The sequence below is a fragment of the Cynocephalus volans genome, chromosome 7, assembly GCF_027409185.1.
Source record: "Cynocephalus volans isolate mCynVol1 chromosome 7, mCynVol1.pri, whole genome shotgun sequence".
Classification (NCBI taxonomy): domain Eukaryota; kingdom Metazoa; phylum Chordata; class Mammalia; order Dermoptera; family Cynocephalidae; genus Cynocephalus; species Cynocephalus volans.
In genome coordinates, this window is record NC_084466.1 from 130,834,138 (window position 1) to 130,906,226 (window position 72,089).

Consider the following 72,089-nt stretch of genomic DNA (forward strand, 5'->3'; position numbering starts at 1 on the left):
TGCTTTTTGAGCCTTAAGTGTGCTTGTAGGATGGAGAAACTGTGATGGGGATTGGAGACCTGGATTTGTCTGGTTTCAGGTCACTGTTCCTTAGGCCTATTTTTATGAGCCCCTGTACAGGAAGATTCAAAGAGAGTTCCCTCATTTCACCGCTAAGATCAATATGTAGTTTGGGAAGGGATCTATTTTAGTTTGATAGAACAATATCAAGAGAGTAGGCAAAGGCAATAGAGTCAAAGCTCTTATTTTAAAATTTTTTTTGAGAAATACAAATTTGCTCAATTTTTGACTCTTGGAATGTCTGGAAGGGAGTAAAATTCTCAACTTTGGAATAGATAAATTTGTTAGTAAGCCACCTGCCAACTTTCAGAACCTCTGTTAAGAGATTGCTTAGTCACAAACAACACTTCCATTAATGAAGAGAGAGGAAAAGCTATAATAATTACATTTTCATCCACTACCCTTCAGAAGCTTTGCTTCTCCTCTACATTTAGCCTTTAAATTGCTGAGGATTTCTTTTCATCAACTCCTGCCTTTCCTATGGAGTCATCTTTATACTTTACCTATTCCTATATAAGTATGTAGCCTTGAATGTCCTGTCCACAAATGTGCTCTGAGGGTTGAAGTAGCTTTCTTTTCTTCTTGTCACTTTTGATTTCTAGGATTAGCTGAATAGGGAAGAAGTTCCCTGCCTTTAAAGAACAAAAAGTAGAATTCCTTAAAAGTAAATTCCTTACTGGGAGCAGAAAAGAATTAAATACTTTATTAAAAAAGAGAAAAAAAGGGCTGAGCCCGTGGCTCACTCGGGAGAGTGTGGCGCTGGGAGTGCCGAGGCCGCGGGTTCGGATCCCATATAGGGATGGCCGGTTAGCTCACTGGGTGAGCGTGGTGCTGACAACACCAAGTCAAGGGTTAAGATCCCCTTACCGGTCATCTTTTAAAAAAAAAAAAAGAAAAGAAAGAAAAAAAACTTAAGATCCTCTTAGAAATAAACTGAGATGAAACTACTGTAAGTATACTGATGCTTGATCAGTAGGTGAAGAGTCTTGAATGATTTTCAAATTAGATAAACATGGATCTAGCAAAGACTTGTACAGTTTCCTTTGGATATAGTTTTTACTTTTCATCATGGTTTATGTCACAGCAATTTCCTTTAATTTTTAAGCCTTCTAAATTGCCTTGGTTATCTTTTACTTATTATCTTTGTGTACTGTGAGTGAGCCCTCGCCTTATGCATGCTGCCTAACAACAATGTCAAAGTATGTTTTTGTTAGCCATTGCCTACTCAGGTAACTTTTTCTTTTCCCCTCCCCTTGGTTTCCAAATACTATTTTTGGTTTTCTTGTAAAATCTAGTCAATGATATAGGCAAAAGCTACTTCATTGGTTAACAGTGACCATTTCGTGTATTCAAAATGAAGTTGAAGCAGAGAGGTAGTGATTAGTTCAATTCGAAAGCTCTTAGTAAAGTTTTTCTTCATCCTGGTTTGTAATAATAATAGCTACCGTTTATTAATCATTTATTATGTATCAGATGCTCTGTTAAGAATTTTGTGTATTATTTAATCATGACATCTTTGAGATTTATATTACTATGTTCTTTTTATAGTTGAGAATCTCAGGATACCTACATTTATCATTTTTTCATTATAAATGTATTCTTAATTTGTTTTCATTAGTCTTTGACTTTTTGTTTAGTGTGGTATATCCTGTTTATTTTAATATTATGGGGTCTAGGCTTGTCTTTATTACCATGAGTATGTCTTCCCCAAGTTCCATAGTGTAAAAATAAGAAAAAATATTTTATCATTCCCCTCAGAAGAACTGAATATTTGCTATTGGCAATGGTTTCTATGCTTTTTCCATTGCTCTCAATTAATAGATTTTAAATGAAATCTCATTTGCTAGAAACCGAAGTCATTTATTCCTTCCTGAGGGCCAATTATATATATTGCTTCCTCATAATGAAATAGTCTTGCTTATGGAAGCACAAATCAATCTTGCCATATCCTTAACCCTCTTTTAGCCTTGAGTTTTTAAAGATTTCTTTTCTGTTTCCATTTCTGCATTTTTAGTGGTCCCTCTGTGAAGATAATTATGGTGTCATAAAATTCACATTCCACTGGCTCCTTTTAATCTTACCAGTCACCTTTAATAACAGCAACAATGAACTTGAACTGTTTTAGTACTTTTATTACTGAGACAGGTCACAAATGTCAAAATTGGAGTCAGTGGCTTATAGGAGTGATGCTTTATTAGTCTTATGATGGTACAACCTGTCACTTCCCTGGATTATTGCACTAGAACATAAGGAAAATATGTATAATACCCACTTATGTGGGATTACGTTCACTTAGGTGGTTGTTAAGGCTAAGCCAAATTATACCATCTTTCTCTCTACTTTCATTCCTTGAATTGAATTTCCTCGGTCTGGGAAATTTTAAGCAATTTCTACCAACCTTGTATTTATTCTCCAAATTTCATCTAAAGTATTCTGCCCACACCCCTCCTTGGCCTAAGAGCTTCCTTTAATTTGAAGGCCCTGGGCAGTGATTATTGAAATGTGGTTAACTGAAAGTCTGCCATATACTCACTAAACTAGTCTTTTTAGGTACGTCCTATCACACCCATATTTACATTTTTGAAATAAAATAACTTATACTTCTCGCTCTTACTATCTAAACAGATGCTTCTCCCCCTACCCCCAGTCTCATAGTTTTGTGTTTTGTTTTTTGTCAGGGTTGAAAGACAAGGGGGTGGTGTGATTTAAGGGAAAGAACACTGGACTTAACAAATAGACTTGGATCCTAGTCCTGGCTTTGTCATTTACTAGCTCTGGTACCCTAGGCAAGTTACTTGCCTTCTCTCATTCAGTTCTCATCTACAAAACAAGGTGGCAAGACAAGATAAGGAAGTAAAAGTGGGAGACAAAGTAGAAAACTTGTGTGGTTTTGAGAAGAGGATTTTGGCCTCTGGTTTAGAAGACCAGGCTGCCACCAACAGCCTCCTATTTTATCCCTAACCCCTGACATTAAAGTCAATGGAATGGAGTTTCCAACAGCAATCATAAATTTCAGATGAGAGTTTTAAAGCCAGGATTTTAGAGGTCTGCTGGTCAACTCCCTTGATTTTATGGATGTTGAAACTGAGGGCCAGAACAGTGGTATGTAATATGTGCAGTGACAGTGGCCTCCTGACCCTGGGTTTCTCTATTCTCTGTAACACACCCACACACACCCACCCCCACCCACCCCCACACACACTCCCACATCCACCCACCCACCCACCCAACCACTTTGACAGCTACAATGAAAAGTTCATTGACAGAATTTTTCTCTTATGTGTACTTCAAAAGAATCTATTCTTTACAATACAGCTGGCTGCAACTAATCATGCACAATCTTTATAACTGCTTCTGACATTCATTTGTGATTGTTTTGCTCACATTTAGGAATAAACTTCAAAAGAAATACTTGGTTAGAGTGTCAAGTTTTCACTGCATCTATTCCAGTTTCTTTCTTTTACTATTTTTAAACAATTTAATTTTGTACAGTTTTCCTAACCACAGTATCTAAGCAATTCATATGATGGTTAAAATCTAAATGAAGGCATAAATGCCTATTAGATCTACATTATTAAAAAAACCTGGTTGTGGAATGAAACTAGACCCATGCCTCTCACCATATACTAAAATCAACTCAAAATGGATTAAGGATTTAAATATACACCCTGAAACAATAAAACTTCTTAAAGAAAACATAGGAGAAACACTTCAGGAAATAGGACTGGACACAGACTTCATGAATACGACCCCAAAAGCACGGGCAACCAAAGGAAAAATAAACAAATGGGATTATATCAAACTAAAAAGCTTCTGCACAGCAAAAGAAACAATTAACAGAGTTAAAAGACAACCAACAGAGTGGGAGAAAATATTTGCAAAATATACATCTGACAAAGGATTAATATCCAGAATATATAAGGAACTCAAACAACTTTAAAAGAAAAAAACAAGCAACCCAATTAAAAAACGGGCAAAAGAGCTAAGTAGGCATTTCTCTAAGGAAGATATACAAATGGCCAACAGACATATGAAAAAATGCTCAACATCACTCAGCATCCGGGAAATGCAAATCAAAACCACATTGAGATACCATCTCACCCCAGTTAGGATGGCTAAAATCCAAAAGACTCTGAACGATAAATGCTGGCGAGGTTGCAGAGAAAAAGGAACTCTCATACATTGTTGGTGGGACTGCAAAATGGTGCAGCCTCTATGGAAAATGGTATGGAGGTTCCTCAAACAATTGCAGATAGATCTGCCATATGACCCAGCTATCCCACTGCTGGGAATATACCCAGAGGAATGGAAATCATCAAGTCGAAGGTATACCTGTTCCCCAATGTTCATCGCAGCACTCTTTACAATAGCCAAGAGTTGGAACCAGCCCAAATGTCCATCATCAGATGAGTGGATACGGAAAATGTGGTACATCTACACAATGGAATACTACTCAGCTATAAAAACGAATGAAATACTGCCATTTGCAACAACATGGATGGACCTTGAGAGAACTATTTTAAGTGAGACGAGTCAGGCACAGAAAGAGAAATACCACATGTTCTCACTTATTGGTGGGAACTAAAAATTAATATATAAATTCACACACACACACACAAAAAGAAAACCGGGGGAGGGGGAAGAAGATATACAACTACAATTGCTTGTAGTTGATACGACAAGCAAACAGAAAGGACATTGTGGGGGGGGAGAGAGGAGAGGGAGGGGGGAGGGAGGAGAGGGAGGAGGGAGGGAGGTTTTGGTAAGGGGCAACAATAATCAACAACAATGTATATCGACAAAATATAATTAAAAAAATAAAAAATAAAAAAACCTGGTTGTAATTCTGGGGCAGTTTCCAGAATCCCTTACAGAAACAGAGTGCTGGGTTTTTTTGCTGTCTTTAAATTTCTCAAATTAATTCAGAACTAGTATCTAACTTTCCTTTTCACTGTGGTATGTGGTATATCATTTCAATTGGGATTAAGAAATAAGGTAGAAGTAGCAGTCGATGTTTCAGATTCTCCCAAATAAGTCTTTTAGGTTGTGCTAGCTTCAGAGTCCTGCCACTGGGAAATTCTGCCAAACTTGTGACGATTTTGTTGGTGTTACAAAAATTACTGTTAAAAAATAAGGACTCAAAACCAAATTTTGGCCCTTTCCATGAACAATATTGCATAGCACACATTTTTGCAAACAGAGTGAATATACCTGGAGTCAGATACCTTTGGGTAGTGTTCTGTATTCCTTATGGCTCTGTTCTTGGTATTCTCTCTCATAAACTGGATCTAAGTTGGAAAGTTATACTACCCTGTTTGGGTGTTCTGTAGACCTTCTGGTGTCTGTTTGGCAGGTGGCTTGGTAAAGCTTCATTCTAAGTCTGTTTTGTCCACTCTCTCTTTTTTATATCCTAAGACTTCCCTTTATTAATTACACGTTTCCCTTTTGCCATAATATTTCATTATTTCTTAGTTTGTCAGTACTGTTATTAGACGGACAGAGAAAGAATAATACACCAATTGACCATTTTGTTTCTTTGGAAATCTGAGCAATAAGGAGATCCTTTCATTTGTAAGACTGGATCATTATTAATATTGTAATGGCTTTCACTTTTAAAATGTAATCTTTGCTATTTTTATGAAAACCAAAGTTGAGAAAAATTTTCTGAATCACAGAAAGTTTATCAGGCATGCATGACTTCAGGCACACTTGAAGATGTGTCTACCTACTCCTGAGCCTCTCCTTTTTAAGTAGGGCAGCCACTCATACATCCTTTGGTGACCCACCACTCCTCAACTCTAACGAAGCCCCTTCTACAGAGTACCAACCAGAGTTTGGCCTGCTGGTGGTGAAGGCTCTGCCCCTTATTAGCTTCAGAAAAGTCTTTCTCTGCAAGCAGGGATCCCTCTGACAAACACTTTAATTTCTAGTATTTCTGTTGTTATACTGTATTTGAAATTCTCATTCCACAATTCCCTGTCAGTTGAAACCCTGAAGTATATGCCATGTCTCCTCCATTATTTCTACCTTGAGCAGGAGCCAACGCAGTGTGTGTTGAAAGGCATCTTTTTATTATGATCCACAACCATATATTCCACACTAAAAAACCAAAGTCTGCCTATATTGCCTTGCTTTTAGGGGCTGTTAAGACTGTATGTTTCTCTAATGCTTCACATTAAATAAGAATGATTTTGCTGAGTAGTTGTTAAAATTCTCACTAACAAACATTAAGTCAGTGTTGAGGAAAATGCACAAGGCATGTTAGAGAGGTGATGCATTCTCCATCATGCAGGGACATGGGTTTGTGTGTTACATTTGTTGATATATAACCCACCACTCGTCCTGGGACCAGAAGGATAGCTTCAGATAAACTTATCCTAAAATCATGATCGTCAGTGTTGGTCTTTGCAGCCAACATCAGTTTAAGCAGATGCTAATCGTTAGCCCTGCCACAGATGGAGAGCATTTGTCAGTGTAAGTTAAAGACCAAAAATTCTGGGTTGACTAATTAAGAAAGCCATGTTTTAATTTCCTTCATATTTTAAAAACAATTGACAGAATCATTGAGATCTTTGAAAATGTTAAGGGAAATTCATTTAATTCTATAGATATGTAGTGACTTTTTTTTTTTTTTTTTTGTCATTTTTCCTTGACCGGCACTCAGCCAGTGAGTGCACCAGTCATTCTTATATAGGATCCGAACCCGCGGTGGGAGCGTTGCCGCGCTCCCAGCGCAGCACTCTACCAAGTGCGCCACGGGCTCGGCCCTGTAGTGACTTTTTTTGAAAAAGTATTTGGGACATCAATATGTAATCATCTGTTTCCATTAATTCATGCATTCATTCATTCAATATTTGGTATGTTTCTAGTGGTGCTGGGAATAATGCAGATACAAAAATAATTAAGATAATCTCCACCAGGGTTCATAGATAGCATAATATAGTTAAACAGCTAAGTGCAACCAGATCTGTTTTTCCAAACTTACTCATCATCTGTAATACAAGAAAAATAAAGTAAAACGTCTGAAATTTGAACTTATTCATGAGTTGCTACTTTCTCGGAGGGAACGGTAGAAGCATTAGCATATGGTTCTTTGGGTTGGATCATACTGCCCTCTGCTGACTCACTTATTGTCTAAGGACAACCTGGGTTCAGAGAGTAGGAGATAATGGTGCAGGAACCTGCCCAAATAACTGCAGTTCCCTTTCTTCAACAAATTCCACTATCTAGAAGAGACGATATCCTATTAACATTCTAACAGTATCAACATAGCAGATTAAATGAGATAGGGTGGGGTAGAAATTCAGAGGGAGTAGGAATAAGCTAGTCAGAACTTTCTAAGGTAACTAATCTATTAGGACCTGGGCAAGTGGTCCCTAAGCTTGTCTGCACATTGGAATCACCTGGGAAACTTAAAAATATGCCTATTACTGATCCTAGAGATTGTGATTTAATTGGTCTTGAATAAGGCTTGGGCTTGGGGATTTTTCAAAGATTCTAAGGTGAGAGAGGTTGGGAGTCACTTCTAGGCAACCATATAAGCCTACCAGGTTCGGGGCTTTTTGAAAAAGACAAACCATCTTTTATTACACTAAGAACCAACTGAGAACTGTACATTGTAGGTTACACTGAAACTCAGAATATTGGAGTTGAAACAAATGGAACTAAAATCCCTTAGTTAAGATCCCAAAGCTGGCCAGTTAGCTCACTTGGTTAGAGTGTGGTTCTGATAACACCAAGGTCAAGGGTTTGGATCCTTGTACCGGCCAGCCACCAAAAAAAAAAAAAGGAACTAAAATCATCTAGTTCAGAGATTGCAAATGGGCAAATATTAGATCATTTATGTTAAGACTGCATGTAGTTTTTAGAAACTTGAAATTAGTTGCCAACACTTGAGAGCTTTTACATAAAAATCCAGATATTTGGCTTCTTTAAAAAATCAGATCTGACAACCCTGGACCTGCAGAGTGGTAACAGGCCAGAGCTCTGTAGTGGTTTACCCCTTCGTTGGGGCACCTGCTCTCCAGTCTGTCACTGTCTCCACCAGCCTGACCCCAGCGGGTATTTGATTTGGTCCACCCTACTCGTCTTCTACAGAACTAAAAACTAACTTCTAGCAACTTTCATCCATTGCTCCCAGCTCTGCAGCACAAAGGAAACTCATTTCCTCTTCTGTAAGTTAGGGCTTCAACTTCTCAAGGACAGGAATCTTGCTCTCTCCCCAAATGTTCTCGTCCCCATTTAAATATCCCTAGTCCCTTCGACTATTTCCTGTGTGATAGAGGTTCTGGACTTCTCACCACCTTGGTGTCTTCCTCTGGATACACACTTAGTGGTCAATGTCCTGCTTAAATTTGGTATCCAAGAGAAATGCAATACCTTAGGAGGGTTATTCTGACTATGGCTGTGACAATTCTATTGATAAAACCTGAAGCACCACTAATTTTTCTGTGTTATGTGATAACAACATGAATAGTTGGTTCATGTTGAGCCTGAGGCCAGCCGAAATCCCCAAGACTTTTATATGAAATGATATGAAGCCAGGTTTCTTCACTCCAAATTTATACAACTTATTTAATTTAAATGAGTACCTTACATTTATAATGTTTAATTTCACATTGATAAGATCACTCTGGGACTGTTTTGAGCTGCCACTGCCACCTATTAGCAATGTTGTTTGCTCCATCCTCACATCTGACATTTCTGATGCCTTCATCCAAATCAATGATTTAAAAAATAAAGTTGAGTAAGGCAGAGCCCTGTGAAATATCAAGAGCAAAATCATACCAGTTCAGTAATCAACAATTTTTTTAAATATCTGAATAGATGTCCATGTACCACACCATCAAGGCCATATTTTTCTTGCCCACAAGCCTTTTAGGAAACTCTTTCAGGAACCAATTTATACTGTCTGTTCCATTCCTCTGACCTAGCGATGTAATAGCACTATCAGAAGAAGAACTAGGTTAGTGCTTGATGAATCCAAGTGGGTTACTATTGATTACCTCCTTTTCCAAGTACTTATAAACCATTTTGCTGCATATACACATTAAACTTGTAAAAATGTAGGCTTTCCGCATTTTTGAAAATCAGGACACTAGAAGACATTAGCTATTTTTTGCTTAGGGCTAGCTAGCTACTTCAGGGTATGCCAGTCCTTCCCTTTGAATCTTCACCTGATGGTAGTGAAGATCATAAAGAAATTCTACACAGGCAGAATTCAAGACTCAAGAGAAAAACGAGACAGAAATTAGGCATACAGAACCAAGAGTTTGCAAATATTAAGAAACCTGAGACAAAGAATAAGCAGTAAATGGCAGACATTTCTTTCTCTACATTAAACCTGATTTTCAATGTGAAAAGTAACAGATTTAGAAAGGAACCATTAGCTCATTATACTTAATGGTATTCTTTTCAAAACAGGCAAAGAATTTTAAATAACTTGACCAATTTGGAAACCACTTAGTATGCCAAGGTTATCTTCATCGAAAAGCCTAAGTTCTTCTGCTCTCTGATGAGCTCTCAAAAGTGCAGTTTCAGTCCTAGGAAGCTGACCCTCTGAGAATTATTTTGGGACTCTTCGGAGTTCATTCATGAGCCAAAGGGCACCACTGAGCAGAGCCAAGGAGCCTGACTGGTGACTGGCAGCCAGAGGAGTTGGAACATACATCAGAAGAGTGCTAATGCCCAAGCCCACCTGTTAATACGGAAAGAAAGCCATAAGAAAAGCAGTAACCACAAATTCAGACTGAAAATGCCTGGGCATATGAATCACCCATATCATTCTCCCATTAGAACATTAAAATATATATATATATTTAAAATTTCATAAGCATTCAAATAAAATGTAGTAGATAAACCTAAAATTCCCCTTAATTATCCTTCACCCCATCCCAGTTCTCCAAAGGTAGTCACTGTTACCAGTTTCTACATACTTGTACTTTGTATAAATTTATAGAGACATAGTTTTGTGCTTTTAAAAAATATACTGTTCTATCACTTGTTTTTTTGCACTTTAACAATATATGTCTTGAGATCTTATTATTTTAAACTGCTGTACAGTATTCCACAATATGGATGTATCATAGTTGTTTATTTAAATATTTAGGTTGTTTCAAGTTTTTCACTATCACCAACAATTCTACAGTGAATCACTTTATACAAAGTTCTTTATGTGTTAGAATATTTCCAAGGCAGACACTAGTCAATTTGCTGGGCCAAAGGATTATACATTTAACATTTTAAAAGATATTGTCAAATTGCCCTCTGAAAAAAGCCATACCAACTCATGCTCTCACCAAGAATCTTTGAAAAGATCCATTTTCCTATACCCATGCCAATATGTGATTATCTATTCTTTTCTTTCTTTCATTTTCTCCAATTAGACAGGCACAAAATGGTACTTGTTTTAATTTGCTCCTCTCTGATCATGAGCGAGGCTAAATAGATTTTCATGTTTATTGGCCATTCCTCATTCCCCTTGTGAAAACTTGCACTGATATCCTTTATTTATTTTCTGGTTATTAATCTTTTAATCTATTATAAATATTGAGCTGGCTCATGGCTCACTTGGGAGAGTGTGTTGCTGATAACATCAAGGCCATGGGTTCAGGTCCCTTTATAGGGATGGCTGGTTAGCTCACTTGGGAGAGCGTGGTGCTGACAATACCAAGTCAAGGTTTAGGATCTCCTTACTGGTCATCTTTAAAAAAATTTAAAAAATAAAATAAATAAAAATAAATAAATAAATACTGAAAATACCTTTTACTAGCCTGTCACCTTTCTTTAACTTTGTTTTGTGGATACTGTCAGACCAAAAAAGAAGTAGTTTTATACCTGTGTATATGCCAAAGCCAGCAGAGTCACCGCTGCCATCTTGGTCCTTCGAGGAAGAGGAATTCTCCGAGACAGGAAGTAGAGTGCTGTAATGGCAGTGACTGAAGTGATTCCCTGCAGGGAAGAAAAGACTCATCACAAGTGCCAGGTTTCCATTCACCTTACTCCAGAACCACTGAGCAGCCATGAAGTACTTTCCTGTACCAGTTACAGAGAATCAAGCTGTAGTTCCATCCTGATGACTACTCTTTAGTCTCTTCTGTGATCCTCTTCTACTTGCCACTTCCACGCTGGTGTTACCCAGGGCTCCACCTAAGTTTCTGTGTGTACTTGTATCACTTTATACACACACACTCTGTCTCAGAGATCTTACCCACCTTCCAATGTGGGTGTCCCCCAGGCATGGCCCTCACTTTTTAAGGATGCATTCTTTGTATCCTTATCACTAATTTTATCTCTACTTTAATCCTGTATTCTTAAAGCAGGGCTGATCCCAGCACATGAAGGTTATCATTTTCCTGGGTTGTAAATGGAGGAGGTTGGTGGTACTGTCAGCTGGTGCTAAAAAAAGACTTCAAGTCTCATTTTCATTCCCATCTTTTCAGAACAAGGATCTGGCACTGACAATAAGCTTCTTTTCTCCCTTCTGTGATGTCAGAAAGAATGGTTTTCTATCATTTTTCTACATTTATTTCACTTCCTTTCCTTTTTGGAGATGTCCACAATGACAATTTCAACCATACTTTACTTATACCAAAATGTTGTGTGGAAATGGGGACTGAGCTCACACAAGGTAACTTGTCCAAGCACCAGCCCCCCTTGGATAACTGAGTCCTCTGGGACCTCTCTCTGGATGAACTACTATCATCTCACACTCAACATGCCTCAAACTGATGGCAACTTCCTGTCTCTCGCTCAACACTCATTCCAATGGTCCCTTTTCTGTTGGTCATGTTTTAAGCATGCCACAGGAGGTTGGGCTTTCCTTTGATCTTTCTTCACCTTTATTCCTAACAGCCAATCTTATTAACTATTTCTTTAAAACTTCTTTTAGCCTCACCATTCCTCTCAAGTTCCATTCCCACCACATAGCCTTGTCCTCCATTACTCTCCTCTGCATTACTGTAGCAGTGCTATGGCTTCTCATGGTCTCCTTGCTGCTGCTCTTTCCCTGCTCCAATTCATCATGCCCAGGCTGCCAAGCCAATCCTAACATGGCACATAGCAGGCCCTCAGTACATATTAGCTTAAATAAGATGGAAAGTATTGATGAAGCTCCTGGGTCCTTGGGATACTGGTTCAGCTTTGATAGCTATGTGCTTGGCAACCATGGTTGCTGGACTCTCTTCTCTACTCAACCTCATTTCTGCTAAAATCACTCTCCAGGTGTATGCAGGATTGAAGAAGGTTATCACTTGCCAGGTGGTAAAAGGCATATTTGAACTTTTAAGAAGCTGACAATAGCCTAAAAGCTAGAATTTGGCTGGAGGAGAGTGTGAGTAATGAGGACAGAAACAACAGAGAACTGGTCCTAGAATTTCTTCCAAAAAGAATAGGAAATATAGTTCCTGCTTTACCCTCTCACTGTTGCCATCAGTGCTTCACTGATACTCCAAAGCCTGTGAGAGGCTCTCTGTGTTCTCTGGCAGGTAACCACCAGTCACACTTACCAGAATCCGGTGATCAAACTGAACCATGGTGGGATTTTCAAAAACATTCCTCAGGATGGGGGAGAAGGCAAAGAGGTCTTCTGGGATCCAGGATTCTCCCATTTTGGGGAAAGAGTTGTATACAAGCCCAGCATCCAGCCCTGCCACAAAAGCACCTGTATTCCAAGGTAAATGGTATTTATTAAAATGAGAGGAAGAAGAGATCAAATACTAGTTCCGACATAGAAAATGCCTATTATCCCACACTTAGACAAAGGGAAGAGTCAGAGAACAATAGAAAGATCTACAACAGGGGTTCTCAAACGGAATATACGACACAATCACCATGGGAACTTGAAAAAACAAAAACTGCATCCTCACATGCTCCCACCCCAAGATTCTGGCATGCCTCCCCTAGAGACATGGACTAGAAGTTCTTGAGAAAGAGGCATACTAGTTTGGAAAATTCCCTCAGTAATTGTGATGCCCTCCTCACCCCACACTGAGTACTGCTGATCTATTTCGGAAATGCTCTTCCCCCAGACATCTGCACCATAGACTCCCTCGCTTCCTCACGGCTCCACTCACAAGTCACCTTACCAAAGAGATCTCCCCTGATGAGCCTATATAAAATGGCACTCCCCTACCCCACCTCTCTCTTTCCCCTTATCCGGCTTTATTTTTCATCACAGCACTGAATATCTGACACAGTTTTTATTGTGCATTACCTGTCTTTCTCAAGTGCTCAATGAATGTTTGTTGCATGAACACAGAAATGAGAAAAAACCCAAAACTTATAAGTTAAATCCTGGATAAACACATAAAGAGAGCACTTATAGACTAATAAATGACTGATCCATTATTTATGATCAAAGAAGATTCAGAGAAGTTTGGATCACATTACTAATTTCTGTGAATGCCACTTACAAAGTCAAAGTTTATGCTCTTATGCTGAAAAAAAGGGGTTGGGTGGATCACTGGTTTGAATCAATATTATTTTTATTCTAATGCAGCTCTGTCCAACAGAAATTCCTGTGAAAACAGAAGTGTTCTGTATCTGTACCATCCAATACAGTTGCCATAGCCACATGTACCTATTGTGTACTCAAAATGTGGCTAGCGTGACTGGAAAACTAAATTTTAAATTTTACTTCATCTTAATTTAAGTTTAAATAACCACATGAGGCTACTGATTCCTCTACTGGACAGTGCAGTTCTACAGCGAGAGAGGTAGAGGTGTGTATTAAAGATTGAGAAAAACCTGTACCAGTCTCTGCCCCAATGAACAACCCACCCTTCGCCATCTTCGAAAGCAAGCCTTTTGTCTGATCCATCTTGGCATAATGTAATAATAATAACAATGTTTACATAATAATAACAGCTAACACCTATGTAGCCTTTCCTACATGCCAGGTACTGTTCTAAGCACTTTCCATATATTACTTGCACTATTGTCATCATCTCTATTTTACAGATGAAGTCATGGAGGCCCAGAGAGGTTACATGCTTGCCAACATCATACAGTTCATAGGTGGTGAAGCCAGGACTTGAACCTAGGCAGTCTGGATCTAGGTAGATGTTCAATATTTTTGTTCAACTGACTAGAAAGTAGAATTTTTGGACATAAAGAAGAAATAGAAAACAGGGTGACGATGGTAGGAGAGACAGGAGTGAAAGGGAAATATGAAGATGCAGAAGGAAGGGGCAAAGCATTAGGCAAAAGAGCCCTCCTTAGAGTGGAATGAAAACAGGCCATTTTAATGAGAAGAGTCCTACCTGAGAGAGCTGTAAGGAACACTAGACCTGCTGTTCCGTGAGCAAATCGTCTCAACCACAGGAGTTGACGGGTTTCAGGCAACTAAATAAGAAAGAAAATCACTCAGATAAACTGTACTGAGGGAACTAGGAGAGGTAGAAAAGATCTTTTTTTATTTTAAAATTTTTTTTTAGTAAAATTGATTTTTAAAACAAATTTATTTTATTGAATCAAAATTGATTATACATATTTTTGGAGTTCAACATTGAGATATATTGATCAAATCAATATTACTAGCATATATCATAATTATTCTTTATGCCCCTTGTCCAATCTCTCCTCATCTCCCACCCCCTCCTCCTCCTCCCTCTAATTACCCTATATTTCTTCTCTCCTTCTGAAAGAATAATGGTTACTCTGTTAATTTGTTTCCTAGATGATCTGTCCAATGCTGAGAGGTGTGATCAGTTCCCCTGCACATAGAACAGATGCTTCTTCTGTCACTCTGAAATGGGCTTTGTGGAGAGAGACATCCTCTTCTTTTCTTTGTCTCTGCTGGTGACTCTCCTTGTGTCAATGCACTCCAGTGGCTGGTGGACCATCTGCATCGTGGTTGTGGCATCTAGCCACTTTCATGGCAGCCATGGTTATTATGGTGGCTGTGGTGGGCCACCCACATGGAGGTGATGTTCTTGGCATGCTCCTTGGCACTGGTTGTGGGGTGTGTCTGGTCCCCTTCTCTATGCCTCTGGTCCCCAGGCGGGCCCCCAGGTGCTGGCGCAGTGTGCCTGGTTGTGGGAGGTGGATCTGGTCCCCTTCGCCATGTCTCAGGTCCCTAAGTGGGACCTGAGACTCTGGCACCATGTGCCTGGATGTGGGAGTGGGGTTTAGTCCCCAGCTCCAAGCCTCTGGTTTCCAGGCAGGCCCCAAGGTATTGGTGGTGTGCCTGGGCCAGAACTAATTTTTTGTCCTTTGCTTACTTCTAAAATGGGGGAACTTCCTGTGGGAACCAGTACTTGAGCTGTGTGGTTGAGTTAAATTGCTGCTTTGCTGCTGTTTCCCTAGGGAAGGCTTTTTGTGCAGCTCAGGGTTTAATGGCTGACCTTATAGGTACTTCCAGCTCCTGGGTTGTGTAGAAACTGATCTGGGCCTGAATCTTTTCATCAAACTGCACCCCATGCAATTCTGCATTCCCGATCAGTCTCCTTTGAGTGGTTCTGCGCTGACTGGGGGGCAGATCGGCTGTCCTTGCTGGGTCCCAGTGTTCTGGTGGGCACATCTCCCCCACTGCCCGTGCTCCAAACACTTCCCATGGGATGGGCCCTGCGCCGGTCCCTTGCGATGACTCACCGGCCTCTGAGTGGCTCCCCTTTTTCAGCTGTTCTGGCTCCTCGCTCCTGTGTGGGCCCATGGGAACCCTATCAGTGGTCTTGCTGTCCTGGGGACCGCCAAGGCCCTCTTCTTCCCTGCTGCATCCAAGTAACTCCATCTGAAGGGCACAGCTGCGGCTTCTGCTGGCTCCTGCTCCATGCGCTCACCGGCTCCAGGCTTAACGCGGCTATGGCACGAAACACTCCAGCAGTTTTCTCTTTCTCTCACTGTGGTCTCTCCTCCTCTTCCCCTGAGCTCCAGTGGCCTCAGTTGCTTGATGTTACATTTTTATAGCTGTAAATTGGTTGATTTGTGGGAGAGAGTAACACTGGGAACCGTCTATTGCACCATCTTGACCAGAACCCCAGAAGAGGTCTTTAAGGCCAAATCTAAGGGACAATTTAAGGTCAGATCTTCTCTGACCCATAGACTAGGTTAAGTACTCCCAGCGGATATTCTGTTCTAGCATGAATCATATTTTATTATAATTACACATTTACTCTCTGTCTTCCCTGCTATCCTATAAGTTTTGTGAAGGCAGGAATTTCCATCTGTCTTGTTTACTATAGTAATCCTAACCTAATGCTTGGTATGTAGGTACTCAAATATGTATCTGTTCAATAACTGAATTATTTACATTAATTTACCATAGTTGAAATGATGTGGCTTAAGATACAAGACTAGGTTTTCATGTTATGTGTGGTATTTAGAGCTTAGCAAATGCAGTCAAAATCAAAATTACATAAAATACCTAGAGTGGAGATTCTCACATTTAATGTTTTTTGGTAAAGTCAAAATTTGTTTTTATTTCTACTATAGTCAAGTTCTGATACTAATCAGTGAATTGACAAATATTTATTAAGAACTTTATAAACAGGTAGTTATAAAGATACAAAGGAGTTACATTAAATCGCTACCCTCAAATGGTTTTCAATCTAGTATGTGAAAAGTTAGGTATCATTACTAAGATATCGTGGGACAGTATATCAATAGAACTTTGTGTGATGATGGAAATTGCTGTGATCCAGACATTCTGCTTCCGGGTATATAAGGAGTCTTCAAAAAGTTCATGGAAAGATTCACATTATCTTTTAATTCTATTTTTCCAAGAACATATTGAAGTACCCCTCATATATCCAAAAGAATTGAAAGCAGGGTCTCAAAAAGATACTTGTATACCCATGCATGTTTATAGCAGCACTATACACAACAGCCAAAAAGTGGAAGCAACCCAAGTGTCCATCGATGATGGATAAACAAATGATACATTATTCAGCCTTAAAAAGGAAGAAAATTCTGACACATGCTACAACATGGATGTACCTGGAGGACATTATGCTAAATAAAATAAGCCAGTCACAAAAAGAGAAATGCTGTATGATTCCACTGATATGAAGTATCTAAAGCAGTGATATTCATAGAGACAGAAAGCAGAATGGCGGTTGCCAGTGGCTGGGGGAAGGAGAAAATGGGGAGTTATTATTTAATGGGTATGAAAAAGTTCTGGAGATTGGAAACAAAGTGAATATACTTAACTTTATTGAAGTGTAAACTTAAAAGTGGTCAAGACAGTAAATTTTATGTGTATTTTATCACAATTTTAAAAGAAAATTCAGCTCCTATGCTAATGTTCCTCTGAATGAATTGCTCCAGCTTAACAGAATAATTGCACATTTTACTTTCCAGTCCCAAAGTTATCCAAAGCCCCAAAGTTCAATGTTTCTCTAAACTAGTTTCTGGTAAACTGATAGATGTTACTTTAAGGGAAGCCATGATTTTTGATTTATAACTTCCCATGAGAGCCAGAATTTCCATTTCCCTGACCCTGCCAGCACGTGTGCAGATGTGGTATCAGTACAGACACTGACTTTTACCTTGTGCTGAGGGAGCAGCAGTGAGAGTGAGGTCCACAAGCTGGCACAATAAAGAACAAGGGCTGACCCCAGATGAGCAGCAAGGCGGTACTGACTGACCCGGGGGATGTCATGGGAGTCTGGTTTTTCTTCCAATCCACTTTTCACCATATACCATCCTAACAGACCCTAGAACCCATAAGAGAAGAGGCAAATAAAACATGGTTGAAACAGTCTGTTCAACTTGACTGAGAAAGTGAGTTATCAGGAGTACTTCCTACCTGACCCCTCCTTTCCATGCCCTTCCGTATACCCTATACCCTGTGTCCCAAGAATCATGACAAAAAAATCTACAAATCTACATATAGCACCATTAATACTTAACCACAATTTCAATTAATGTTTTAATGAAGTACAATCCAAATATTGAAAAGTGTACAGAAATATATCTGCAAGCAAGACTTTACAAATACTTGATATAATTTAACATTATGTAAACCAATGAAATATGAGAATTAAAAGAGTTGATTCTATGAAAACTATATTGAATGCTTTAGAGTTAAAAAACTGCTTAAAAATAATTACTGTCAGGTTTGGTGGGAATAAGACAATTACAAAAGTTTGAAGGAAAATCATAAAAATCTGTAAGGCTTTGCAAGCAGATTGCTTTGCAAATATCTAAGTTCCCACTCTTCTTTAAGGAAAATGAAATTGGATATCATAGTTTACGAGGGTACAAAAAGATCTGAAGTTGAACTCTAATCTGGGGACTCACAGTCAAAGAAAAGGCCTTGGCTCTTGATTTTAAAAAAAGCTGAACACCAAGGTCAAGTGTTCAGATCTCTGTTTTGGCCAGCCACCGCCCCCCCCCCCCCCAAAAATGAAAAAAGTTGGTAATAAAAGTACATGTTTAAGTTTAAAGTTTACAATATGTATCATATTCTATGATTCTCTGCTTTAACTGGCTTTTTCAATTAACCAAACAACTATCAATTCCAATCATATCAGGTAAAATATAGCCCTTTCACTCCCACGCTCTCCAGCCAGTAGAATCAGGTCAAAGAGGTGGGATTCTCCCACTTCTTCTGAATGTATACTCTTCAGGAAATCTTTTCGGTCATTTCTTTCTCCTTTCAAGATTACTCTGGATACTCTAATTACTTTGATTTGATCTGCATGAGACATTCGGAAATAAAGGTGTACACAGTGTGACTGACCAGCCCCCACTTTCTTCCTCCAATAACCCTATCTGACAACTTCAATTTTTGCCTCCCTGGGAGTCTGTTTCTATTGTGTTTGTTTTTTTAATTCTAAAATATTAATTTTCATTTTGTTCCACCTACCTTTCCCTAGTTAATATCAGACTTTAATTAGTATTTAACTTTTTTTTTTTTTTTAGTATCTAACTCTTTATTACCTATTTCTATTGCCTCTATTTCTTCTCTCTCATCTCCCTCCTTAATCCCTTCTAATTGGCTCATCTTCTTAACACTTCTGAGTTAAATTCACCAATTAGATTCCTCCTGATCAAAGTTTGATGATGTTTCTTTTATGCTCTGGTACAATCCCCTAGCACCTCTACACCTTGACCCAAACACTTCTGTGTGTATTCTCTCATAATTCCTTTTCTTGGCTCACAGTTTCACCCAAACTCTTAACTGTGGGAGTCTTTCAAAGCTCTTTTCCTTAAAAGTTCAACTTAGTGATTTTAATTACCATTTATACATGAGTTATCTCCCAGCTACATCTGTATTCTAAGATCTTTTATCCCACAAAATGTTTCTCCCTTTTGGAATTTTCCTATTTGCTTTTGCAGCCATTCTAGCATAGGGATCCCACTTTCCCATACAGCTGGCAAGTTAGAAAAAGAGAAGAGATGAAAACTTGGGGGAGTCATGATGGAAAAGAATCTTGACTTCTTGTGGCACATGAAAATACATTACTGAGTGCTTACTGATTCCAGGTACTAAACAAAGTGCTTTATATGCATGATCTCATTTAATATTCACACAACCCTAAACAGTAGGCATTATTATTATCCCCATTTACAGAAAAGTAAATCATAGCTTACAGAGGTTGAGAAAGTTTCTCTACTAAGTGGGAGAGCTGAGACTCAAAGCCAAGTCTGTAACACTAAAACACATGCTTTTACCCACTCTGTTACAGTGCCTCAACGATCACTTCCTTAAAAGCAATGTTAGCTAGGAAGCTCCTGGGAGCATCCCTGGCTTCCCAACAATGAATATATCTTACCTGGAAACAGACTAAACCACAGAGGGCAAGAACACGTCCTTTCATGCTACGGCTGAGCCAGCCCTTTCTCCAAAAGTAGGCAGCAGGCAGGATGTATGCGAGGCCTACAAGACGACCCCACATTCGGTGTGAATACTCCATGTACCAGATGAACTTGAATTCTGCCAATGTCATCTCATGATTCAAGCTAGGTGAAAGGGGAAGTCAAAAAAGAAGAAAGAGGAAACATCCATCTCATGTTTATTTTCCTATGGAATGCCCAAACATTCTCAGTCTTGCAGCTTGGTAGGTCTGCTCTGTTCCTCATCAGCAATCTCAGAATAACTCTGGAATTGGAGCCTTAGAGTAGGGAGCTCATTAAACGTAACTGAACCAAAGATCAAGAAATAAAGAAATCGAACCATTCTGAAGGGTTTAAATAAGCAAAAGATTAAATGGGCTTAGTGGGATGTTTACCTTATTTTCTCTAATACTTACATTTTAAATTCTGGAAATTGCTGATATCTTTGGAATTCTGCTTCCCATTCCTCTTGGCTTGTAGGTGGTTTCATCTCCTTTATTAAATGCCAGTCTACCATCGAGAGGCCAGACTCTGTCAATCTTAGGACAGGAAAGAAATTTTGGAGTGTGTGTGTGATGCTGGATAAATGGTTTACAGCAACAAGTAGATCTGAACCTAAACCTGCTAAAGGTAAACACGTCATTTCATTGTTTCCTCTTTTGACATCTTTCTCTCTTACTGCTTAGAATTTTGGCAGAAATGGCTGCCATCAGGTACAAATTTCTTTACCCTCTTATTCTCTCAATACTTTCATTCAACTCTCCCCATTTCTTTCTTTCACTAGCATTCCTTGACAGGAACAATCAACACTTCTCCAAAGAAATGTGTCCTAAATGCATAACCAACATTCTTTACACAGGGAAAAGAGATTTGTTACAGGTATACAGATTTACATTCCTGAGTGAACTTAAGACAATACAACTCAAATTTGATGCAGTTTCCCATAACAGCCTATATAACACATAAGGTATTTTAAAATTAGGGCACAGGGAATGTGAACAGAATTTGAGGATCATACACTTTATCCAAACCAGAAAATATTTTCACCAAAAGGAGTTAGATTTCCTAAAGTAAAAGGCTAGTTTTCAGACTGAGGCAAGAAATGTACAAGATGAGCCTGGAACATCTTATCATACCAGATAGCAAGGAAGACATCACAGGTAACTAGGTCCCTGACAAAAAAGATGAGGGAGCCAATTTCAAAAGATCCCCACTGACTGACTCAAGATGGGACAACTTGAGCAAATCATCAACACCATCATTGCAATGGATTGAAACATACCAAATTTGTTTAAATTTATGGGCTCATACTAATACTTAAAAACTCAAACACTTTATTTACCACCTTTGGAGGATCTTGGGAACCAAGGTATTTGAATATTGGCAAAGGGAAAGAATCAAGTATCTTGATTTTCCCATACAAACTATACCTTGGGATAACCAAATTGTTGATGAGGGAAAGGTTTTCTTCAGAGTTGAGCTAATAAAATATTTTGGAACTCTAATGAAATAATGGTAATCAATGGCTGTTGACATCTCCAATAGACACCATATATTCATGAATGTTCTAATCACCTATGAAGTATTTTGTCCCCTCATTCCCAATCTGAATTTGATCAAGCAACTACCCATTTACAGGATATATAGGAGACAAAGGGACATGTTAAACATTGGCACAAGTATGCAATCAGCAAAATCCAGACTGTAGGTAACTGTAGGACAAAGGACTTGAGTTTCTTCAACAACAAAAATGGGGAGGAGGGAGGACAGCCTAAATCTACAAAGTTCCTTTATAAATTTAAAGAGCCTTAAGAGACACATGAACCAACTGTGATATATGAAACTTATCTGGGTTTAATTCAAACAAACTATAAAAAAAAGTTCTGATACAAATTAGAACTCTGATTGGAGAAGGAAAATACACACAAACAATGCACAGTTACCAATTTAAATCTAAACCAGTCTTTACAAAAGGCTCCTGTTAATAAGACTGTAAACTGTTCTAAGGCAGAGCAAGCCATCAGACATGTTCCCTCTTTAAGGCCTGTTTCTCCACCTGTAAAATGAGAGAGCTAGTCTAGATGATCCTTCAGGTCCCTTTCCCCTCCGTCATCCTGTGCTTCTACTGATGACACAAATACCTGATTCACTATAAGCAAATTACTTACCTAGTTACTCCACCAAGAATTACTGCTCCAGCCACTGTTCCACTGCAGACCAGGAGCCACTGGCCTACCACCCGCTCAGCAGCTTTTGAGGGAAGGGACACTGTACCCCTTCCAGACTGCAAAGCTGCTTCAGAGATGGTGCTGTATTGCCCTGGCCTCAGAGGGCGCCTGATACCACAGCTGCAACCACACTATGGATCAAGACAGACAAATTACAACTGGAGAAATGGGGAAGTGCTGCTACCTACACTCAACCCCATTCTGACTGGGATGAAATACGCTATATGGCTGCATCTCCACAGCAACTGCCCTGGGGTAAATCTTCTCTTAACCACTTATCACTGCATCCATCTTCCAACTGGTTTTCCTGCTTCAAGTCTTACCTCACTCCAGACCATCCCCACATTACATAAATCTCTGGTTTCTGCATACTTCTTCCAGACTTCACTCTACACCTAGACATGGGTTTTCTTTCTCCTCTGGATCTTTAAACGTGATTTCTCTCTGTCTGGGATACTCCCTGTCCCCTGATTGATAATACCTACTGCAGATCTCAGCTTACATGTCACCTCCGCTAAGTGTTCCCAGACTCTCCAAGGTGTCCAGCAGGTTATTTACAGCACACTGTACTCCCCTATCACAGCCCTTATCACATTGTAATGTAACTTCAGGTTCATCTGTCTGTATCTCCGACTAAACTATGAGCCCTGGATGGCAGGGTCTGGTCTTGCTCTTTCCTTCCTGCTGCCTTTGTTTCTAACACTGTTCCCTTACATAAAAGACCTTAATAAAGATTTGATAAATGAATAAGTGTGACTTCTTCCAGGGCAGGAGTCTTGTGGTATGTATCTTTCTCTTCCCAGTTTCATAACACATAATAATTAGTCAATAATTATTAGTTAAGCGAATTCACATAATCTTCTAACTCTATCCTTTAAGAGTCCAAGATCCACGTTCAGTTTCCTACTTTTAATTAACTGGGTAACTTTAGACAATTTAATTTAAGTAACTTAAATTAAGCCTGAAGTTCCATTTCTGTAAAATGCGATTATTGTTCCTAACCTACTTGGGGGCTTTTAGCAAAAATCAAATATACGGGTAAAAATTACCGAGCTTTTACCACGTGCTAAAGGCTTGATGTATATTCAATTATTTAATCTTCACAACAACTCCATGTAGTAGGTATTGCTATCCCCATTTTACAGATAGGGAAATTGAGGCCCAGAAAGGTTAAGTTACTTAGACAATATCATATAGTTAGCATGCGGTACTCGGGATCCAAACTCAGGGGCTCTGGACACAAGGAAATGCGTTGTGAAACGTGAAGTGGGGCTCATTATTGTCTTTATCAAGGCCCTTTTACCCCGTCCCGGCTTCTGGTCTCGGAGTCCGCTGCGGTGAGGTACCTGTGCTCTAGGCGCTGCTCTAGGAAGCAGGAGCCGGAGACACGGGCCCCCCACGAAGGCCTTCAAGGGGGGAAAGAGCAACCGCTGCATACTGACAGTGCACAGACGCCACCCGCACACCCCTGCGCTCAGCAGTGTCCGTTCTCCACCACCGAGAAGAGAAGCACTTCCGGGTCAAGCAGCGCGGGCGCCGCCTTCTCAGGAGGCCGGAGCAAGTCGTGACTGCGCCTGCGCTGGCAGCTCCGCTTTCGCGGGGAGTGCTGGGGCATAGGCGTCGGGGACGCGCAGAGGCGCGCGCAGCTGCTGAGGACGCGCTTCTCAGGTCGCGCGCGCCAGAACCCAGACTCGGAGTGGAAACCGAAAGTGCGCGTGGGAGGAACGCGTGGAGTATGAAGAGGCAGGGGGCCTCCTCCGAGCGGAAACGGGCGCGGATGCCGTCGGGAAAGGCCGGTGCGGAAGGTGGCGGGGGAGGGGGCGGTCGGCTGACTTGGCTTCCCCGGGTGCTATCCCCTGGTGGAATTTCGTCAGCTCCTCACAGCCCCTTGTGCGGCACGTTCTATCTCTGCGGCCTGACGAGGGGCAGGTAGCGAGAAAGGCCGGGCTCTGGAGCCTAATGTATGGGTCGGAATCCCGGCGCCACCACGTACAGGCAGTCGTGTGACCTGGTGCAAGTTGGTTAACTTCTCTCAGCCTCACGTTTCTTATCGCCACACGAGGAGACCGGGACCCACCTCACCACCGCTGGGCTAGTTAAATGTCCAGCGCGGAGCCTAGTGCCTAACCTGTGGTGACCGCTCAATAACCTGTAGCTGCTACGGGGGAGGTGGGGCGTGTCCCCAGAGACGCACGGCTGCCAAGTGACAGAGCTTGTGGCTGCTCCAAGTCCCGAGTTCTTCCTGCCGCGCCAGGGGAGGGTGTCATGGCAGGTGCCAGAGAATTTGGCAAATCCCTCCTCCTCCTCCGTGAACTTTTGGTTCCTCCAGACCAGCGGTTCTCAAACTTTGATGTCAGGATCCCTTTATCCTCCTAAAAGTTATTGAGAACCTCAGAGATCTTTCCTTTATATTGAATGTATCTGTCGATTTTGACGGTGTTAGAAGTTAAATCTTTAAAATGTTTATTGGTTGAATAATTAGAAAAAAACTATAATGAGCCCATTACATATTAACATAAATAACCTAATTTTATGAAAAATAAATATTCCTAAACCAAAAAAATAAATAAATAAATAGCGAAAGTGTGGCAATATTTTATATTTTTGCAAAGCTCTTTAATATCTGGCCTAATGGAAGATAGCTTGATTCTCGTACCTGCTTCTGCATTCAATCTGACATGTGAAGTAATTTAACGGAAAACTCCACTCCACTTGTGAAAGAACAAGAGTGAAAAAGGCAAATAAAGTCTTAGTATTATTATGAAAATAGTTTTCACCCTACAGACTGAAAGGGTTACAGTGGCCCCCAAAGCTACCTGGACTACCACACTTTGGTGCTTCAAACAAATGTCTTCTTGTTTGATCCCTACAAGTAACTTTGTTGCTTAGGACAACTGCCTTACCCTGCCTTTTCTCGTTGCCTTTTGTATACATCTTCACCGTCTCCTGGCCATCTTCATCCTCTCCTGGCCAGGATGCTTTCTTGTGTGTGGCAAATGGTACCCCTGAAGCACTGTCCACTTCCGTGGATCTGACAGCGGGTGTAGTAGCTGTCAGGAAACCCATGGAGTTAATGCAGGATGTTAAGAGCACAGATTGACACTTAACTCTTTCAGTTTGGGACTGATATTAGCAGATAGTAGATTTTGTTTTGTTTTTCAAAGTAAAAATTGCTTTTTTTAAATTATAAAAGCAATTTCGGTTAGAAAAATTCAAGCAGTATAGAAAAGTAAAAAGAAGAAAATAAAAATAATTCCAAATCCCACCATCCAGTAGTAACTACTACCAGTATGTGGCAAACATTATTTTAGGTATCATTGTGTGAAGTATGTATTCAATATCCCTAACTTAAAAAACATGTGTGCTTAACTTATAGAAAAACGCAAAACTCTGTTTACATCACTTTTTATATAAATACATGAATTTTTATGAATTTGTAATTATTCAGCCTTTAGTAAATAGTTGAGGTGACTATTGTGTACCATGGTAGACACTGTGCTTGCTGTGGGTGATGATGATTTCTTACATAAAGACCTTAATTAGGAACTTTAGGTTAAGTAAAAATGATCAGACACTTATCTGCATAAATGATAAGAGGTACAAAGTAATTAGTGTTTTAAAGAGGAATAATTAGTGTCTTAAAGGGTTATGTGTTTTTTTTTAAAACACTAATTGTTCCTCTTTATACGTGGTGATTGGCCTGGATGGATAGTACCTTTATGATTTTGCATTGTTGTTTACATATTTTAGGAGCAGCAAATGGATTCCTCATGGAAGTGTGTGTTGATTCAGTGGAGTCAGCTGTGAATGCAGAAAGAGGCGGTAAGAGAAATTAGAGAACGAGTGACAGTTGGCAGTACTTTTAAGAGTCTGAAAATGAATCTTATGAACTGACCTCGGAAACCTTTGTGATATATAAGGATCCTAGTAATCCTTTCTCAAACAACCAACTAGAAAATGTACTGGAAAATTATGGTCTAGTTCCTCCCCTCCCTTCCTTCAGCAAGTCACATTTTGAGTCAAAACTTCAAACAGTGCTTACATACTAACTTCATTTCTTAACAAAAATTTAATTTTTTTAAACCATTATTTTTTTTTTTAAAAGATGACCGGTAAGGGGATCTTAACCCTTCACTTGTTGTTGTCAGCACCATGCTCACCCAGTGAGCAAACCGGCTATCCCTATACAGGGTCTGAACCCGTGGCGTTGGTGTTATCAGCACCACACTCTCCCGAGTGAGCTAGGGGCCAGCCCTTTTTTTTTTAACATTACCTGTTTTTACCTCAAAGTTTCTTTTGTACTCTGAACTTGTAATAGGACGCATAGTGTAGTAGTCCAGGTTTCTGTTGCTTATAACAAAATACTTGAAACTGGGTGATTTATGAAGAGAACAAAATTTATTACTTACAGTTACTGAGGCTGGCAAGTCCAAAGTCCATCTGGTGGTAGTGACAGTGACCCTGGGGTCTCACATCACAAGATGGTAGAAGTGGAGAGAGGAGAGAAAGACAGACTCTCTTCTGTCTTCTTTTAAAGCCCTTAGAACCACGCCCCTGGCCACCATTTTTAATCCATTCGCTATGGCATGGTCTTACAATCTAATCACTTCTTCAAGGTTCTACCTTTTAATTACCTAGTAGGATTTCCCACCCTCCTAACAGTCACAGTGGGACCAAGTTTCTAATACATAAAACTTGGAGGACACAATTCAAGCTTCATTGAGCTTTGGGGGGACATAATTCAATTCTCTACAAATAGGCATTTCCATCATCTCAGAAATTTTTAAAATTTTTTATTATGGAAAAATTTCAAACATAAGTAAAAGTAAAGAGAATAGTATATACCATCACTCAGCTTCAACCATTTTGAAGACATGGACAATCTTCTTTCACATATATCAGGGGTCAGCAGATTTTTTCTGTGAAGAGCCACGTAGTGTGTATTTTCAGCTTTGCTGGACACATTTGCTCTCTGCCACTTATGCTTCTTTATTTTTTTAAAACAATGGTTTGAAAATGTAAAAACCCTTCTTATTTGGCAATAAAAAGCAATGAAGTACTGATACATGCTACAATATAGATGAATCTTGACACATTATTCTAAGTGAAAGAAACCAGTCACAAAATACCACCTATTGTATGATTCCATTTATATGAAACATCTAGAATAGGCAAACTTATGTATACAGAAAGTAGATTAGTGGTTGCTGAGAGGGCTTAGAGGCATGGGGAGAAGGGGAGGTGACTGCTAAAGGGTGTGGGGTTGTTTGAGGGGTGATGAATATATTCTAAAATTACTTGTGATGGTGGCAAAACTGTGAATATACTAAAGAGCACTGGATTACACACTTTAAATAGGTGAATTATATGGTATGTGAATTATATGTCAATAAAGCTGTTATTTTTAAAAAACAAAAGAATATTCTTAGCTTGCAGGCCATAACAAAAACAAGCTATGAACCTTTGGTTTGAGGGCCATAGTTTGCTGACCCATTATCTATATTCCTACTTTTCTTCTCCTACCCCCAGATTATTTTGAAGCAAATCCCAGACATCATGTCATTTTGTCCTTAAATATTTCAGTATGTATCTCTAAAAGATAAGGACTCCTTTCGTCGTTTCAGTTCTTTATTATTTTCAAAGGACTTATGTGTATACATACAAGAAATCCATAAATAGTGTGGAAATTATTAATGTATATTATTTAAGATAAGGACTCTTCCCCATATCCACCATCTGCTGAGAAAAAAAAAGATAAGGACTCTTAAAAAACCCCACCAAACCACAATATTGCTAACACAACTTAAAAAAATAATAATTTCTTAATATTATCAAATACCCAGTCAGTTTTCAGGTTTCCCTAATTGGCCCATACAGGTTTTTTTTGTTTTGTTTTTTCACAGTTCTTTGAATCAGTAGCCAAACATTTCATTTGTTTGATATGTCTTTTTTTTTTTTTAATTTTATTTTGTCGATATACATTGTGGCTGATTATTGTTGCCCATCACCAAAACCTCCCTCCCTCCTCCCTCCCTCTCTCCCCGCCACCAGTGTCCCCTCTGTTTGCTTGTCGTATCAACTTCAAGTAATTGTGGTTGTTATATCTTCTTCCCCCCCCCCCCGGTTTTTTTTGTGTGTGTGTGTGTTTGTGTGTGTGAATTTATATATTAATTTTTAGCTCCCACCAATAAGTGAGAACATGTGGTATTTCTCTTTCTGTGCCTGACTTGTTTCACTTAATATAATTCTCTCAAGGTCCATCCATGTTGCTGCAAATGGCAGTATTTCATTCGTTTTTATAGCTGAGTAGTATTCCATTGTGTAGATATACCACATTTTCCATATCCACTCATCTGATGATGGACATTTGGGCTGGTTCCAACTCTTGGCTATTGTAAAGAGTGCTGCGATGAACATTGGGGAACAGGTATACCTTCGACTTGATGATTTCCATTCCTCTGGGTATATTCCCAGCAGTGGGATAGCTGGGTCGTATGGTAGATCTATCTGCAGTTGTCTGAGGAACCTCCATACCATTTTCCATAGAGGCTGCACCATTTTGCAGTCCCACCAACAATGTATGAGAGTTCCTTTTTCTCTGCAACCTCGCCAGCATTTTGTTTGATATGTCTTTTAAGTCTCTTTAATTCTCTAAGTTTCTTCTACTTTTTTTCTTTTTTTTCTTTTTTTTTGTGGGTTTTTGGGGGCTGGCGGGTAGGGGGATCCAAACCCTTGATGTTGACATTATAACACTGCACTCTAACCAACTGAACTAACGGGCCAGCCTCCTTTCTTTTCTTTCTTGTACTTTATTTGTTAAAGAGACTATGATATTCATCCTTGAGAGTAACGCACATTCTCACTTTTGCTGATTGTGTATGTGGTTGTGGTGTCATTTAATATGTTCCTCTGATGACTGTATTTCCTATAAAGTCGTAGTTAACCCAGTGGCTTAATCAGATTCAGATTTGAGTTTTGACAAGACTACTTTATAGGTAACATTGTGTGCTTCCTGTTACATCACATCAGGAGGACATAACATCTGGGTTTTTTCTGTTTTTTGATTCTAAGATTGTTCAGTGCATTCAGGTATTGCCAGCGTGATCCATCCTTTATAAGGTTTCCCATCAGCTTTTCACCTAATAATTTTAGCAATCCATATTTTATTAAGGATTGCAAAATGGTGATATATTCTAACATTTGTTTTTCATTTTTTAGCTAGAATACTTCTATAAAGAACTTTCCCTCATCAACTGTTTGGTTATGATGAGGTTCAGTTTGTACAAGAAAGGCAGGATAAATGCTTTCTTCTTTCCCTTTATTTACTAATTTTTAGAATAATGAATTTGTTCTCTATCCTCCAGTGAATTGTTTTTGGTTTTTTTGGCTGACCAGTAGAGGGATTGAACCCCGGACCTTGGTGTTATCAGTAACATGCTCTAAACAACTGCCTAACCAGCCAGCTCAGTGAATTGTTTTATCATTACAAACATAGGTGTAGACATATTTTATGTGTTTTAATCCATTCAGGTTATTCTGCCTATTGATGCTCAAAATGTCTTATCTTTGGCTAGTGAGAGCCTCTTCAGGCTGTCTCCTGAGACCATTTGACATGACCCCAGTAGTCTGATAGTTCTTTTGCTTTCAGCAACCTTTTATTCTTGAAATTATCTTGATGATGGGGAGCATTAATCAGCTACAATGTATATCGACAAAATAAAATTTAAAAAAAAATAAACAAATAAATAAACTTCCAAAAAAAAAAAAAAAAAAAAAAAAAAAAGAAAAACTGGCGTTTTAGACGGGTACTTTCTATAGAAAAGGCGAATCATCATAGCTCATGTACATTGCACTAAAAAATACTTTTAGTAATATTAAAATTGGCTGGGAATGTTAATATACTGAAATGCATTCAAAATGTATTGATATTTTACTAAATAACCATGTATCAGGTACCATTAAAGAGAAAAATAGCTGTTGTACAATTTTACCTTCAAAAAAAAAAAAAAAAAAAAAAAAAAGAAATTATCTTGATTTAGCTACTCAAAAGTAACTTTGCATTTTTTTAAATCTTAGAATAATAAAGACTGTTTTGGAAAAGATAATGTTATTTTCAACCAAGAGTCAGCATCCCACTATGGTCAATCCAGAAATGTCTCTATTCTAACTCACTTCCCTGTTCATGGTGAGGCAACCCTGTAAAGCAAAGTTTTAAGAGAACTAGGTTGACTTTGAGAACTAGGTTGACTTTAATTAACTCTTAAATTTGACTGTTAGTAACACGATGTGAGTTACAGAATTAGTCAAGATTAAAAATAGAGTTAAACTCCAGTTTTATAATTTTTCTCTCAATTTCTAAGACTCTAGATTTGGAAAAACATAAAGTTTGCTGTTTTAGGAGAGCTTATTTTTAAAAATTTATTGTGTTGAGCAATGCTTTTTTATCACAGGCGCTGGTCGGATTGAATTATGTTCTGGTTTATTGGAGGGAGGAACCACACCCAGCATGGGTAAGTGTCCATTTTTCACAGATTTTCTCCTAGGAGTTTGTAGAGCCTGAAGGCAACTGATAATCAGTTTCACTGGAGTCCTTTACTAATATCATGTTAACTATGTTAGGGATATTGTATCAGTTAGAAATGCTTATGGTTGTAGGGCCGAGCCTGTGGCGCACTCGGGAGAGTGCGGCGCTTGGGAGCGCGGTGACTCTACCACCGCGGGTTCGGATCCTATATAGTAATGGCCGGTGCACTCACTGGCTGAGTGCCGGTCACGAAAAAGACAAAAAAAAAAAAAAAAAAAAGAAATGCTTATGGTTGTAAATAACAAAATCTATCAAAAATTTGATCAAATACGTTTTTCCTTCGCACATTGAAAAGTTGAAAGGTAGGTAGTTGCTGTTAATACTGGTTCATCTGCTCAATGGTAACATCAAGGATCAGGCTTTTTAAAAAGCTTTCCACTCTGGTAACCTAGGCAGACTTTTGGTTTCATTTCTCTTCTCCTAGTCTTTGTGTTATTGTTGTCATATGTTTTACTTCTACGTATGTCAAAAACCTCGTGCTATATTGTTATTTTTGTTTGAGAAATAAATTACCTTTTAAAGAGTTTCTAATAATAAGAAAACAATTATGTATTTACCCATATGTAGTTACCATTTGTGGTATTCTTCATTCCTTTGTGTGGTTACTTATTTCCATCTGGTTTCACTTTCCTTCTGCCTGAAGTACTTCCTTTAATATCTTTTGTAGTACAGGTTTTTTTGCTGATTAATTCTTTCAGCTTTTGTATGTCTGAAAATATCTTTCTCCTTTATTTATTTATTTATTTTTTGGTGACTGACTGGTATAGGGATCAAACTCTGGACCTTGTTATCTGTACCATGCTGAGCTAACCAGATAGCGGTCTTTCTCCTTTATTTTTGAAAGACATTTTGCTGGGTGTAGAATTCTAGGTTGACAGTTTTGGAGTTTTTTGTTTGTTTGTTTGTTTGTTTGTTTCCAGTTCTTTGAAGATGTTTTCCACCATCTTTTTGCCTGTATTGTTTCTGACAAGAAATCTACTCTTACTAATGTCTTTGTTTTTCTCTGTGTAATGTGTCCTTTTTTCTCTGGTTGCTTTTAAGATTGTTTTCTTTATTATTCATTTTGAACAATTTGATTACAGTGTACCTGAGTGTAGTTTTCTTTGTGTTTTGTGGACCTTTGCATTTATATTTTTCATCACATTTGGAAAGTTTTCAGCATTGTCCTCTATTCCGTCCATCAGAAACTTCAGTTATACTTTTATTTGACTGCTGGAAATTGTCCCACAACTCACTGATGAGCTGGGTTTTTTTTAACCTCCTTTCTGTATTTCATTTTGCATAGTTCCTATTGTTTTGTCTTTGAGTTTATAATCTTTTTTTCTGCAGTGTCTAATCTGCTATTAATCCCACCTAATGTATTTTTCATCTCAAACATTGTAGTTTTTTTCTCTAGAAGTTTAATTTGGATCTGTTTTTATATCTCTGATGTCTTTTCTTAACTTTTTTGAACATATGGAATAAAGTTATAATAGTTGTTTTAATGAACTTATCTGCTAACTCTAACATCTGTATCAGTTTTGGGTTTGTTTTGTTTGATTGATTTATCACCTCTTGACGTGTTTTATTTTCCTGCCTGGTAATTTTTTATTGGATGCAGAACATTATGAATGTTACTTTATTAGTTACTGGATATTTTTATATTCCTATAAATATTCTTGGGCAGTTAGGTTAGTTGGAAACAGTCTGGTCTTTTCAGGTCTTGCTTTTAAGATTTGTTAGGCAAGTTGGAGCAGCAGTCAATCTAGAGCTAATTATTCCCCACCACTGAGACAAGACCCTTCTGTGTACTCTACCCAGTGACCATGAATCTTGAAGTTTTACTGTCTGGCTGGGGGGAATAGGCATTATTCCTAGCATGGTGTAAATGACAAGCACTTTATTTCTAATTATTTTCAGTGGTTCTTTCCCTGGCCTAGCATAGTTTCTTTGCATGTATGCACCAGTCAGTTTTCAGCTGAATATTAGAGGGGGTTCTTTGAAGATCTCCAGAGTTCTCTTTCTCTCCTCTGTGGTACTCTCTCCTGGAAACTCGTAACTACCTTGGTTTCCATGGACTCTCAGCTTTGTCCCCTCAACTCAGGGAATTCTCTGGGCTCCCTCCGCCTGGGTCGTGCTTCCCTGTGCTGTGGCCTAGAAACTCTCAAGGCAGTAAACTGGGTCAGTGGTAGAGCTCACTTCATTTGTTTCCCATTATTTGGGGATTATTGTCCTTCATTGTTTGACGTCCAGTGTCTTACAAACCATTGTTTTATAAAGTTTGTCTTTTTTTTTATTATTATAGGTGGGATAATAAATTTGGTCCCTGCTATGATGTCTTGGACAAAAGCAGAAGTCCTTACATGAATTTTTGACTACTTAGTTATGCTACTCTGAGGTTGATGATAGCATTATTTAGTATAAAAGATTTTTATATCTGCAACAGCCCTTTGGAATTTTCTCAGTAAAAGAGGGCATTCCCTAGCCATTCTGAAATCCCTAGGATATATCTGGAAATCTGCGTGCAATCTGTTTTTTGCAACACCAGTCATGATTCACTGCTTGGTATTGAGCATATTGCTATCCTGTGCAAAACTGAGATTCTTTTAGCAAAGAAAAAGAAGGAAATTCATATTGGGTAAACAACTAATGGTGCTTGTCACAGGTCTTACACTTTTGAGGTTTTCTGAGCTAGCCATGCATTGTGTTATTTATAAGTATTCAAAGATCTCTACATGAAATCACAAATAAGTAGAACCTTGCTCTTTTTTTCATATATTTCTTTCAAAAAAAAAGGTTTTGCTAAATTTCTTTGTCCATTTAAGGGATATAAACTTTGGAACTATTCAACCATCTCTACAGTAGGTTTTAAGTAGAGCTGCAATCAGTTAGAAAGGAGAAACTGGAGAGTTTCAAGATGGCGGTGGCTGCGGCGGTTGGCGCAGAGTAGCTGAGGTGGAAAAGGCGGCCACTGGGCCTCAGGCAGCCGGGAAACTTGTGGACCTTCCTCTTGCCATCTCTTAAGGCTGGACTGCAGCTGCTGGCTGGTCGTGGGGGGTGACCGCCACTTTGCCCTCGGCAGGAGAGGCTGCCTCATTTACAGGCAACAGCTTTGAAGTGTGGAGCAGGAAAAGAACTGTTTCTTAGCTGCAAAAGCGAGTCTCGAAACAGGGAACACGGTGCCAGGCCTGCTGTGGATGCAGACAGGATCCCGGAGGCCGGGGCCGCGCTGAAGGCGGCCAGCTGCCCTATTCAGGATTCGAGGTTTCAGGCCGGCATTAAAGAAGATTCCTGGGAGCGCCCGAGCTGCGCCGCGACTGATCAGCCCGAGGCGTCAGCGGCCGAGAACCGGGAAGGCGACAAACCAGAGACAGAGAGTGAACACCCAACCTGGCACAACCCTGTGAGTGACCCCTGGCCCAGCTCTGTTCTGGGGGATTACGCCCACCCGGCTCCCGCCTGCACCACCAGGCCACTCACCGCCCTGGGGCTGCCTCCATTTTCCCTGGTGCTGGCAGCTCTGCCCGGCTCGGCCATCGCAGAGCCTTCCCACTTGCTTGGCCCACTGCGGGGCTTTCTGGAGCCTGCAGGCCGGCCTCCCCTCCCACTCCCTCCGCGGTTCTCTGGCAGGGCTGGTGGCGGGGGGAGTCCCCGGCCAGTGTCGGGAGGGCAAGGAAGTATGGGCGGGCCAACTGTCACTCCACCACACCCTGGACTCCAGCCCCCAGTAAACTTCCTGTTACTGGGAGGCAGATACCATCTCTGCAGCCACCAGTTCGGAAAAAAGCCTAACCAATTTCTGGTTGGGAATAGTGTGGTAGGAGAGTTCCCAGGTCCACTTGAACCTGCCGGAGAGCAGGCTGCAGGTGGGCGCTAGATTCGGTCTATGCCGGGGGGACATAAAGGTGAACAAGCCCCGAGAAAGATCTACACAGTGCTACAAAGGCACCCAGAGAGACCGGTCGTCTGTGCCTAGCAGAAACCTGGTAGACTTCCTGGACGAGGCGGTGCCGAGCAGGGTCTTGAAGGCCCAGCTGATAGAAGAGGGGCGCAGAAGACACGCCCCAGCCCAGCACAGTGTGCACAGAGTGGGGAGACGTGTGACCTGGGAGGCGGAGACTCGACAGAAACCACACACCCGGTGGGGTCGCCACTGCACGATCCAACAGCCTGGGCCAGAGCACAGGGAACAGGGAGAAGTCCTGCACAGGAAGTGAAAGCTCAACAGAGATCACACACCCTGTGGTACGTGATCCACCAGCCCAGCAGAGTCCAAGCTGACCAGAAAGGTGGCTCCCTGGAGAAGCCCAAGACCCGAGGCAACCACACACACAAGGCACTAGAGGCCAACTGAGCAGTCACGGAGGGAGCCATACGAAATTGGCAACCACAGCAACATCCTAGTTAGTCATTAGTCTCAAACCGGTGGTCTATGAAACCCCCTGGCACAATGAATAAACACCAAAAAAAAGATACCAGAAATACAAAAAATCAAGAAAGTACACCACCAAAAGTTAATAAATTTCAAACTCTAGATCCTATAGAACAAGAAGCCACTGAAATAACTGACAAGGAATTTCGAGTGATAATTCTAAGGAAACTGAATGAGATACAAGAAAACTCAGCTAGACATCATGATGAAACGAGGAAAAGTATACAGGATCTGAAAGAGGAAATGTACAAGGAAATCAATGTCCTGAAAAAAAATGTAGCAGAACTTGCTGAACTGAAGAAATTATTCAGCGAAATAAAAAACACAATGGAGAGTTTAACCAGCAGGCTTGTCAAAGTTGAAGAGAGAACCTCTGAACTTGAAGATGGGCTGTTTGAAATAACACAAGCAGACAAAAAGAAAGAAAAAAGAATCAAGGATATTGAAGAAAATCTGAGAGAGATATCAGACAACCTCAAGCGCTCAAATATCCGAGTCATGGGTATTCCAGAAGGCGAGGAAAATGGAGATTCCATTGAAAACATATTCGACAAAATAGTGGCAGAAAACTTCCCAGGTATAGGAAAAATCACAGATCTTCAGGTCCAGGAAGCTCAACGATCTCCAAACGTATTCAACCCAAAAAGGAGAAGGCTCCAAGACATGTCATAGTCAAATTGGCAAAACTCAGAGACAAAGAGAGAATCTTAAAAGCTGCAAGAGAGAAGCATCAAATCACCTATAAGGGAGCCCCAATCAGGCTAACATCAGACTTCTCATCACAAACCCTAAAAGCTAGAAAGGAATGGGATGATATTTTCAAAATACTAAAAGACAAAGATTGCCAGCCAAGAATACTCTACCCTGCAAGGCTATCCTTCCGAAATGAAGGGCAAATAGTATATTTCTCAGACAAACAAAAACTGCGGGAGTTCACTACCACACGACCACCCTTACAAGAAATTCTCAAGGGAGTACTGGGTTTGGTTCCTGAAAAATAACTACCACTGCCATAAAAACCCAAGAAAAATCAATACCCACTAGTATAATAAAAATGGCATCCATGAAGAGAAAACAAGCAAACAAAAACACTATCTACAACCTAAGGAACCAACAAACACAGAAACCAAACAGTAAATCAGAAAGCAAGGAACAAAAGACACCTAAGACAACCAAACAACCAATAAAATGCTAGGAATAAATCAACACCTTTCAATAACAACTCTTAATGTAAAAGGCTTAAATTCCCCAATCAAAAGACACAGACTGGCTGACTGGATCAAAAAGGAGGACCCAACTATATGCTGCCTACAAGAGACCCACCTCACCCATAAAGATTCACACAGACTAAGAGTGAAAGGATGGAAAAAGATTTACCATGCAAACAGAAAAGAAAAACGAGCTGGAGTAGCTATTCTTATATCTGACAAAATAGGAGAAACTGGATATTGGGGGATACACAGGCAGAACATTGAGTCTGGTAGTTATTGCACTTTCAAGTGTCACGTACCAGTAAAAGTGTTGTGAGTTATAGGATTTTTGTTGAGTCGAGTGACAAGTGCTTTTAAATTATAGTATCTTCTATTTTCTAAATTGGTGCTCTTTTTAATACTTGACTTTTCTGTTATTTACCTTCTATCATATATACATTTTTCTTCTCATTGTCCTCCTTCCCTTTAGATCCATTTTTCTCTGGTTTCCTCAGTCAACTCTTCCTTTTCTCTTGGAACTAATACATAAGAGCAAATGTAAATGACCAATAATATTGACTTTGTTGAGCTTTTAGTTCACATTTGATTTTTAGTCTGCTTTCTGTTCTTGTAGGTGTCCTTCAAGTAGTGAAGCAGAGTGTCCAGATCCCAGTTTTTGTAATGATTCGGCCACGTGGAGGTGATTTTTTATATTCAGATCGTGAAGTTGAGGTGATGAAGGCTGACATTCGTCTTGCCAAGCTTTATGGTGCTGATGGTTTGGTATTTGGGGCATTGACTGAAGATGGACATATTGATAAAGAGTTGTGCATGTCCCTTGTGGGTAAGAATTTGTATCTGAGACCTAAAAGCCACTAATGATGATGATTGTATTTATGCTCCTGATATAGAAAAATGTCATCCCAAAATTGACTTCTTGGTCGTACCTTCAGGTACTTTGTATTAGTCCATTTCTGTTGCTTATAACAGAAATACCAGAAACTGGGTAATTTGTAAAGAAACAATTATTGCTTATAGTTTTGGAGGTTGGCAAATTCAAAGTCCAGGGAACACATCTTGTCTTTTCCTGGTGGTGACTACAGTAATACCAGGTATCACATGGCAGATGTGGCAGGAGTGGAGAGTCTAACCTTCTTACTCGCTCTCCTTATAAAGCCAACAGAACCATGCCCATGACCACCATTAAACCATCAGTGGATTAATTCGTTTACTAGGGCATGGTCCTCACAATCTAATCACCTCCCAAAGGCCCCATCTTTCAATTACCATAATATTTCCCACCCTCGTAACACTGTGGGGATTAAGTTTGTAATACATGGGACTTTGGGGGACACAGTTCAATCCACAGTACACTTATACTAACCTAACTATTTTAAACAGTAGTTATTTAGATGTTTGGGATGGAGGGTATGTGTGGCAAAGCCCTCCTAACTCTCCTCAGCTGCCGTAGATCAGGTTCTGTCACTGTTCTCATAGGGTATAAGGGAAATTTACATTGGTTCTTTTAACCACTGCACCAGAAACTTGAAAAGCTATTACAATTGGTAAGGATGGGGAGATGTAGAGAGGACAAAAGCAAACTACCTATATCACTAGACCAAAGTGTCTCTCGAAGATTCTCAGAGGGGCAAGTAATAGATGTAATGCTGCCCTTGTACTTGCCAGATGATATAATTTCTGTTTGATGCCTCTAAGGAGTGGATGACCATTTTTTTTAATATAACAATTAGAGATTAATGGAAAGATAGGACTTTCGAATTTGTAAAGCTGCCATTTTATTACTATTTTAGTGCACTGTCTTCTTAAAAGAAGATAGTATAAAAAGTTTCATGTAACATGGAGAATTTTATATATAGTAATCAGCAATGACCTCTTTAAAGTTGTCATATGACTTTCTTTTTATAGCTATTTGCCGTCCTCTGCCAGTCACTTTTCATAGAGGTGAGTCATTTCCATTTTAGAAATTCTACTGGATGGTGTCAGTTTTCTAATTTCACCAAATGCCATAATCTTTTTAATGGAAGATAGTTCTATAGTGTTACAGTGTTACCAGCTGATTTCTTAGATCTTGGGACTAAAAGTTGTAATTTAGAGATGTACAATTTTTAGAAAATTTGAAGACTTAATTATGAAAACTTGTTAAAGGTAGGTGGTGGTAGGCTGTAATAGAGAGAGGGAGAGAATAAGCATTGCCTGCAAGTGTGAGTGTACCTATCACAGCATTCCAAGCGAGAATCCTGAGATTCATTTTAATTCGATTATCTTAGGTTATGGGCAACCCCCAAAAGAATAAATTACTGTGGCCAGTGAAATGAAATGTACTGGCTGGCTTAAGCCAGACAAAACTATTCCTGAACTAGGGCTGAGGTAAACTTTCTCAGATTTAGACTTCCTGCCAGGAGAGAAGGTGGATATCTGAAGAAGAATTGGATATTATTAGGAAGAGGGAAAGAAGAAATAGATGATAAATAGTCAGTGAGCAGATGTCCAGTATAGTGTGCAAAATTACTTTTCATTATTTATAGTTTGTCTGCATCAGATGATTTCTAAAACGTTATCTGATAGTTTCCTATAAAGTAATACTTCCTGTCTACAAATCAGGTAGCTATAATTCCATACACTAAGCCTTTGTAAAATGGAGGAATAAGTGTCAATTTTGCCTCAGAGGGCACTACCATTGCACATGAAAAGAAAGAAGTCTAGTCAAAATTTTTGTTGACTTGATGATATGCTTGATAAGTTGTTGAATGTTTTTATTCCTTTTGAGTAAGCATTCAAAGATACGGCTAAGAGTGGACACTAGCATCTGCTTTCATTTATAGAAATTATGCAACAAATTGTCCATTAGAAAAAAAAGAAATTAGAGATAAGTATTTGTTATCCTTGTTTCTTTTTGAAATGTATGATACTATCAGAAAGCTGTTTTGACTTGATATTAGTTTAGCAATGATTCTTTTTTTTTTTTTTTTTTTTTGTCGTTTTTTCGTGACCGGCACTCAGCCAGTGAGTGCACTGGTCATTCCTATATAGGATCCGAACCCGCGGCGGGAGCGTCACCGCGCGCCCAGCGCAGCACGCTACCGAGTGCGCCACGGGCTCGGCCCAAGCAATGATTCTTATAAACCAGTAATAACTAAAAGATGTTAGGTTACATAAAAGTCAACATATTGAGGCTAGCCCCCAAAAATGTTTTTAAACATGATAAGTAATTTAAATTAATGAACACTTACCTGAAAAAATATAGCTTAAAAATTTGACATGCTAATTCAAAAAGTAATCAGTTATATAGACTATATTTTTCTATTCTTAAACTAAGAAAATGACTTTAAATTTCTGGTTTTTTCCTTTTCTCCAATAAGTTTAACAGAAGTATTCTCATGTTTTCAAAATTTGTAGAAATTTTATATTGTCCTGTGTTCTGCATTTTTTTCACTTGTGTATTTAATGAGATACTATGATAGTGTAGTCACTGGGAGAAGGTGCTACCACCAAAAAAGGAAAATTTCACTTTGGTAGATTTAGCTGCTTACATACACTAAAGGGTGAAAAGAAGGAGCCTGTCCCAGAGGACCACTAGCACCTAATCCACCATAGATTAGAACTTCTTTATCATGTAGCAGTGCTAAGAACCAAAGCAGAAGTAGTTTTTCTGTTTTGAGGTTCCTAGTGCCACTTTCCTTTCTGAGGGTTCTGACGAGGGGAGAAGGCTCTTAGACAGTGGAGTAGAATTGAAAACTTACATAGTCTGTTTAAAACAGCTGTCCTTATTCTATGAGCTCTGAGTATGTAGGGTAAATGAATTAGTACAAAATATTAGTTACTAATGATAATGTGAGCCAAGGCTTTTTCTAGAACTGGCAAATGTAGTATTTCGTTCTGTATAGTCCAGTTTGTTTGAAGCCTTAGAGCAGTTTCCCACTTTGAGTAACTTGCTTATCACATTTATAATAATTTTCTTTAAATAAAGTTTTAAGTAAATTTAAAGAGAAACCTTTATAACCGCTGAAAATTGGAAATTTTTCACTAATTTGCATTTAAGTAAATACACCTATTAAAATGTGTCTTATTAAAATGATCATGCATACCACCAGTGGTATGGAGACTGTGGTATGCTAATAAACTTGCTCTTGGGAAAAAAGAGCTCTGATTTGTAGCATTTTATGATTTCTATAGTTTAAATTCTCCACCTTGACTAATTTCAAGCTGCCCGTGGGTTAACAATCTGACTTGCAGAATTCCTGAATATTTAAACAATTGGCTCTTGTAAGCCAATACAAGCTAGATGCAGCACATCACTATATGTATGCTGCATTTTGGAAAACACTGCATTAGGGGATATCTGTTCAAAATTCAAATCAATTTTATTTATTTCAGCTTTTGACATGGTTCATGATCCGATGGCAGCTCTAGAGACCCTTTTAACCTTGGGATTTGAACGAGTATTGACTAGTGGATGTGACAGTTCAGCACTAGAAGGGCTACCCCTAATAAAGCGACTCATAGATCAGGTACATGCAATTTCTTTTCTTTCTTTCTAAAACTCTGTTGTGGTTACTTCTGACATTCTGTTGTTCAGCTAAGTTGTGAAACTAAATATTACTAACTTTGTGGTTAGTCTATAGGGAAAAGCAAGTGGCAATACTGTATATAATTCTTATTTCTTTCACAGTAGCATTTTTAATAACCAGGGCTCTTAAGATCAAATTATAGACCATGCCTAAGGATCTGATCTGACTTGGATAACCACAACAAATTTTACCTTTTCTGTTATCAGCATTGCATAGTTTTAAGCCACATCTTTTCATTGTCAGCACATGTATACTCAGAGGGTCCCATATAGAATTTATGAGATAATTATTATCTGGAGGTAAATTCCAAAACTGAAATTATATTATTTTATTTCTTCCCATCTGTCAATATAGGAGGAAATATTTTTTTTTCTCTTGTATGTGTTCTGGTGAGTTAGCATTATTTGTAGAGCAGTCAAAGGATGGCTTTGTAATTGTACTATGTCTGTGTTTTTTTTACGCCAGTCCAGAGGTATTCTGTCTTAGTGAGTATGGACTCTGAGATGAGAGAGTTCTGTTTGAGACTTGAGTTTGACACTTAGTTGCTGTGTGATGTTGAATGGATTATTAACCTTTAAGCCTGTTTCCTCATGCGTGAAATTGAGATAAGTTTAATACTTCCTTTATAAGGTTTCTTTGAGGATTAATAGAGATAAGATAATGTTAGAGCCTTAGCACAGTGCTTGGCATATAGTAAGTCTTAATACATGTTAGTTATTATTATTACTGCTATTACTAATAATTCTACTTAGTGTTCCTGTATAGACATCTGATTATTTTCACTTTTCTATAGTCATGAATATAATTTTCACCTAAGAATCTGATGTGACTTTGCTACTCTGGGACTTACCGATTTTATTAAGTATGTTAGGTGCAGGGCATTTGTACCGTGATGGTAATGAAGGGGTGGGTGTATGTGTGTGTAGTCACTGCCCTTACAATCTAGTGCACCACAGGCACTTTTAGTAGAGCAGGCAATTTTAATAGAATACTGCTTTTAAAAAAAAAAAAAAAGGTACTGTGGGGGCACATTGGAGAGGAATTTAACATCAGTTTGTGAGAAAGATGTTGGCAGTAGTTGGGGAAAGCTTCCCAAAAGAAAAGTCATTCAAACTGCAGTGTCTTACTCATCTGAAGGATGTTTTGGAGTTATTCATGTAAAAGTGGGAGGTATTAGGAATTAGGGAATTGTTCCATGCAGAAGAAATAGTATATGCACAGGCCTGGAAACAAAAGAGAGCATAATTTAAGGATGATCAGAATGTTAAACGTGAAGAGAAAAATGATATCCAGAGTCTTGAAAACTTTATTTAAGGGTTTGTATTTTATCCTTGGTGTGGTGAGGAAGCCCAAAGCATTTTAAAATAGAAGAGTTGATGAATCAGGTTGCTAGTTTAAAAAGGTTACTTATTATGGAGTAGAAAATAAGATATAATTGCCATAGTCAGGTATTGCATTTCAAAATGTGTGTGTGTGTGTGTGTGTGTGTTCATCATTGGTTGGCAGGAAGAGCTGGTGTATATTCTTATACACTAACTTTACTTCTTGAAGTAACTACCTACCAGTATAATATACTGGTTAAAGCATAGGCTTTGGAATTAGACAGCTCTGTGTTTAAATCTTGGCTTTGCCACTTATTAACAGTGACCTTGGGCAAATTACCTAACCATCCTAAACCTCAGTTTCCTTATATGCAAAGTTAGGATAATAATATCTATCTCCTAGAATAGTTGTGAGGGATTACTCCAGATAATAAACACATCTGATGCTTAGTAAGTGCTTTATACGAAGGTACTTATGGAAAAAATAGAATTAAAAGACAGTATGAATATTTCCAAGAACTTTTTGAAGACGCTTAGAATTGTTAAATCACTTTCATAGCCTTGGGTAAACATACAATTCTAAATGCAGTAGTCACCCTTTTCCAAGAGGGGTATGTTCTAAGACCCCAATACCAAACCAATACATACAATGTTTTCTCCTACACTTATATACTTATGATAAAGTTTGAGGTGCAACAGCAAAACTAGCACAGATTTCTTTTTCTTTTTTTACAGTTTCATGGATGGAAGATTCATTCTTCCGGTAGATCTTACAACCTGAGCATACAGTTTTTTTTTCTTTTCTTATTTAGTCTAGAACTTTCACCTTTTTTAAAGGAGGCACTTTACAGATTCTCTTTGGCGTGTCTGAATTGCTGGTATCACTACTCTTCTTGTGCTTTGAGGCCACTACTTACTAAAATAAGGGTTACGTGAACACTAGCACTGTGATACCAATACAGAGACAGTCAATCTGGATAACCAAGATGGCTACTAAGTAACTAATTCAAATATACAGTGTAGATACACGACAAAGGGATAACTCACAAAGGGAATGGAGCAGGATTGGGGGGGAGATTTCATCATGCTACTCAGAACAGTGCGCACTGTAAAACTTATGAATTGTTTATCTCTGGAATTTTCCTTTTAATATTTTTTGACCATGGTTGACCATGGGTAACTGAAACTATGGAAAGCAAAACTGTGGATGGGGGGACTACTGTAATCTTTTATGGATAGCCAAAAAAAAGTGATGGGATTCATCTCTTTGAAAATATGATATGTCCATGTTTTGGAAAGCTTTCATTTGAAAGAAACAGGTAAATGTAACTTTTTTCCCTCATAAAATCATTTCAGCTTTCTAGATAGTAATTGTTTTGTTTTACAGATGCTTTGCTTCAGCACATTTGAGAATATGAAACATCCTTGTTCCACTTATTTCTCTAACAATGATTAAATTCTATGAAATAGCCCCTTTCCTCTTTCACTTTCTGTTTTATTACTTTGCTTTATTTTTTCTTTATTGTACTTATTGCTGTCTGAAATTTTATTATGTAAATATATCTTTCTGTTGTACTTCTTCCTTGAATGTGTAAACTCTATGAGGGTAGAAACTCTTTCTTGTTTACCATGTTGGGGAGGAAAAACTTTTCTTCTGCCTTCTTAGTTTTAGTTGTTGGTGGCCTGTAAATTAAACTGACAAAAGATTAGCAGGAGAAAAAACAGATTTTGATCACGTACATAAGTATATACATACATATGTACATACTTGCACATATGTATGTACATATGGGAGTTCACAAAGGGATGGTTAGAATTTGGGACTTATATTCCATCTTAACAGGTGAAGGGGAAGGAGAGAAGGGTACTTATGGGGGAAAAATGACTTTTTGGAAATATAAATGGGACTTTAGGAGAACAGGTGAGAGATATGATAGTTCTGTGACAATTTCAATACCCATCTTCCAGATCTATCAGAAATTAAATTAATTCATGTACTCCCAATTAAAAGGACTTATGGTTTTGTTTAATTGGTATGATAAATTGAGGAATTTAGTTGACGATTCAGGATTTGAGTGGACTTTTTTTTTAGTAATATACAATTATGCTGTGCTCTCTTTTCTGCTGAAATGTTGTTTAAGTTCCACTACTTCCATCTCATTGCATACCAAGAACTTGTAATTAGTATGATTTTTCAGTAACGGCTTTTCTTAAGATGGTGTGATTATTCAGTATTGATGTTGTATCCTTCTGCTCTTTGTGTTCATAACAGTACAAATCTTCAAAGCAATACAATAAAATAATCTTTCTGGATTGAAAGTTATTAGGCTGGACATCCTGTCTAAGATCCCAAAGAAATAGAAAAGATCTATTGAAAATTAGACATTAGTAGTAATTTTTAAAATTTAATATGCTTTGACTCATGTTTCTATTCTCACTGCCTTATTATCCCATTTAAGAGAAAAATATTAAAATTTACTTGTTTATTTTTTTCTTTTTTCAGGCAAAAGGCAGGATTGTGGTAATGCCAGGTATTTATATATCTATCCATTCACTACTGTGACACTAAACTGTAGTGGAGGAAGAGCAAAGGAGGCAGGAAAATGTATTATGTGGTGTTCAGAGAGAAGAATACATAGTTTGATTAAAATGTTTAAGTTTGGGAGATCTGTGCTGGAATTTAAAACTTTACATAAGGAAGAGAACATTCTAACAGAGATTACCTCAGAGAGGAGCAAATAAGGAAGTAGATTGGGATTGAGATTTTTCCATGTTTGCTCTCTCATAGTATACAGTTAAGAATCTGGATGTTCATCTCTGGTGAGGCACACCAAGTTCGATGCTAATATACTGTGTTAGGGCCAAATGTCCTAGTTGTTAACAGGGTATAGGCAAATGTTTTGACAACATCCTTGAATAAATATTATACTCTCTCAGTTCCTGAAAATCTATAATCACTAAATTTTTTCTTGTAGCCAGAATAATTTGATCATATGCTCCTTATGATAACCGTAAGATAAGTACCTAATGGCACATTAGAAATGAACAGATGGGGCAGTTTTTAAAAAATTAGATAAGGCAATTTAGAATCAGAGTGAGACAAATATAAAGGCAATCTTTATAAAAGCATAATGAATACCCATATGCTCATTCCCTAGATTAAACGTTTTGCCACATTTGTCTCATCTTTTTATTATCCTGAGGTATTTTAAAGTTAAAGCCACCTTGACATTTTATCTTTATGCGTCTCTAAAAAAAAGGGTGTATTATGATAACCACAATACTATTATCACATCTATCAAAATAAACACTAATTCCTAATATCATTTAATACTCATTCCATACTTGCCTTTCTCCAGTTGTTCCCAAAATGTTTTTTATAGCTGATATTTTCAAACTAGGCACCAGTCAAGAAATAAGCATTGCATTTGGTTGTTCTCTTTCTTAATATCTTTTCCTTTTTTCTTACTTTCTTAAAAAAGAAGTTTTTCCTTTTTCTTACTTTTTTGAAAAAATGACATTTGTAATAATGAATATGCTAATAATATTGATTTAATCAACACATGTTGTACCCTCAAAACTATGTATAATCAATCGTGCTTGAATTTAAAAAATAATAAAAAAATTTTAAAATGACATTTAAAAAGTCTGGACCACTTACCCTGTAGAATGTACTGCTTTCTGGATTTACCAGATTTTTTAGCTTGTTCTTCTAGCCCTTGTATTTCCTATAAACTGGAAGTTAGATCATAAAATTTGGTTAGATTCTGGTTAAATATTTTTGGTAAGAATACTTCATGGGTGATCTGTAAACTTGATATCACATCACATCAGAAAGCATTGAATCTCTGGTTGTCTTATTACCATTGATGCCAAAACTGACCAGGGTTCAAAATGGTGACAACCAGATAAAGTGCAGCTTTTAAAAAGGAGGCATGTAAAGGGTATTGTCAGATATTTAGGAAGGCTTTGACCTGTAGCAAATGCCTGAAATATGAGCAGGTGGAAAGCATATAGTAATATTTGTTATCTTGAGATCCTTTGTAGATTAATCAAGGAGTGTTAAAGGGACTTACTGAATCTGATGCTTTTCTGTTTAAGACTAGATGTATTTAGTCTCGATAACCAATACCCAGACTTAGACAGTTGTTAACGTTAGGAGTGCCTTTGCTTAATATGTAATTATTAAGTTATCTGCTGTGTACAGGCCTTACGTAGGATGCACAGTTATACAAGAAACTACTTCTTCAAGAAGCTGACAGTCTCAGATAAGAAGATGTTATATACAAAAATATTAATTTAACAAACATTACCAAGCAAACGCTAATTATATGCCAATTATAATTATATATATTATATGCTAATTATATGGTAGATGTGAATAAAGCAATTAATATGAAGTAATCCTTCTACTTGAGGAGCTCACAAAATAGACTTGGAAACAAATTATTATAATTTCATGTAAATAAGTATTAGCAAGTAAAAATTCCTAGGTAAGTCAATCTGAATGCCTAATGAGTATTTATCATTGGGGAAATATAAAGATAAATAGAACACAGTAGTTGCCCTTTAGGAGTTTTCATAATGAATGAAACTTTACAACATTTTTAGGCTCCAGTTTCCTCATCCATAGAGAGGAATATTGAAATAGTTTTCTGGGATCCCTTTTAGCTATATAGCTGTGTTAATGTGCATTTGGAAAATGTATTGCCTATGTATTAACGTTGCTGATAACTGAGTAACTTGTTTTTAGTGGCCACATTTTGTTATTTGTTAGATTGAAGTAATGTATTTGTCTCTTAATCCTTACAATAAGCTCTTGAGGTAAGCTGTATTATCCCACTTTCATTGTTGAAAAAGTTGAAGTTCTGGATTTAAATAATTGATCTAAGATCACACAGCTAGGAAGACTGCAGTGGTGAAGTAAGGATTCCAATCTCAGTCTGACTTGTCAGCCTGTGTTCTTCCTAATTCTTAGGACTTGGCAATAGTACTGTACCACTAAGGAGGAAAAAAAGCAAGTTAATGTGCCTGAAAGAGTGTATAAACACAGTCTATTTCAGCAACTTAAATAGTTTGAGATACAAAGTACATATTTAATGTCTTTAAAAAATATTTATTGAGTATAGCCTATATATTAAGAGATAAGTATATAAAGATGAATAAACATTTTATATGTATAATCTATTGTCCATTGGTACAAATTCAGAATATGATTTTTTGTTTCTAAATATTGAAATGATTGTTCATCAAACCAAGTAAGTAATCATAAAGTACTTGGTTGTGAGGTTTTAATGAAGTAGAATCAGATTCTTTTGTGAAATTAAACAGAAAGTTGATATTGTAATGAATAAATTGTATAACACCTTGCATTATTCCCATTTACGATGAAGTCAGTATCTCTTTGAATCCTGGGCCACAGAGAGAATCTTAGAGGTTCTCTCTTTCACACATATCTCTGAGGTTGTGCTTTTGTAGCTTCTTCCTCAAACCTACCCTTACCTTTTGTTTTAATTTGATTTTGCTTTAGTTGAGGGGAGAGTAGGGATGGAGTACTCAATGACTTCTTTTGCCCCAGAATTATCTTTTTAGATTTAAAGTCAGTAATGCATTGCATTGTCGTATAAACCAATGAATGTGTAAGATTCCATCATACAGGTTCTATGACCTTAACACTTCTTCTGTAGAGTCTGTAGTCTATGTCTTTTATCACTTTTCTAATGTCATTCTTGCTTAGTAGGGAGAGTAATTCTTGAATCAATGAGAAATTTCAGAATGGGGATACCAAGTAGAGCAAGCAGTCATTATTATTCATTAAATTTTATGCAAAATTCTGAAGTGCTTAATGTATTACTACTTCTTTCCAACAGGGGGTGGCATAACAGACAGAAATCTACAAAGGATCCTTGAGGGCTCCGGTGCTACAGAATTCCACTGTTCTGCTAGGACTGCTAGAGACTCAGGAATGAAGTTTCGGTAAAAATGTATTCTTTGACTCATACAAGAAGGGATGAGATTAGTCTTTACTTCCTCATATAGGAAAACCTTAGTTGATGGCATGATTAATGAATGGACTGTTGTGATTAGTCAAAGATAACAGGTAGATGGTTAAAATAAACTTTAGCAATTAAAAACCTACAGAACTAAATTTTAAAGGGGCTTTTTAGTTTTTTACTTCTTGAAGATATATAATAAACATTACTTATCAGTATATGTTCTTCCAATACCTTGGAAAAATCAGAATTGTGATTAGTACTTAAGTATTACAGTCGTTTTTGCAGTTGAAAACATTTCTAAAATGGTTCTGATTCTGGCATAAATAAGCAGTGTCTTCTCAATATAGGTGAACCTTTATATCCTAAGTTCAGCATTGCTGAACTTAGACTAGTTACTAATAAACTAAGTCAGCAGCTAAGTTTCAAATGAGTCAGATAAGCATGTGTACCCATTTGACTGTGCTTTCCTTTAGCAAAGTTAATAACTATGCTGTGAGGAAGGAAGGGTCATAGCCATTTTTATCCTTCCTACCTTTAATACTTAATCCATCATCTCTCACCTTTGTTCTCTGTTTTCAGTTATTTTATTTATTTATTTTTTTAAAAAGATGACAGGTAAGGGGATCTTAACCCTTGACTTGTTGTCGTTAGCACAACGCTCTCCCAAGTGAGCTAACCGGCCATCTCTATATAGGGATCCAAACCTGTGGCCTTGGTGTTATCAGCACCACACTCTCCCAAGTGAGCCATGGGCCAGCCCCTGTTTTCAGTTATTTTGAAATTAAATCATCGTTAAGGAATTGAAACTATTATGTGGGGTTTTTTGTATTTGAGAGGGCTCCAATAATTTAATAGTAGTCAGATGTTTCTAAGTAGGGAAAAATGCAATTTAAAAGAAACAAGAGCCTTAGAATTTACATTTCCAGATATAAAATCAAGTATATTGGTAGATTTGGCTACTAGGTGTTTTAAGTAATTGATTAATGAAAATTGTATAATATGATAGTTCAGGGTCCTTAATCTACCCTTGTTCTTGAGCTGTGAAATAGCCTATAAAATGAAATGCCAGTGGGACAACTCATTTAACAACTTATATAATCATCTGTTCCTTTATTATTTCTATTGCAGAAATTTCTCTGTTGCCATGGGAGCCTCACTTTCTAATTCAGAATATTCTCTAAAGGTAACAGATGTGACCAAAGTAAGAACTTTGAATGCTATTGCAAAGAATATCCTGGTTTAGCCAGACCTCTCTGAGAAACATGGATATTACAGGATAAAAGTAGAGCTATAATCTACAATTCTCTATGACACAGCTTTAACCTTCTTCTCTGGCCAGGAAAATCACAATCTTCATTTTAAGTTTCACATGGCCATGGAGAATGTTTCCAAGAAGAAAAAAACTTGAAACAGAGATACAGTCATTTCCTTTGCTTAGTTTTGCCAGCCATTGCTGTCATCATGGTTAAATTTGGTCTGTACTTCTTTCACAGACAGAGGCTTAGTCTGTTTTCAGTGGAATTAATTGATGAGCTGGGAAAATTCAACTGCAAGGTATGAATTGAATGTGACTTCAGGGGTGATTCAGTAGCACTGTTTTGCTTTTAATTTGTAAAATAAAAATTTCCATTGTATTATAGTAAAGTCTCTTATTCTTACACTTAATATAGTCTGTAGCAATGTATGAAAGGAAGTATTTTTTTATGTGTGTTTGTCTTCATTTTCTCTTTTTATTATGTACTCATTGCATATGCTGCCCTGGGCAATATGCTGAGGGTACAGAGTAAAATGGTACAGCATAAAAATTTCCAGACTCAGGAAGAAGGATATAAAAGTTCATGGACTTATAAAGCCAGAAGTGATCTCTGGTGTTCACCAGGTTTCTTCTACTTCTGTTTCCAGATAGAGAAATGACTTAACTATAAGTTCTGTCTGACAGTTTACAAAGACCTATATAGTAAGAACTGGGGAGGTTAGGGAAGTTATCAGAGTATCTCTTTCTCTCATCTGAGGCTACAGTCAGGGAGGATAGATTCTAGTGATGAAAGATGCTTTTCCTATGAGCAAGTCCCAAATGGTAAAGTTCATCACTAGCAGTATCTATTACTTTCATAGTTTTAGTCTCATTTTATGCAAACAATGTACTGGTAATAGAAATGTTGTTCCTATTTTAGGAGAGTAATGGAAGCACAACATGAAGAGCTGGCCCTTGATCCAGGAAGCTAGTTAATAGAGTCTGAATAGCATATACAGATTTGGGTACTAATGAATGTATATATCGAGAGCCTTGCCTTTATTTAAATGTGTCCTTTCTCTCATCTTTAAATCTTAGGTTTTTCCCTCACTTTTTCAGGTATAATTTCAATGTGGAATATTTGCTAGATAAATTACATAAATATGAGAGGCAAACTATTTAAAAATCAACAATAACTTCAGTGATTTTTTTTTTCTTGCTTGTTCAGACTATTACAAAAGGTAATAAATATTCCAAAAAGTAGTTTTCATTATTGGTTTTGGAATACAACATCTAAGTATCATACAGTGGGTCTTCAAAAAGTTCATTGAAGGATCTTTCAATTCCATTTTTCCATGAACTTTTTGAAGTACCCTCATAAACATGCAAACATAATCATATTTAGTATTTTGGCCTAATCCTCTCCTGTGCTTGTAATTCACTGCATGATCCTCCAGAGACAAGAGCAGGCCATGTTATCATTGCTCTTTTATTTAAACAGATCAATTAAGAATCTGAGAAGTGATGTCCATTACTCTAGGTTTACCAACAAATTAATGTTATGAGACTTGAACACTAGCTGACTTCCCAAGTCTTCTGCTTTAATATGCTTCTAGTATGTGGATGTGATACAGAGAGCAATACTCCTGGGCAAATTTGACATACCTGGGATTATATCCTTTCTTCCAGTTTAACCATGAGAAAGTTAATTTCTTGAACTTTAATTCCCTCATTTGTAAATCAGAAATATTAACTAAACTATAGTTTCTGGTTAAGTGATATATTAGAGCACCAAGCACATAGTAAGTACTCATTAAATGTTAGTTCTTTTCTCCTAGGTTAGCTTTCTAGTATCAGTCTCTGATAGTTTAAAAGACTTTCCCGGGAAGCCAGGCATTGAGTATTGAAGCCAGCACTTACTTTGTGCCCTCCACTGTATGAATATAAAAGAAGCATGAGATACTCCCTACCTTTATTTTTCTGCACTTTAGTCCTGCTTTAACATATTTACTGATTATTTCATGTGTATAAGTTTCTTCTCAGCAATAAGTGTTTTGACAATAGGAGACCATGTCTTTATATTTTGTGTATCTCCACTATACCCACCACATTGTATACTCATAGTATCGATTACTTTGCTAGTGGAAAAAGAGCACACTGAATTGGGAGTCAGCTCCTAGATTCTGGTCTTGACTCTATCAGTGACTTTGGTAACTGTGCTGGATATCTTCTGTTTGCCCTTCCAGATCTACTCTTCACTTTGCTCTGTGTCCTGGGAGGCCAACCTATATGAACTGCATCATTGACTCTCTTGCCCTTCATCTTCTGGTTGGGTTTGATCAGTGGAAAGGAACGGGCAGGAGACGGAAAGGTGGGAGGTTTCCTCCCTACCATATTGTTGTGAGTTAGCTGCATCCCTTTAGGGGTCATAGCTCCTATTAGTTGTTCCTCTTCATACCCTTTCTGGGTTCTGATAACTAGTCCTCCCTTGCCTCTTCAGGCTTATGGGTGCTAATAGCTTCAGGCTGTTACTAGCTCTGGCATTCTGCACTATTTATTCCTTATTGGTTTTCTTAAACTATGCTCATACTTTTGTATGTAGTTCCTCTATTAAACTCTCTTGAAATTGCCCTATGAAAGTATACAATCTGTTTCCTATCAGGACCCTGACTGATAAGTAAGTTATAACCTTCTATAGTTTAGTTCCCCATTTGTAAGTTCTTTCCAGCATTAACATTTCTAAATACAAACTAATAATAATCATATTTTATTTTTAACTTTTCTGTATTCTTTATGTAATACCTCAAGGAAAGGCAGGCAGTCAGTTATGGGGTTTTTTTTTTTTTTTTTTTGGACCAGTATGGGGATTCGAACCTGTGACCATGGTGTTATAAGGCTGTGCTCTAAACAACAGTAATTGGTTTAAAATTAACTTTAGCTTCTACTTGAATACTACATTGTTACATATCCTAACAAAAGAATTCTACTAAATAATAGCCTAAAATAGTTATATCTTTGGGATGTTTATATCATTTCTGTAATTCTGTGGATTATTTTAAATTCTATTCCCAAAGCAACGTGATGTCACTTTGAATACATCAAGCACTTTTCTTGGTCACTAAGCCAACTCTCACAATTTAGTAATCTCAGACCAATCTTCCAACTCACTCCAACAGTTATTTTTACCTAATATTGAATCAGTACAGCAATTTTTATAAGCATAGACTAAGAAATTATATGACTTTAAAGAAATTTTCATTTAAAGTTCTATGACTTGATTGCAGCAGACAAATTTAATGGTGAAATAGTAAACACTTTTCTCCTGAGATGTGGAATGAAACAAGGATGCCCACTATCACTATTTCTATTCACCATTTTACTGGCAGTCTTAGCTAATATAAGGCAAAATGAAAAATTTAAGGATTGGAAAGGAAGACATAAAACTAATTCTTTGCAGACATTATGATTGTATGAAGAAAATCTAAAAAAGCTATTAGAATTAATAAATGAATTCAAAGTTAGTGGATACAAAGTCAGTATACAAGAATTGTATTCCTATATTCCAGCAAAAAATTAGAAAATGAAGTTTATATTCGTATATATCATTTTAAAACAAATTACATTTTAAATATGTACATTTATTGTATGTCAGTTATACCTCACTAAAGCTGTTGATACCATGTACAACCATGCTTAATAGCATCAGTACAATGTCAAATGCCTAGAAATAAATCTAATGGAAGAAAAATTCTTTAAAATTAGGCCATTTGCATCTCACTTTTTATTATGAAAATTTTAGTATGAGGAGGGAGTGATTAGTGGGGGAGGGATGGAGGCAAAAAAGTCTCCTTAGAGAGGTGATAGTGAAACAAAATTGAGAAACACTGAAAGGTACTGAGTGCTTTTTCCTCCTTAGTAAATAAGGTACTGAGGGAGAAAATGGTTGTAACTTCAAATCACAGTTAAAGCTAAACCAGTCAAAATCCGGCCTATGGCGCACTCGGGAGAGTGCGGTGCTGATAACACCAAGGCCATGGGTTCAGATCCCATATAGGGATGGCCGATTGGCTCACTGGGTGAGCGTGGTGCTGACAACACCAAGTCAAGGGTTAAGATCCCCTTACCGGTCATCTTTTATTAAAAAAAAAAAAAAAAAAAAAATGTGGTATAAAATGGACTTAATGTGAACTTATTTTGGTTAAAATGTATTTAGGAATACATCAGTGTATGAACATTGTGAAGGTTAATTCTAGGTGTCAACTTGGTTAGATGAAGGAATGCTGAGAAATCTGGTAAAGCTATCTTTATAGGGGTGTCCGTGAGGGTGTTTCCAGCAGAGATTAGTATGACAGTCTGAGTGGATTGGTTGGGAAAGACCCACCTTCAGTGTGGACAGGAACCATCCAATCCACTGAACAAAAGACAGAGGGAAAAGGTGAAACCCTCTCTCAATCCGCTGGAGCTGGGATATTCTCTTCTCTCCTGTCCATGGACATCAGAGCTTGAGACTCTTCAGCTTTTGGGATCCAGGATTCATACCAAGGACACCATCAGCTTCCCTGGTTTTGAGGCTCTTGGAGTTATACTGGGCCCCACCCTATCGACATCCAGCTTATAGACAGCCTATCATGGGACTTCTCTTCATAGTCGCATGAGCTAATTCCCCTAATAAATCCCTCTCATATAATTATAACATATCCTATTGATTCTGTCTCTCTGGAGAACCCAGACTAATACATCATCCAGAAGTGCAAAAATAATAAAGGCATTTCAAGACATGCAAATGTTAAAATAGAACAGTGTTCACAGTTTTTCTTGCCTTCTAAGGATAATTCTTTAGATTTCTCAATCTTTGGATCTTTTTTGGTATGATAAGGACAGTGGCTTCAGAAGAAATTGGAAGAAGCCCAGAGACAATACATGATTTATTTTGGAACGGTCATAGAGCTACCTTGGGAGGATGAGAAGAGATTTAAAAGGAGAGATAGGGATGGGGAAGTAACATTAGGTGAGCTCAGATAGGCTGGGACCTTTGGAGATACAGAAAGATTTGGTGATATGAGAACTTTGGAGACAATGAAGTCTTAAGGGAGAGTTGTTCTTGGCTTAGGCATTAAGTATCAGATGTATAAGAGCCTGTTTGCCATTGCTTCAAGATACTTTAATAAAATTTTGTAGTATTTGCAGAAATTCTGGAATGTGAAAGTTGAATAGTAAGCATGTCCTCTTGTGCTGTCATTAATAGTGGGCAGTGGCTGCAGAGTGAGACTCAGATAACTACTGCCTATGCAGGGAATGTATCCCCTGCCTCCCACTTTGCTGACCCCCTTTGCTGGAGCTTGCCAGGATGTCTGTGGTACTGCCCCATTGTTTGCAGACCAGCTGGCCCTGGGGAGTCAACCAGTTCAGCAACAAGTACTTATCAGCAGACCAAGCTTCTCACCCTGGAGCACACCATCAACCTGTACCCTATTACCAGTTGTACTTTTGGTACAAAAGAGCCTCTCTATGAGAAGGGAAACTATGTTAAGCCAGATTTCAGCACATGAGGGAGGAATTTGATAAAACAGAAATTAGTGGGACTGTAGAAGGGGTTCTGATCGTATGGGAACACCAGCTACCTTATGTGTTACTGCTACAGCTGGGAAAAACTTTCTTCATATTACCTGGTGGTGAACTTAACCCAGGAGAAGATGAAGTTGAAGGACTAAAATGTTTAATGACAGAGATACTGGGTCATTCAGACGGTGTCCTGCAAGATTGGGTCATTGATGACTGCATTGGTAACTGATGGAAACCAAGTTTTGAACCTCCTCAGTATCTATACAAGGGGTCTTCAAAAAGATCATGCAGAGTTTTTTCCTGTTAGCAGTTGAAACAAACACAATTATCCATGGACAGACAGATCGGTTGCCTTTTTGATTTACCAAGGTTAAAAAACAGATGGTAAATTCATGTAAATTAGGATTTAATACTGATCGGTGAGGACATTTTGTGGCTTCCTGGCAGAGAAAAGAATGACAAACAGTGATAGAGAACAGCTGGCTAGCAAAATATCAGGCATGATACTCTGCTTAATCACTTAGTGGGGCTATTTAGAAAGAGTAATTTGCTAAGTAACAAACCTGTGTTACACAGGCTTTTTATACTATTTGGGAAAAAAAACAGCTCATCTAAGAAACATAATATTATTTTAGAAAAAAATTTTACTTGTGTTTAGAGAGATCTCTGCAATGTTTTTTAAATTTCTAAACTATTATTCTTATGCAGTGGAATAAATATAGAATTAATACTTCCTTTTTTTTTTTTTTAGAAAAAAGTCCATTTTCTTTAATACCAGTTAGGATTATGATATAACATCGGCAAGTATTAGCGCCTTCTTTCCTAATTTAAATTAAACTCCCCAAGGCACTTGCTTGATGGTGCAAAAGATACAAAACAAAATGTATTAGAAAACAGCTGTATAAAATATTTATATAGGTGTGTTATTGAGGCCCTAGAAAAGACATTTTTCTCTTAAGTGTCAGTCTAGGGAGTTGCTAGGTTTCTAAACAATTGATTTGTTTATATTTTATGTGTGTGGAATTATGTCATTATAAAGGTCTTATTTTTTTGTCTGCCTAACTTTTCCTTTCTGAAGCTGCCCCTGATTAATGGTGCTTTCCTGGTGGGATTGTCAATCATACTCATATAGCTTCACTTCCTCTGCCCATGGGAGAGGGCAAATGACCCAGGTGAGCCAAGCAGAATTCCTCATTCCTTTGTCCACATGTATTGGTCCAGAAATGGGAATGACACAAACAGGGCCATTCAGAATCCTACCAAAGGTTTTTTCTGAAACTGTCAGAAAAGAGATGCTCTCTTTTCACTGGGATTACTGGCCATAAGGACCATGTAATGCTAGAGTTGCAGCTATCTTTACTACAAAGTGGGAAGAGCCTACTTGAGAATGAAACCAACACAGAGGCAAAAGTCCTGAGGACTTTGAGTCTCTGGACCCATCTGTGCCTAAAGCTAGATCCATTCATGGACTTTTCTATTAAAAGAGCCAATCAGACTTACAGTCAAGGTGGCGGAATAGACAGTCCTCAGTGTCACTCTCTCCCACGAATCAACCAATTTATAACTATAAAAAAGCAATGGTAGCCAAGTTGGGGCCGCTAAAGCTCAGGGGAAGAGGAGGAGAGACCTATGGAGTGCATGAAGGCAGGAGAAGCCACAATAAGAGAAAGAAAATGCTCCAACCATTTCAAGCCCTGGCTGCTTCTAAAGCTGGAGCTGGTGAGTGCATGGAGCAGGAGCTGGCAAAAGCCACAGCTGTGCCCTTTGGATGAAGTTGCTTGCAGGCAGCAGGGGAGAAGAGGGCCTTCATGGCCCTCAGGGCAGCAAGAGCATTAACAGATCTCCCGTGGACCCACATGGGAGCGAGGAGCCACAACTGGAAAAAGGAGCCACTCAAAGGCCAGTGAGTCATCACAAGGGACCCAAGCATGGCCCTTCCCATGGGAAGTGTTTGGAGCACGGACGGTGTGGGAGATGGGCCCACCGGGGGATCACTGGGGCACAGCAAGGACAACTGATCTTCCCCCCACTCAGCATAGGACCACTCAGAGGAGACTGGTCAGGAATACAGAATTGCATGGGTGTAGTGGGTTAGAAATCTTGATTCTCCTTTGATCTTAGAATAGGATTCTTAGGTAATGCATGAATGAGCCAAAAGGCTCTTGAGTAGAGGACGAAAGTCCACAGATAAGTTTGGCAAAAGCCATCTAATCAATTCTAATCACTGTTTAGGGATGGGATTGTATACTTTGTTTCAGGTTGCTGGTTTGATTCGGGCTTGAATGACTATTGACTATTAACCTATTGATTGTTCTTTAGATATGTTAAGAAAACTGCTTGAATGCTGTTTAAATATGCTAAAGAAATCGCTGTAGATAGTATGTAGAAAGGAAAATGTTTACTAAGGACAAGCTGTTTGTTGGCGAATTGACCTAGCTTTTTACAAATTACATTCTGGTATATCACATTGTTAATTTACTGCTGTTACTAGTTTTACACTGCCTGTTTTTATGTCCTTTGATGATTGAATCAACTGATTTTTCTTGTGAAACTTCCTTGTCTTGTTAATAAAAAGAAAGGCTGATTTTGAATCAGGGCTGCTCCCCTGATGGGCAGCAGTCCCTCCAGGCCTCGTTGATGGTACTTTGAGTGAATTCTTTCTTTCTCTTTTTTCCGTCTCGGTTACACAGAGGCAAGTGTAACACATGGGGTGCAGTTTGATGAAAAGACTCAGGCCCAGACCAGAGTTTCTACACAACCCAGGTGCACTGGATTTCTCTAGACCTGGAAGTACCTATAAAATCAACCATTAAAACCTGAGCTGCACAAAAAGACTTCCCTAGGGAGTTATCAGTGGAGCAGCAATTTAGCTCAACCATACAGCTCAAGTACTGGTCCCCACAGGAAGTTCCCCCATTTAGAAGTAAGCAAAGGACAACAAATTAGTTCCAGCACAGAGTTTAAGTGGTGGCAACAGGAAATAATCCAACACAGAACTGAAAGAAAAGCAAAGTACCCACAACCAGAGATAAAATTTGATCTTAACTAGTAAAGGTCTCATTTCACCAAAGAATGCCTATAACACCTAGAAGGACCTGAAGCCCCTGGACTACCAAGCCAGAAAGGAGGGAGGGCTGGGGACCTCAGCCATGCCTCCTGACCCCCGCAACCAGTACTGAGGGTGCATCTGAGGGCCTCGGCCACACACCCCTCCACACACATGTCCAACCAGCTCAGTGATGACCTCCAAGCTGCTGCAAGAAGTGCCTTAGGCTCTCCCCAGCCAGGGTGGTAGGGGGCTGTGGGCCTCGGCCACACACCCCTGACACGGTGCAACCAACCCAGCGATGACCACCAAGCCACAGCAAGAAGGGCCCCAGGTTCCTGAGCTGGTGTGGTGGGGGGTGAGGGCTTTTGCCACACCCCCCTGACATCTACACCCAGCCTGGCAATGACCAAGCCACCACTGGAAGACTCCTGGTCTCCCTATGGGAATGAGGGGGGTGCCATAGGCCTCAATCCCACCCCTCCTCCTCCTTCTTTCATCCATCACACTTCCCCTTTTCCCTCTCCCCCTACCTCTGAAGGGCTCCACAACAACATCATAGAATGTAAAATATTAATAAAAAAGAAAAGAAAATTGAAAAAAAAAGCCAATCAATTTCCTTTGTTTATGTCAATTTGGATCTCTATCATTTGCAATCAAAAGAAGCCTGGTTGATATAGTACTGATTAAGTTCACTTCCTTTCATTGGCAGATAGGAAGCTCAGACTTAAATTTGCAGCCCACATGTAGCAAGCAGACAGGGTCATATTGAATGACTTTTATATAGTGGACTCATCCCTTGTTTGATCTTTTTTCTATACTTTTTTCCCCTTTACTCATATTTTATCTTGTTATAATAAGTATTTTTGTAAACCACTTCAGATCCTTTTTACTATATGATAGTAAATGGTAGAGATTGTTTCCCATATTATCCTGTGTCTGGACTAGAAGAAAACTAAGGGTTTATTCCTAGCAGGTATCATTGGTTTTCTACCCAAACTTTACCTCTTCCCTTCTTCTTTTCCTAACCCAAATTTTGCTGTAGGAATCACTCTTCTTCCATGTATCTCATGTGCTTTAGGGAGGGCTGACCTCACCCATACCTTCAGGGATGGGACTGATTAAGGATAACCTCATCTTCTCTTAAGGAATTAATTCAGGAATTTGCACCATTGAGATGCCAGGAGAAGTTTGCTGGTGGCTTCTACTTTTTAGATATCTTCTGAAAATGACTTTTCCCTCTTTCACTCTATGTTATGTTGTGTGAGTAAGAGTCCTGAAACTTGCAGCCATGTCACCCACCTATTTGAGAGTAAAGCTGACACCAAAAGAAAACAAAATAATGAGAGGGAGATGGAGCAGAGCCACTGGAATAAATCAGTCCTGAGAACTGCACTCTCTCTGGGTTTTGGTGATTTGAACCAATAAATTTTCTCATTCAAGCCACTGTGAGTTGAGTGTCTACCTTTTATAAGGATCCTAACATAATTGGAGAATGTTCCCTCCTAGAAGTTGCTTTGAAGCTTTCATTGCAGCCTTCCTTAGAAGAGTTAAGAACCTTACAAAACTCAGTACAGTATGACAGTTGCAAGAGATATCCTGTCTTTAGAAAAACAATCTTACTGGTATGTTACTTGGTTCAACTGAATTCAGACGTTCTAAACCTCCTTACAGTTTACTTAAGCCAGTCAGAGTTCAAGTTTAATCCAAGAATGCACTTTATACCTTGAAATTGCTCAGAAGTCAATTAGTTTCTGTGAAGATAGGGCAGTTGTAAATAAGTCGTCCTATTTGAGAATCTTCCTACTCATTCACGAGTTCATTACAAGACACTGAAGTTATGGTCCTTCCCTTCTGTATAGATCAAAGAGGAAGAGAATCTCCATATCTTGGATAAATGATACAACACAGGTGTCCTCATATTAAAAATCATGATTATGAAAATAGCATTATCTATTTAGCCCATATACTTATGCCCAGCACTGTACTTGCTGCTCTATGAATGCAGCCTCCACAGTAAAAGAATTTAAGATTGAAAGTACAGACTTTAAGATGTCCTTTAAATAAAACATAGGCCTCTTTTATTTCAAACTCCTTTTGCAAATTACCACTTACTAATCCCCTCTCAAATATGTTTGCAAACAATAAGTGAGAAAGCTAAGTGCTAATACAAACACTTTCCCAAAATTTCTACATACACAAGGGATCCTCAAAAAGTGCATGGAAAGGTTCATATTTTTTTCATGAACTTTTTGAAGTACCCTTGTGTGAACATTTGTAAACACAGAAAAATACATATTTTTCAGTCTTGGCAGTAGGCTGAGATATTTGTTCAGTATATTTTCTTGGGCCCACTAATTTGGCCGTTTTCATGTTTTCAATTCACAAAACTGTCTAGGATAATAATAGTCCAACCACAAATTATAAAAATACACTGAGTATTATGAGTTTAAACAAGTTTATAGTAAAATGACCAACATATGTCAAGGTAATACTTTTCCTTGCCACGGATAAGAATAAACTCCGCTTTGTTTTATCATGTGATTGTTTTGACTGATGGATTTTTGGGTGATGTTTTCAGGGAACTAATATTCTATAGCTTTCAACTTCTTATATGTATTTTTTTTTTTAGCTTATTTAGACCTCTAGTTCCCCTGAAAGCATCACTATCAACAGTTTCTTCTTTACCTTTCCAGAATTTTTTTAATAATTTACTCGTATTTAATTGCTGGTAAAGCTATGTGTTTTTCCGTGTGATAATTTACTTTTTATATTGCTTCCCATGTTATTTATGTCAGATATATTTTCTGTTTGGCTGCTTTCATATTAATATTTATTTTATGAAATTCTCTTTTGAAAATTAAAAAAATTAAACATATTTCTTTGTTTTCTGATATTACCTTTTTTTTTTTTTTTTTTTGCTTCATGACTTGGAATTCTGAATATTTTTCCATTCATTGCATATCTTTTTTAATTTAGTCTGTGTTATTCTGGCATTTTATGACCTATCAAGAATATATTTTATGAGATGATGTGAAGTAAAGACCTAAATTAATTATTTCTTTTCTATGTTGATAAGCTGCTGTCTAAAAAATATTGAACAGTTTATCCTATTTGCTGTAGTTTGCCAAAAGTCAAAAGCATATCCTTTGAAACTACTAGGAACATTACTCTGCATCATTGATTTTATTGATTTTATTATTTTTTAAAGTATATACTCTTTTTTAAACTACATAAAACTTTTAGTAGTTAAATCTTTTTTGGTAGGCTTTAAGTCTAGGTCAATGAATTCATTCACTATTTAAATATATTGAATTTTGCTGTATTTCAGGTTTTAATAATTAAAGGGAGAATAGTTCTACAATAAAAAGTATTTTAACTTAATGTTAATTTAATTATCTGTATATCCCTTTTGATCCCTGGATATTCTAAAAAGTTTTTTTTTGTTTGTTTTAGAAGTACAAAAATGTTTAGATTATCTTTGGAGTAAGAATCTGGAAGTAATTATTTTATTTCATAGGTATAGTTTTCCATTTTTTTCTAAAGAAACATGAATTACTAGTCCCAATTTAAAAATAAGGGAAAAACAGTCTTGACTGTTACCACTTCTATCTGGATATCTATTCCAAGATATTACACAAGAAAGAAAATCTTCCTTAAGTCTATCTCCAATCATTAACCAAGAGTATGTAACTCTTGGACATCGAACTTTTGAAGATTTGTCAGTTATTTGCTTGCTAAGAGGAAATGATACAGATTATTATTCTCCTGAGTCATTCTGATGAAACATTCCCTTCTATTGAATTATCTCTATGTAATGAATTACTGGTAGCTTATATGTACACACATTGAGCCATTAAGGAGAGATTTTTGGAGACCATTAAGAGGAGATTTGAGAGAAATTATTTTACATAAGACCAGCAGATCTCAGGCCAGAATTCAGGTTTCCTGACTTCATGCTTGCAGCATTTCATAGTACAGCCTTTAAATATCAATGATGTATTAGTCCATTTTCTGTTGGTTATAACAGAATACCTGAAACTGGATAATTTATAAGAAAATGAAATTTATTTTTTCAGTTCTGGAGACTCAGAGAGCACATCAAGGTCCAGAGAGCACATCTGGTGAGGGCCTTCTTGGTGGAAACTGCAGAATACCATGGCAGTGCAGGGCAATCACATGGTGAGAATGGCAAGAACAGTTTCACATGCTCATTTGCTTTCCTTATAAAGCCACCAGTCTACTCCCTGATAAACTATTAAACCGTGTAGCCTTTTCAGGTTGACTTCTTTCACTTTGTAATATGCATTTAAGTTTCCTACATATCTTTTCATGACTTGATAGATATTTTTGTTTTAGTGCTGAATAATATTCCATTGTTTTGTGCATTTAGACCATTGATTTTTTTATTTTTTTATTTTTATTTTTTAAAAAAGATGACCGGTAGGGGGATCTCAACCCTTGGCTTGGTGTTGTCAGCACCACGCTCAGCCAGTGAGCAAACCGGCCATCCCTATATAGGATCCAAACCCGTGGCCTTGGTGTTATCAGCACCGCACTCTACCGAGTGAGCCACGGACTGGCCTTAGACCATTGATGTTTAATGTAATTATTGATATAGTTGGATTAGTATCTACCATGTTTGTCACTGTTTTATATTTGTTGCCTTTGTTCTTTGTTCCTGTTTTTTTCTTCCACTCTTTTTCTGCCTTTTGTGGGTTTAACTGAGCATTTTATATGATTACATTTTCTCTCCTTTCTTAGCATATCAGTTATACTTTTTTTTCCTTTTTTAGTGGTTGCCCTAGAGTTTTTAATAAACATTTACAACTATCTACGTCTATTTTCAAATAATACTATACCACTTCACAGGCAGTGTGAGTACGTTATAGTAACAAAGTAATCCCAATTCTCCCTCCTGTCCTTTGTATCTTTGCTGTCATTCGTTTTACTTATACATAAGCATGCATAAAAAATATTTATGCTTATATATGTATTCAATTATGTATACATTGCTGCTATTATTATTTTGAACAAAGTGCTGTTTTTAGATCAATTAAGAAAAAAAAGTTTTTATTTTACTTTCAATTATTCTTTCTCCAGTGCTCTTCCTTTCTTTATGTAGATCCAAGTTTCTGACTGATATAATTTTCCTTCTCTCTAAAGGACTTCTTTTAACATTTCTTGCAAGGCAGGTCTACTGACAACAAATTCCCTCAATTTTTGTTTGTCTGCAAAAGTCTTTATTTCTCCTTTACTTTTGAAGGATAATTTTACAAGGTACAGAATTCCAGTTTGGTGGGTTTTTTTCTCTCAACACTCTAAATATTTCACTCCACTCTGTCCTTGCTTGCATGATTTCTGAGGAAAAGTCAGATATAATTCTTATCTTTGCTCCTCTATAGGTTAGGGTTTTTTTCCTCTGGATTCTTTCAGGTTTTTTTTTTTCATCTTTTATTTTCTGCAATTTAAATATGATATGCCTAGTTATAGTTTGGGGTTTTTTGTTTGTTTTTTTGGCCTTGATTCTGTTTAGTTTTCTCTGAGCTTCCTGGATGTGTGGTTTGGTGTATAACATTAAACGGGAAAATTCTCAGTCATTATTGCTTTGTATATTTCTTCTTTTCTTTCTTTACTCTCCTTCTGATATTCTCATTATCTGTATGTTGTATCTTTTGTAGTTGTCTCACATATTCTGTTTTTTTTTTTTTTCAGTCTAATTTATTTTTGCTTTCCAGTTTTGGCCGTTTCTACTTCAAACTCAGAGATTCTTTCTTCAGCACATCCAATCTACTAAAAAGCCTATCAAAAGTATTCTTGACTTATGTTGCAGTGTTTTTTTTTTTTTAAAAGATGACCAGTAAGGGGATCTCAACCCTTGGCTTGGTGATGTCAGCACCACGCTCAGCCAGTGAGCTAACCGGCCATCCCTATATAGGGATCCGAACCCATGGCCTTGGTGTTATCTCCTGAGTGAGCCACGGGCCAGCTCTGTTGCAGTGTTTTTGATATCTAGTATTTCTTTTTATTTCTTTCTTAGAACTTAGCAATATTAATCATAGTTGTTTCAAATTCCTGGTCTGACCACTCCAACATCCCTGTCATATTTGAGTCTGATTCAGGGCTTTGTTCTGTCTCTTCAAAGAATGATTTTTCCTTTCAGTATGCCTTGTAATTTTTCTTGACAGCTGGACATGATGTACTAGGTAAAAGGAACTGCTGTAAGTAGGCCTTTAGTAATGTGATAGTAAGGTTCTATGATTAGGTCTTAGTCTTTTAGTGAGCCCAGGCCTCTGGACTGAATTTCACATGTGCTTCTCAGTCCTTCCCACCCCCCTTACATGGGAGAGAATGGCTAGAGTGGGCTGGAGTCTGGTATTTCCCTTCTCCATGTCAGTTAGGCTCTGACAAAACCCCAGCAGGTTAGGATCTGGTTAGTTTCCCCTGAGAGAAGACTTTGTTTAGAAGAACAGAATTCTCTAGCATATTTCAAGTTGTTACTTTTCCTGTTGGGCTCCTGGAAGCATGAAAGCAAGAGGAGATTTTTCCCTGATAATCACTGTGAAAACCTCTTCAAGCTCCTGGAGGTAAAACTCACTAAAATGTGGGAATTCCCTCCCCTCTCCATGATTGGGTCATTCTGAAGTTTTTTTGTTTTGTTTTGTTTTTTTTAACTTCTCAATATATATTCTAGCTAATTTTCATATCTCTTTACCTGTTCCTTTTCCCCCTTCCCTTTTCCCTCCCCCCATGTACATCATATCTGTTCACTTGTCTTAAAAGTTCAAGGAATTGTTGTGATTGTTGTATCTTCTACCCCCCTACACACACCATTTATTTGTTTATATATCATTCTGAAGTTTTTGTCTCTTGTATTTGTCTACATTGAGCCTCCAGCAATTCATCAATTACAGTTCAGGTTTTCCTACCCTGGCACTGGTTCCTGCTAAGGTTTCTGCTCTAGTAAGTTGAGATTCTCAGTATTCCCCTGTCTGTCGCTCCAATTTGGGGGCAGCAGTTTGCCCTGTGACCTCACTTCTCTACAAATCTAAGAAGAGTTTTTGATTTTTCAGTTTGTTAAGCTTTTTACTTATTGTCAGGACAAAGTACTGACTTCTAAATTTCTTACATGTGGATCAGTCCACTTGTTTTCTCATTCAATAATATGCATTCTTGTATATTCCATATCAGTTCATATTATATATATAATTTAAGCAATTTGTTTTGATGAATATTTAAATACTCCACCGTCTCTTTTTTTAATTACTAGAATGTTTTAAAAATAAAAAAGTACAAATCCTGCTTGTTTTAAAACATGATTAAATTTCTAATATAGTTTATAATCCACTTCATTAATTTTCTTCTGAGGTGGATGCTCAGAAAACATTTCATATTCACAAAATGAAAATAAAAAAACCCAAAACTTCTCAAACCCTCCAGCAAACTAGAAGAATTAATTGTGACAAAATAGCCAAAGTTAAGGTGGAAACAGAGGTGATTTTATATATTAAGAATTTTGCATGTTCTCACTTATTTGTGGGAGCTAAAAATAAATAAATAAATGAATACACAAATAAACTGGCGGTGGGGGGAGGAGAGAAGAAGACACAACAATTACAGTTCCTTGAAGTTGATATGACAAGTGAACAGATATGAGGTTGTTGGGAGGGAGGGGGAGGGAGAGGAGGGAGGGAAGTTTCAGTAATGGGCCCCAATAATCAACCACATTGTATATTGACAAAATAAAATAAAATAATAAATAAATAAATAAAACTTTTAAAAAAGAATTTTGATCAGTTAAGACAGCTATTTTCAAAATGTGGCCTGGGGGTTAAGAGACACTTTCAAGGGATCTGTAAGATCAAAGCTGTTTTCATAATAATGTTAGGATGTTATTTGCCTTTTTAAACTCTCAATTATTTCACAAGTGTACAATGGAGTTTTCTAGAGACTAAATGATGTGTGATATCACAACAGTTTGAATATAGAAACAGATATGAGAATCTGTCTTCTATTAGGGCAGACATTAAAAGCAACTTGTAAAACTGAAAGAAATGCTACTCTTCTCAGTAATTTTTTTATTGCTTTGAAAATTTTTATTATTTTTATTGAAAGAAGTTATTTGTGTTAACATTGGTAATGTATTTGTTATTATAACTTTTAAATGAATTAATCAATAGATATATTTTAATTTCTCAATTTTTGTTGTTGTTGTTGTTATTGTTGTTTTTTTGTGAGGCAGGAGCTGGTCAGTAAGGGGATTTGAACCCCTGACCTTGGTGTTATCAGCACCACACTCCAACCAACTGAGCTAACCATCCAGCCCTTGGTTTTAATTTTTAATATGGTAAATATTGATAATTATAACCCACCTATATTCATACATTTTTTAGACTAATAATTGTTTTTAAAAATGTACTAGTCTCTTAAATCATGCAGAAAACAAAAAGTAGAGTTACAAATTCTTGTTACAGTAATACTAGGTTCTATAATTGCCCTTGTATTTACCTTTATTGGGATCCTTATTTCTTCATATGACTTTAAGTTACTGTCTAGTGTCCTTTTATTTCACCTTGTGGGACTCCCTTAAGCATTTCTTGCAGAGCAGGTCTAGTGGTAACAGACTCCTCAGCTTTTGTTTGTCGGGGAACATCTTAACTTCTTCCTCATTTTTGAAGGACAATTTTGCTGGATACAGGGTTCTTCGGTGACAATTTTTTTCTGTTAGCACTTGAATATATCAGCCCACTTCCTTATGGCCTCTAAAGTTTCTGATGAGAAATCTGCATAAAATCTTGTTGAGGATCCCTTGTATGCAATGAGTTGCTTCTCTCTTTCTGCTGTCATGATTCTCTCTCCACCTTTGTCTTTCAAAAGTTTGAGTATGATGTATCTTGCTGAGTTGCTTTGATTTCATCTTATCTGGAATTTGTTGAGCTGCTTGGGTGTTTATTTTCATATCCTTCATCAAGTTTGGAAGGTTTTCAGCCATTATTTTTTCACATATTCTCTCTGCTTATTTCTCTATCTTCTCATTCTGGTATTCCCAAAATACCTGTGTTGGTCGGCTTGATGGTGTCCCACAGGTCCCTTAGGCTCTGTTTAGTTTTCTTCAACCTTTTATTTTTTCCTGTTCCTCAGATTTGATTGTTTCCATCATTCTATATTGGAGTTCACTGATTCCTTCTTCCACATGCTCAAATCTGCCTTTGAATCCCTCTACTGAATTTTATATTTCAGTTATTGTATTTTTCAGCTCCAGAATTTCTTTTTTTTTTTTTTTTTAGGTTTTCTATCTTTTTATTGATATTTCTGTTTTGTTGATTTATCATTTTCTTTACTTTCTCCACATCTTCCTTGGTTCTTTTTTTTTAATACAAAGGAATTTATTTATTGATTGTACATATATATGGGTACAGAGTTATATTTCAGTGCATGTATACAATGTGTGATGGTCAAATCAGTAGTTAGCATATTCATCATCACAAAAATTTATCATTTCTTTGTGATGAGAAAATGTGAGCTTCTTTCTTTATTCATTGAGAACATATGATATTTTCTGTTGATTTATTTTTTCTTTTGAATGGGCCATACCTTCCAGTTTCTTTGTATGCCTTGTGATTTTTTTGTTGAAAACTGGACATTTGAACCTAATAATGTGGTGACTCTGGAAATCAGATTCTCCCCCTTCCATAGGGTTTGCTTATTTTTGTTCATGTTTTTGTTTGTTGTTTTTAATTTTTGTAGGCTGACTCTGTGCCAAAGATCAGCCTGAGGTATAAACTTAAGGTCTTCTCAGGTCTTTTCTGGCCCTATACCTTTTCATGGGCTTGCACAGTTACTTTCTAATTTTCCCTGTATATGCAGTTGTTTTTGAATGTCCTAGTCGTTAATGTCTGGATACCAAAAGGAGAAAAAAGAGAAAAATGAAGGGGGAATAAATGTGTAATGGACCTCTAAATCCCCTGGAAGTCACTTCGGCCGAAGGGGGAAAGGCTTACAGCAGTATGGGGAGGTACAACAACAATGGCTGCCTGCCTATTTGTCTGTACTTCTGTGCTCAGAAGTAGCAACTGGCAATCAAAACTCAAATCCCTGGTATTTGGAGGGCAGAATTCTGTTTGCCCACCCTGGCTCCTGCAAGCTGCGTGTATGCTGCTCCAGAAACGTGTGCATAGCTGCCTGTCATGGGGCTAGGGGTGGGGAAAGGGTAGCTGCTATTGTGCTAAGAGCTGAAATTAACCAAAATTAACCAGAATTTACTGCCAAGCCTTCCCCTGGAAGTTCCAAGTCTTCAGTAGACATCAGAGTTCCAAAACAGTTACATCAGATTCTGCCAAGTGCAATTGTCTTGGTGGAGAGGTAGATTTCCTGGTGCTTCCTACTCTGTCATTGTCCCTCATAAATTTTCAAGAGTGTAAAAGGAGTCCTAAGACCAAAAAGTTTGAGAACCACTAAGTTCAAGGAATAAAAAGATATAGTTAGACATATTTGGGTCCCTTGGAGGAGTATGAATACATAGAATCAGTCATTTCATGATTTCCTTTTGAATCGGCAGGGAATTGCAATATTGGCTCGGGTTTCCAATCAATTTTTGAAGGAAAAAAGCAGGCTTATTTAGAGTTTGGCAACTGATAAATCTTGGGTTATATAGCTGAATCCTCATTTAAAATTTTTTTAGTTGCCTCAATTTTAGTTTTTGTTTTTAATTTTTTTATAAAGATGACTGGTAAGGGGATCTTAACCCTTGGCTTGGTGTTGTCAGCACCACTCTCAGCCAGTGAGCGAACCCGCCATCCCTATATAGGATCCAAACCCGTGGCCTTGGTGTTATCAGCACCACACTCTCCTGAGTGAGCCACAGGCCGGCCCTTAGTTGCCTCAATTTTAATAACATATATTCTTTTCTCTCTTTAGTCCTGAAGGCACATGAATTTAACATTACATGCCATTTGTAGGCTTTAGCATGCAAATCAAAGAAAGCTGACCCTTTCGTGTTAGGGATTTTGTTCTTTTATATTTTAAGGCTCTCTTTAGATATTGTCCTTTATTAAAATAAAAAGTCCTATTTATAGAGGCCTATTGTATATTTTTATCATTGCTGGTATAGGAATTTCATTTTTTAGATATTTACAACTATTTGGTAAATAGGAAAAAAGCTAGAGGTTTTGAGGGAGGAAGAAGGCTCCGATCCTTAGAATTACAGAAACCTATAGTGGCACACATACAAAACAAATATACACAGTGTATTCTGTCACTGACCAAAAAGACATCACATTAACAACTTCCCAAACTTATAAATGCTAAGAAATACCAGAATTCTCATGACAAACAGACAAAAACAAACAAACAAGGCTAATAAACCCAGATATTCTGTTATCTGCCACAGGCCACAGAATGGGTCCCTGTTGAATGCCACCTCACAAGATTACCACCAGCGGTCAGACAATGAAAGTCTCACATCGCTGACACCAGAGGGGAAGAATAATTGGATAAATGCAAATATGAAAAGTGACTTGGCTTGTGAGAGCCAAAATGCTCAATCACTATCCATACCACTCACTAGAAGAGCCAGGAGAAGTGAGCTATAGACTCAAGGGATCCAAGTTGAAACGAAGTGCACCTTCAGGATGCATATTTCTCTTGGCTCTGATGGTAGGACTCAGGTGGGAATATCTTGGTAAAACTTCCAGAAATACAGCATCAAGAATTAACTCTGAAACTTCTAGTTAGATATCTGCTAGCAAGTTTACTTGTGTATGAGGGAGGCAATCATAAGACTGTCTTAAATGAACAAAGATCAAAATGGGATTTATAAAGAGAGGACAGAGGAAAGGAAAAATGCAAAATCAATCTTGGAACAGAAAGTTTTGAATTTCTTTTCTTGGGTAGACTGATTAGCTTGAGGCCGTCAAAGAAACCCGTCTGAAATGTCTGCCCTTGAGCAGCCTGGCTGGGTCATCAGGGAAAACAATTTCAGTTATTTGAAAATTTCAGTTATATGAAAAGCCTTAAGGTTTGGGCTATAGAGCATGCAGGAAGGTTGGCTCTGTATAATGTCCTCCAATGTCTTTCCACTGGTATATACACCTTAGTTAAGCCATAATTGCATTATTTCCCTTAACCGATGTAGGCAAGATAGGGGAGGGGTAAGAAGGGAAGGAAAAGGCACAAATCTAAAGGAGAAGGGACGAAATAGGACCAGTATCTGTGTCTCAGTTTCTTCATATGTAATATGAGGAACAGTATGAGATTAGGTCACACATTATATCATGAGACTAGGTAGGCAAAATATGGCCTATTCCTCTTCATGGTACTATTCTCAATTCAAAAGTCATAGAAAGAGCAGCTGTAGTAATAATAGTAATGACAACAGTAAACACTGAGCACTTACTATGTGCCAGTCACTATCATGAACTCTTTACATACATCCCCTCTCTCTCTTTTTAAGTCAGGTTTATTGAAATACAATTTATATACAGTATATTAATCCTTTCTAGAGTATAGTTCTGTGAGTCCCAACAACATGTAATCTCTTTTAAATTTCACAACTATGAACTTAAGGGTATGGTAGGCATGGTAGTGTAATAAAGTATCCCATTTAGATGTTTGACTGCTGGCAGATTTCAAGCCTCCCAACTCCATTTTCTCCTTCTGTCCCACATTAGGCAAGCTGATAAAACATTCTGGGTGCTCCCTCCTTTAGCACCAGTGGGAAGTTCAAACCATGTAAACCCCTGCCTATGCATGGAGGGACCTGCACTCCCTGCACTCCCTAACTACCATAAAACCCCAAGGTTTCCAGCTTTCCTTTTTTCAATGGGAGTCTTGTGGAACTGCTTCCTTAGTAAGGTGACCCATGAGATTATCTATTCAAAACAGCAGTGACTCCTGAAGTGTGATGAAGCCAATGTCCCTGTAAATCCAATCTCAATCATACTATTTAAAAACATGTTTGATGTTAGTTAACATACAAAAAAGCAAAGATTTTAGGTGTTCTGTTCAAAGAGTTTTTACAATTGTACACATTGGAACAAACTGTATCTTGAAGAAGACATGTTATACTATTTCAAGAACAATATAACAATGTTGTAACCTTAAACAACAGTGTGACAGTATAACTCTATTCCCTCTAACTTTTGTGCTTTTGTGTTATATTTTACTTCTACATGTGTTATATATTCTGTAAGACATTGTTATTTTTGCTTTAAATGGCTAATGATCTTGAAAAGAAATACACACACACACACACACATGCACACACAATTTATTAAATATGGAATATATATAATAAAAGAACTTAAAATAGGTCTTTTATATTTCCCATTCTTGTGCTCTTCATTCCTTCCTGATAATTGAGGGTTCTTTCTGGCATCCTTTCCCTTTGGCCTGAAGAACTTGTTTAAGAATTTCTTACAGTATGGGTCTACTGGAAACAAATTCACTTAGGTTTTGTCTGTGTGAGGATATCTTTATTTTACTGCAATCAAGATAATTAACATATCCACCGCCTCAAATAGTTATGTGCGTGCGTGCACTCATGTGTGTGTCTGTTTGGTAACAACACTTAGTATCTACCCTCTTAGCAAATTTCAAGTGTACAGTACAGTATTGCTATCTAGAGTGACTATTCTGTACATTAAATCTCCAGAACTTATTTATCTTACATAACTGAAGCTTTGTACTCCTTAACTAACATCTCCCCTGACTTCCTTCCCCCATCCCCTGGTAACTACCATTCTATTCTCTGCTTCTGTGAGTTTTACTACTTTAGATTCCACATATACGTGAGGTCATATAGTATTTGTCTTTCTGTTTCTGGCTTATTTCATTTAGTATAATGTTCTCCAGGTTCACTCATGTTGTCACAGATGGCAAGATTTACTTCTTTATTAAGGCTGAACAATATTCCACTGTATATATACGTATACTACTAGAGCCATTGTCCACTCCCAGAACCGTCACCCATCACAGAGCAGCTCCCTGCAGAGCAGCAGCCCTGCAGGTGACCTGTCACTGCAGCATTAGACTAAAGAGATGAGCGAGAGGCAACTGTAACTGTTGCCACCATTGCCACTGCAACAAGTT

At 37.9% G+C, this 72,089-nt stretch overlaps 2 protein-coding genes and 1 pseudogene across 4 annotated transcripts; 2 read left to right on the plus strand and 1 right to left on the minus strand.

Annotated features, from left to right (window-relative positions):
* Positions 1-7,949: 7,949 nt before the first annotated feature.
* Positions 7,950-23,561, minus strand: LOC134382231 (cytochrome c oxidase assembly protein COX15 homolog). Its single transcript, XM_063102631.1, has 9 exons — positions 23,414-23,561; positions 22,008-22,198; positions 20,256-20,378; positions 19,779-19,965; positions 17,547-17,714; positions 14,322-14,403; positions 12,567-12,721; positions 10,897-11,010; positions 7,950-9,757 (listed from the first exon to the last, which is right to left on the minus strand). The coding sequence occupies exons 1-9, from the start codon at positions 23,501-23,503 to the stop codon at positions 9,626-9,628; spliced, it is 1,242 nt and encodes a 413-aa protein (XP_062958701.1). The 5' UTR covers positions 23,504-23,561; the 3' UTR covers positions 7,950-9,625.
* Positions 23,562-23,670: 109 nt separating this feature from the next.
* On the plus strand, positions 23,671-49,803 carry CUTC (cutC copper transporter). 3 transcript variants are annotated; one of them, XM_063102834.1, is made up of 9 exons: positions 23,671-23,863; positions 25,818-25,889; positions 30,518-30,577; positions 36,887-37,096; positions 38,179-38,214; positions 40,648-40,781; positions 44,667-44,694; positions 48,034-48,139; positions 49,288-49,803. In XM_063102834.1, exons 1-9 carry the CDS (start codon positions 23,803-23,805, stop codon positions 49,400-49,402), a joined length of 822 nt encoding a protein of 273 aa, XP_062958904.1. In that variant the 5' UTR covers positions 23,671-23,802; the 3' UTR covers positions 49,403-49,803. The 3 variants fall into 3 exon arrangements, with proteins under 3 accessions (XP_062958904.1, XP_062958905.1, XP_062958906.1); XM_063102835.1 differs by having other exon boundaries at positions 36,887-36,952; XM_063102836.1 differs by lacking the exons at positions 40,648-40,781; positions 44,667-44,694.
* Positions 49,804-53,115: 3,312 nt separating this feature from the next.
* Positions 53,116-55,569, plus strand: LOC134382512 (cleavage and polyadenylation specificity factor subunit 5-like; annotated as a pseudogene).
* Positions 55,570-72,089: the final 16,520 nt, after the last annotated feature.

Bases quoted from the DNA above. Each gene is read 5' to 3' on its own strand.
- LOC134382231 (XM_063102631.1), bottom strand. From the start codon at position 23,503: ATGCAGCGGTTGCTCTTTCCCCCCTTGAAGGCCTTCGTGGGGGGCCCG. The intron at 20,379-22,007 runs GTAAGTAATTTG...TCCTGTCCTAAG, and splicing joins ATTCTTGGTGGAGTAACTAG to ATTGACAGAGTCTGGCCTCT. The intron at 9,758-10,896 runs GTATAAAACTAC...CCGTATTAACAG, and splicing joins TGGCTTTGGCATATACACAG to GTGGGCTTGGGCATTAGCAC.
- CUTC (XM_063102834.1), top strand. From the start codon at position 23,803: ATGAAGAGGCAGGGGGCCTCCTCCGAGCGGAAACGGGCGCGGATGCCG. The intron at 40,782-44,666 runs GTACATGCAATT...TTCTTTTTTCAG, and splicing joins TAAAGCGACTCATAGATCAG to GCAAAAGGCAGGATTGTGGT. The intron at 44,695-48,033 runs GTATTTATATAT...TCTTTCCAACAG, and splicing joins CAGGATTGTGGTAATGCCAG to GGGGTGGCATAACAGACAGA.